The following is a 72,089-nucleotide window of genomic DNA, read 5'->3' on the forward strand; positions in this document are numbered from 1 at the left end:
GATTTACACCTACTCACAGCCGAACAACTCCTTTCCCGCATTTGATTGTGTATAGTCGGGCATTCTCACCCTTTCTCATCAGCTTTTTGCAAATTATGATCTGACATTCACACCTACTTGCAGTCGAACAGCTCTGCTCCCGCTTTTGATTATGTTTGGTTGGATATTCAAACCTTTACTTAACTGCTTTTTACAAACTTTGGTTGGACGTTCATGTCTTCTTGAAGCCGAACACCTCCGCTTCCGCTTTTGATTGTGTACAGTCGGGAATTTTCACCTTTTTTTATCCGCTTTTTACCAACTATGGTCGGACATTCCCACCTTCTTACAGCGGAACACCTCCGCTCCCTCTTTTGATGGTGTATGTTCGGGCATTCGAACCTTTTCTTACCCGCTTTTTACAAACTATGGTCGGACATTCAAACCTTCTTGTAGCCGAACACATCCACTCCTGCTTTTGATGATGTATGGTTGGGCATTCGCAACTTTTATTACCCATTTTTCAGTAATTATGGCTGGACATTCACACCTTCTTGCAGCTGAACACCTCCTCTCCCGCTTATGATCATGTTTGGTTTGATATTCGAAAATTCTCTTTCATGTTTTCTAGCAATTATTGATGGACATTCAGACCTTCTTGCAGCTGAACACCTCCGCTCCAGCTGTTGATGGTGTATAGTCGGGCTTTCGAGCCTTTTCTTACCCGCTTTTTACAAACCATGGTCGGACTTTCACACCTTTTAGTAGCCGAATAACTCCGCTCCCGCTATTGATTGTGTACAGTCGGGTATTTTAACCTTTTCTTACCCGCTTTTTACCAACTATGGTCGGACATTCACACCTTCTTACAGCGGAACACCTCCGCTCCCTCCTTTGATGGTGTATGTTCGGGCATTCGAACCGTTTCTTACCCGCTTTTTACAAACTATGGTCAGACATTCAAACCTTCTTGTAGCCGAACACATCCACTCCTGCTTTTGATGATGTATGGTTGGGCATTCGAACCTACTCGTTGCCCGCTTTTCATTAATTATGGGTGGACATTCACACCTTGTCGCGGCCAAACACCTCCGCTCCCTATTTTGATCATGTATGGTTTGACATTCGCACCTTTTCTCAACCGCTTTTTACTATGGCCCACCCGCTGCAATGAGCACTCTTCAGCCCTTTCAAATGGTATAACTTTGCACTCCCGCACGCTCCAGCAAGCACCATTCAAGCAATACCTTTGCACTCCAGCTTCAAACATCGGCACAGTCGCAACAGGTAAGGCGACTCTACTCAGAGAAGTCACTCTGCACCGTAACAAGATTTTTTTTGCACAGACAGAAAGGGCTTCACCCGCAAAGGTAAAGCCTGCCAAAAATAGAAACAACTCATTAGTGCTGCTCTCCACGGAAGTCTTTAATAAAAGGCCAAAGAGTTGTACGTTATGAAGAGAAACCAGAGTACGATTATCCGTCACTGCGGGAGCAGGGCATCAGGCTAGTTGGCATAGCCACCTTCCCCATGGTGAGCTTTGCTTGATTGAGACGCTTTCTCCCCCCCCTTGCTCCTCGGCTGACCAAGTAGGAACAATCGGGCCCTATTCGATGGCTGCCTTGTCTTTTGCACAGAGTAAAAACACCACGGGAACACCGTATTGAGGCTTTGTTCTGACCGCTCATTCGGTGTCGCGTTTCTTTCAAGCAATTCTCCCGCTTAGCCCACACTCTGCTCGCTCCCAGAGCCGTGTTAAAGTCTACTTCGCATTCACTCTCTTTTCTCAGCAGACTCTTGGGATTTTATCTATAAAATGAATTCCTTCACTCAAACTATGTTAAAACTGTCAAAAAAAAAAACAACGTTGTACTTTGCAGTAAAAGAAAGAGCAAATCTAAAGTTTCAGGAATCCAAGAATAAGCTTACTTTCATGAGTTCTTCACGATTTCGGATTTTGCTATAAAATGAATTCCTTCACTCAAACTAAATTAAAACTGCTAAACCGCTAATCTGTTACATGTAAGGCAGATGTCAAATTCACCGAAATAGGATCTAAGGGTATTCGGCCAATCGAGCTGTAGCAGCTTCGGTAAAAGAGTATAAGTTGAAGAGTTTGTGAATAAAGGTGTGCACACACATAGTGAGCTGTAGGAAAATAGGCAGGGAGCAATGCCGGCTGGGGTATATGTTCTTGTATGTTGTCTGACTGTTTGATTTGAATGTGTTGTGTAAGTGTCCTGTTGAATGTTACATGTTTGGGCTTTGATACGCTTCACTGTGGTTGTTAACTGTGTGGTTTGTCCTGAAATGTTATATGTTTGGGCTGTGTGACATGCTTAATGCTTGTCAGTAGCTACCCACTTATTCATATATAGCAACTGACAATATAAGAAGTCCGGACATACTTTGATAGTAGTTGTAGAAGTATCCTTATTGATAATAGATCACTAATTCATAGTGATAGAACAGTAGATGAACAAGTGCTTGCACATGTCTCACGAAAATAAAATGGGTGTATGATTGCTGACGGCAGAGCAATACTGCCAAACTTATGAGTTCTTGTGGCAAACTTGATTCAGGGTCTTGACGTGTATACGCTGTTTCGCTGACTTGATTGTCACAAGAAACAAAGTGTGTTTGATAAAATCCGACCATTTTATTACGGGAGGATCAGTATGTATGGATTCTGATGTGACTGATAAACCCATTCGTATCTTAAGCATAAACTAATACGTGAGACAACACCCTGGCACACAATCAAAAAAAAAAAGAGAGAGCGGTTTTGTGTCCCCACAGTCCATAATGTAGAAAAGAGAGAAAAAAGCCTTTCTGATTTGGTGTGTGTGCTCACAGTGTAGAGTGTAGAGAAAAGAGAGAAAAAAAAGCCGTTTTGGTGTCACGGGTGTTGTGACTTACACACACAAATTTCTGAATTGAGAAAGGAAATTATTTTAGAATGTCACCTCTCTGTTGGGGAAGGAGCCGGAGCTGGTGCGCGAGGCTGAGCGGTTCCGGCTAGATATAGTCGGACTCACCTCGACGCACGGCTTGGGCTCTGGAACCAGTCCTCTTGAGAGGGGTTGGACTCTCTTCCACTCTGGAGTTGCCCGTGGTGAGAGGCGCAGAGCAGGTGTGGGCATACTTATTGCCCCCCGGCTGTGTGCCAGTACATTGGGGTTTACCCCAGTGAACGAGAGGGTAGCCTCCCTCCGCCTTCGGGTGGGGGGACGAGTCCTGACTGTTGTTTGTGCCTATGCGCCAAACAGCAGTTCGGAGTACCCACCCTTTTTGGAGTCTCTGGGGGAGGCACTGGAGAATGCTCCTACCGGAGACTCCCTCGTTCTGCTGGGGGACTTCAATGCTCACGTGGGCAATGACAGTGAGACCTGGAGGGGTGTGATTGAGAGGAACGGCCCCCCCGATCTGAACCAGAGTGGTGTTATGTTGTTGGACTTCTGTGCTGGTCATGGACTGTCCATAACGAACACCATGTTCAGACATAAGGGTGTCCATATGTGCACTTGGCACCAGGACACCCTTGGCCGCAGTTCGATGATCGACTTTGTGGTTGTATCATCGGACTTGCGGCCGTATGTCCTGGACACTCGGGTGAAGAGAGGGGCGGAGCTGTCAACTGATCACCACCTGGTGGTGAGTTGGCTCCGCTGGTGGGGGAGGATGCCGATCAGACCTGGCAGGCCCAAACGTGTTGTGAGGGTCTGCTGGGAGCGTTTGTCAGAATCCCCCGTCAGAAGGAGCTTTAACTCCCACCTCCGGCAGAGCTTCAACCATATCCCGGGGGAGGTGGGGGACATTGAGTCCGAATGGGCCATGTTCCCTGACTCCATTGCCGAGGCAGCTGATCGGAGTTGTGGCCGTAAGGTGGTCGGTGCCTGTCGTGGCGGCAACCCTCGAACCTGCTGGTGGACACCAGTGGTGAGGGAAGCCGTCAAGCTGAAGAAGGAGTCCTATCGGGCCTTTTTGGCCAGTGGGACCCTGGAAACAGCTGATAGGTACCGACAGGCCAGACGGGCCGCGGCTTCGGCGGTTGCTGAGGCAAAAACTCGGGCCTGGGAGGAGTTCGGTGAGACCATGGAGAACGATTTCCGGACGGCCTCGAAGAGATTCTGGTCCACCATCCGGCGTCTCAGGGGGGGGAAGCGGCTCACAGTCAACACTGTTTACAGTGGGGACGGGGCTTTGCTGACCTCAACTAGGGATGTTGTGAGTCGGTGGGGGGAGTACTTCGAGGAACTCCTCAATCCTACCAACACGTGCTCGGAAGAGGCAGAGTCGGAGAGCTCGGAGACGGGGCCTCCCATTTCTGGGGCTGAGGTTGCCGAGGTGGTCAAAAAGCTCCTCGGTGGCAAGGCCCCGGGGGTGGATGAGGTCCGTCCTGAGTTTCTCAAGGCTCTGGATGTTGTAGGGCTGTCTTGGCTGACACGCCTCTGCAGCATCGCGTGGACATCGGGGACAGTGCCTCTGGACTGGCAGATTGGGGTGGTGGTCCCCCTCTTTAAAAAGGGGGACCGGAGGGTGTGTTCCAACTATAGGGGTATCACACACCTCAGCCTCCCTGGTAAGGTCTATTCGGGGGTATTGGAGAGGAGGATCCGTCGGATAATCGAGCCTCGGATTCAGGAGATGCAGTGTGGCTTTCGTCCTGGCCGTGGAACAGTGGACCAGCTCTATACCCTCGGCAGGATCCTGGAGGGTGCATGGGAGTTCGCCCAACCAGTCTACATGTGTTTTGTGGACTTGGAGAAAGCGTTCGACCGTGTCCCTCGTGGAGTCCTGTGGGGGGTGCTCTGGGAATATGGAGTGCCGGACCCCTTGATAGGGGCCGTTCGGTCTCTGTATGACCGGTGCCAGAGTTTGGTCCGCATTGTCGGCAGTAAGTCGGATACGTTTCCGGTGAGAGTTGGACTCCGTCAGGGCTGCCCTTTGTCACCGATTCTGTTCCTAACTTTTATGGACAGAATTTCTAGGCGCAGCCAGGGCGTTGAGGGTGTCCGATTTGGCGACCTCAGAATCGGGTCTCTGCTTTTTGCAGATGATGTGGTTCTGTTAGCGTCGTCAGGCCGTGACCTTCAGCTCTCACTGGAGCGATTGGCAGCCGAGTGTGAAGCGGCTGGGATGAGAATCAGCACCTCCAAATCCGAGACTATGGTTTTCAGCCGGAAAAGGGTGGAATGCTCTCTCTGGGTCGGGAATGAGATCCTTCCCCAAGTGGAGGAGTTCAAGTATCTCGGGGTCTTGTTCACGAGTGAGGGACGAATGGAGGGGGAGATTGACGGGCGGATCGGTGCGGCGTCTGCAGTGTTGCGGGCTCTGCACTGACCCGTCGTTGTGAAGAGGGAGCTGAGCCAGAAGGCGAAGCTCTCTACTTACTGGTCAATCTACGTTCCCATCCTCACCTATGGTCACGAGTTGTGGGTAGTGACCGAAAGAACAAGATCGCGAATACAAGCGGCCGAAATGGGTTTCCTCCGCAGGGTGTCTGGGCTCTCCCTTAGAGATAGGGTGAGAAGCTCAGTCATCCGGGAGGGGCTCGGAGTAGAACCGCTGCTCCTCCGCATTGAGAGGAGTCAGATGAGGTGGCTCGGGCATCTGGTTAGGATGCCCCCTGGGCGCCTCCCTGGGGAGGTGTTCCGGGCACGTCCCACTGGGAGGAGACCCCGGGAAAGACCCAGGACACGCTGGAGAGACTATGTCTCTCGGCTGGCCTGGGGAAGTGGCCGGGGACAGAGACGTCTGGGTTTCTCTACTCAAGCTGCTGTCCCCGCGACCCGACCCCCGGATAAGCGGCAGATGATGGATGGATGGAAATTATTTTAGAGGAAGCACTAGAGTTTAGATCCCACATTTGTTGATAGGCATTCATTTATTTCTTCACTTCTGATGAAGTTTCAACAATAAACAACAAACTTTGTATTATGAGAAAGAACCAGACTCATTCTTCAGGAATCCGAAAATAAGCTCTATTTTACGAGTTATGCACGAATTCGGATTCTCCTATGAAACGAATTCCTTAACTTAAACCAAGTTAAGACTGCTTTGTCCTTCATATTTATTCATGTCTAATCAAGTTTCAACGATAAACAACGTTTTAGTTTGTAGAATGAGAAAGAACTTCTTCAGCAATAAGCATCTCTCGACATATGACGAAGTACAGATTTTGCTAAAAAATTAATTCCTTCTATCAGCCTGACTTAAAACTGTTTGTCCTCTTTATTTATCCACTTCAAATCAAGTTTCAACAATATTGCTGAAGATTAATTCAGCAATCAGTATAAAAAGAGGGTAAGAAAAGGTGCAAATGCCAACCATACATCACTAAAAGGTGGAGCGGAAATATTCGGCTGCAAGTAGGTGTGAATGTCCGACCATAATTTGTAAAAAGCGGGTAAGAAAAGGTTCGAATGCCTGACTGTATATTAACAAAAGCGGGAGGAGAGGTCTTTGGATGAGAGTGGGTGAGAATTTCCAACCATAATCTATAAAATGCGGTGAAAAAAAAGGTGTGAATGCCCCATAGAACACTAAAAGGTGGAGCGGAAGTGTTCGGCTGCAAGAAGGTGTGAATGTCCGACAATATTTGGTGAAAAGCAGGTGAAGCAAGGTCTGAATGCCCAACCTTACATCATCAAAAGCGAGATCAGAGGTGTTTGGCTGCAAGAAGGCCATAGTTTGCCAAAAGCGGGTAAGGTGCGAATGACCGACTAAATATTAACAAAAGTGGGGGCGGAGGTCTTCGGATGCAAGTGGGTGTGAATATCCCACCATACAAGTATGGTGGAGAGGAATCTGTGAATAGCCGACCATAGTTTGCAAAAAGCCGGTGAGAAAAGGTGCGAATGTCCAACCATACATGATCAAAACAGGGAGCGGAGGTGTTTGGATGCGACAAGGTGTGAATGTCCACCCATAATTAATGAAAAGTGGGAAACAAGTAGGTTTGAATGCCCAACCACACATCATCAAAAGCAGGAGTGGATGTGTTCGGCTACAAGAAGGTTTGAATGTCCGACCATAGTTGGTAAAAAGCGGGTAAGAAAAGGTTATAATACCCGACTGTACACAATCAATAACGGGAGCAGATATGTTCGGCTAAGAAAAGGTGTATTAAGAAAAGGTTCGAATATCCAACCAAACATCAAAAGCGGGAGCAGAGCTGTTCGACTGCAAGTAGGTGTGAATGTCAGTTCATAATTTGCAAAAAGCTGATGAGAAAGGGTGAGAATGCCCGACTATACACCATCAAATGCGGGAGCGGAGTTTTTCGGCTGTGAGTAGGTGTGAATCTCCGACCATAATTGCTGAAAAATGTGTTAGAAAAGGTAAGAATGCCGGTCCATACATCATCAAAAGCGAGAGAGGTGGTGTTCGGCTGCAAGTAGGTGTACATGTCCAGCCATAATTACTCAAAAACGGGTAAGAAAAGGTAGTATTGCCAGACCATACATGGTCAAAACAGGGAGCGGAGGTGGTTCAGCTGCAAGGTGTGAATTTCTGACTAAAGTTTGTAAAAAGCGGGTAAAACAAGGTGCGAATGCCCGACAATGTATGATCAAAATAGGGAGAGGAGGTGTTCAGCTGCAAGAAGGTTTGAATGTCCACCCATAATTCCTGAAAAATGGGTAAAAAAAAGGTGCGAATGCCCAACCATACATCATCAAAAGCAGGAGTGGATGTGTTCGGCTACAAGAAGGTGTGAATGTCCGACCAAAGTTTGTAAAAAGCAGTTAAGAAAAGGTTCGAATATCCAACCAAACATAATCAAAAGCGGGAGCAGAGCTGTTTGACTGCAAGTAGGTGGGAATGTCAGATCATAATTTGCAAAAAGCTGATGAGAAAGGGTGAGAATGCCCGACTATACACCATGAAATGCGGGAGCGGAGTGTTTCGGCTGTGAGTAGGTGTGAATCTCCGTACATAATTGCTGAAAAATGTGTTAGAAAAGGTAAGAATGCCGGTCCATGCATCATCAAAAGAGGGAGCGGAGGTGTTCCGCTGTAAGAAGGTGTAAATGTCTGACCATAGTTGGTAAAAAGCGGGTAAGAAAAGGTTACAATACCCGATTGTACACAATCAATAGCGGGAGCGGAGTTGTTAGGCTACTAAAAGGTGTGAAAGTCTGACCATGGCTTTTAAATAGCGGGTACGAAAAGGTGCGATTGCCCGACAATGTATGCTAGAAAGAGGGAGCGGAGGTTTTCGGCTGCAAGAAAGTCTGAATGTCCACCCATAATTGCTAGAAAACATGAAAGAAAATTTTCGAATGTCAAACCGCACATGATCATAAGCGGGAGAGGAGGTGTTCAGCTGCAAGTAGGTGTGAATGTCAGATCATAATTTGCAAAAAGCTGATGAGAAAGGGTGAGAATGCCCGACTATACACCATGAAATGCGGGAGCGGAGTGTTTCGGCTGTGAGTAGGTGTGAATGTCCGACCATAATTGCTGAAGAATGTGTTAGAAAAGGTAAGAATGCCAGACCATACATCATCAAAAGCGGGAGAGGTGGTGTTCGGCTGCAAAAAGGTGTGAATGTTTGACTAAAGTTTGTAAAAAGCGGGTAAGACAAGGTGCGAATGCCTCACAATGTATGATCAAAAGCAGGAGCGGAGGTGTTCAGCTGCAAGAAGGTCTAAATGTCCATCAATAATTGCTAGAAAACATGAAAGAAAATTTTCGAAAATCAAACCGCAAATGATCATAAGTGGGAGAGGAGGGGTTCAGCTGCAAGAAGGTTTGAATGTCCACCCATAATTCCTGAAAAATGGGTATTAAAAAGGTGCGAATGCCCAACCATACATCATCACAAGCAGGAGTGGATGTGTTCGGCTACAAGAAGGTGTGAAAGTCCGACCAAAGTTTGTAAAAAGTAGTTAAGAAAAGGTTCGAATGTCCAACCAAACATAATAAAAAGCGGGAGCAGAGCTGTTTGACTGCAAGTAGGTGTGAATGTCAGATCATAATTTGCAAAAAGCTGATGAGAAAGGGTGAGATTGCCCGACTATACACCATCAAATGCGGGAGCGGAGTGTTTCGGCTGTGAGTAGGTGTGAATCTCCGACCATAATTGCTGAAAAATGTGTTAGAAAAGGTAAAAATGCCGGTCCATACATCATCAAAAGCGAGAGAGGTGGTGTTCGGCTGCAAGTAGGTGTGAATGTCCACCCATAATTGCTAGAAAACATGAAAGAAAATTTTTGTATGTCAAACCGCACATGATCATAAGCGGGAGAGGAGGTGTTCAGCTGCAAGAAGGTGTGAATGTCCACCCATAATTACTGAAAAATGGATAAGAAAAGGTGCGAATACCCAACCATACATCATCAAAAGCAGGAGTGGATGTGTTCGGCTACAAGAAGGTTTGAATGCCGGACCATAGTTGGTAAAAAGCGGGTAAGAAAAGGTGAAAATACCCGACTGTACACAATCAAAAGAGGGAGCGGAGTTGTTCAGCAACAAAGTGTGAAAGTCTGACCAAGGTTTGCAAAAAGCGGGTAAGAAAAGGTTTGTATGCCCGAATATACACCATCAAATGTGGAAGCGGAGGTGTTCAGCTGCAAGAAGGTGTGAACGTCCGACAAAAGTTTGTAAAAAGCAGTTAAGAAAAGTTTCGAATATCCAACCAAACATAATCAAAAGCGGGAGCAGAGCTGTTCGACTGCAAGTAGGTGTGAATGTCAGATGATAATTTTCAAAAAGCTGATGAGAAAGGGTGAGAAGTCCTGACTATACACCATCAAATGCGGTAGCGGAGTTGTTCGGCTGTGAGTAGTTGTGAATCTCCGACCATAATTGCTGAAAAATGTGTTAGAAAAGGTAAGAATGCCGGTCCATACATCATCAAAAGCGAGAGAGGTGGTGTTCGGCTGCAAGTAGGTGTAAATGTCCAGCCATAATTACTCAAAAACGGGTAAGAAAAGGTAGTATTGCCAGACCATACATGGTCAAAACAGGGAGCGGAGGTGGTTCAGCTGCAAGAAGGTGTGAATGTCCGACTAAACTTTAAATATATTAACAAAAGCGGGAGGAGAGGTCTTCGGATTAGAGTGGTTGAGAATTTCCAACCATAATCTATAAAATGCGTTGAAAAAAAAGGTGTGATAGAACACTAAAAGGTGGAGCGGAAGTGTTCGGCTGCAAGAAGGTGTGAATGTCCGACCATAATTGCTGAAAAATGTGTTAGAAAAGGTAAGAATGCCGGACCATACATCATCAAAAGCGGGAGAGGTGGTATTCGGCTGCAAGAAGGTGTGAATGTTCGACTAAAGTTTGTAAAAAGCGGGTAAGACAAGGTGCGAATGCCTGACAATGTATGAACAAAAGCAGGAGCGGAGGTGTTCAGCTGCAAGAAGGTCTAAATGTCCTTCAATAATTGCTAGAAAACATGAAAGAAAATTTTCGAAAATCAAACCGCCAATGATCATAAGTGGGAGAGGAGGTGTTCAGCTGCAAGAAGGTTTGAATGTCCACCAATAATTCCTGAAAAATGGGTAAAAAAAGGGTGCGAATGCCCAACCATACATCATCAAAAGCAGGAGTGGATGTGTCCGGCTACAAGAAGGTGTGAATGTCCGACCAAAGTTTGTAAAAAGCATTTAAGAAAAGGTTCGAATATCCAACCAAACATAATCAAAAGCGGAAGCAGAGCTGTTCGACTGCAAGTAGGTGTGAATTTCAGATCATAATTGGCAAAAAGCTGATGAGCAAGGATGAGAATGCCCGACTATACACCATCAAATGTGGGAGCGGAGTTGTTCGGCTGTGAGTAGGTGTGAATCTCCGAGCATAGTTTGTAAAAAGGGGGTAAGAATAGGTTCGAATGCCCGAATATACACCATCAAAAGAGGGAGCGGAGGTGTTCCGCTGTAAGAAGGTGTGAATGTCTGACCATAGTTGGTAAAAAGCGGGTAAGAAAAGGTTACAATACCCGACTGTACACAATCAATAGCGGGAGCGGAGTTGTTAGGCTACTAAAAGGTGTGAAAGTCTGACCATGGCTTTTAAATAGCGGGTACGAAAAGGTGCGAATGCCCGACAATGTATGCTAGGAAGAGGGAGCGGAGGTTTTCGGCTGCAAGAAAGTCTGAATGTCCACCCATAATTGCTAGAAAACATGAAAGAAAATTTTCGAATGTCAAACCGCACATGATCATAGGCGGGAGAGGAGGTGTTCAGCTGCAAGAAGGTGTGAATGTCCACCCATAATTACTGAAAAATGGATAAGAAAAGGTGCGAATACCCAACCATACATCATCAAAAGCAGGAGTGGATGTGTTCGGCTACAAGAAAGTTTGAATGCCGGACCATAGTTGGTAAAAAGCGGGTAAGAAAAGGTGAAAATACCCGACTGTACACAATCAAAAGAGGGAGCGGAGTTGTTCAGCAACAAAGTGTGAAAGTCTGACCAAGGTTTGCAAAAAGCGGTTAAGAATAGGTTTGTATGCCCAAATATACACCATCAAATGTGGAAGCGGAGGTGTTCAGCTGCAAGAAGGTGTGAACGTCCGACAAAAGTTTGTAAAAAGCAGTTAAGAAAAGTTTCGAATATCCAACCAAACATAATCAAAAGCGGGAGCAGAGCTTTTCGACTGCAAGTAGGTGTGAATGTCAGATCATAATTTGCAAAAAGCTGATGAGAAAGGGTGAGAAGTCCTGACTATACACCATCAAATGCGGTAGCGGAGTTGTTCGGCTGTGAGTAGTTGTGAATCTCCGACCATAATTGCTGAAAAATGTGTTAGAAAAGGTAAGAATGCCGGTCCATACATCATCAAAAGCGGGAGAGGTGGTGTTCGGCTGCAAGTAGGTGTGAATGTCCAGCCACAATTACTCACAAACGGGTAAGAAAAGGTAGTATTGCCAGACCATACATGATCAAAACAGGGAGCGGAGGTGGTTCAGCTGCAAGGTGTGAATTTCTGACTAAAGTTTGTAAAAAGCGGGTAAAACAAGGTGCGAATGCCCGACAGTGTATGATCAAAATAGGTAGTGGAGGTTTTCGGCTGCAAGGTCTGAATGTCCAGCCTAACTTGTAAAAACCGGGGAAGAAAAGGCTCGAAAGCCATACTATAAACCATCAAAAGCGGCAGCGGAGGTTTTCGGCTGTAAGAAGGGCTGAATGTCCATCCATAATTACTGAAAAATGGGTAAAAAAAGGTGCGAATGCCCAACCATACATCATCAAAAGCGGGAGAGAAGGTGTTCGACTGCAAGTAGGTGTGAATGTCGGATCATAATTTATAAAATGCGGGTAAGAAAAGGTAAGAATGCCCAACCATAAATTATCAAAAGCGACAGCAGAGATGTTCGGCTGGTATTTATCAATGTCTAGATAGATTTCCACAAAAAACAACGTTGTACTTTGCAGTAAAAGAAAGAACAAATCTAAAGTTTCAGGAATCCGAGTATAAGCTTGCTTTCATGAGTTCTGCACGATTTCGGATTTTGCTATAAAATAAATTCCTTCACTCAAACTAAGTTAAAACTGCTTTGTCCTTCATATGTACCCATTTCTACATATATTTCAAGCATAAACTTTCTCATATTACCCTGAATGAGAAAGAACCACACTTGTGATTAAGCCATACGCCCCTTTTGAGGAGTTCTGCATGATTTGGGATTTTATCTATAAAATGAATTCCTTCACTCAAACTATGTTAAAACGGCTATTACCTTAATATTTATCAATGTCTAGATAGATTTAAAAAAAAAAAACCGTTGTAATTTGCAGTAAAAGAAAGAGCAGATCAAAAGTTTTAGGAATCCGAGAAAAAGCTTATTTTCATGAGTTCTGCACGATTTGGGATTTTACTATAAAATGAATTCCTTCACTCAAACCAAATTAAAACTGCTTTGTCCTTCATACTTAGCAATGTCTACATCGACTTAAACAAAGAACAACGTTGTATTTTGCAGTAGAAGAAAGAGCAGCACTGAAGGATCAGGAATCCGAGAATAAGCTTGCTTTCATGAGTTCTGCACGATTTCGGATTTTGCTATAAAATAAATTCCTTCACTCAAACTAAGTTAAAACTGCTTTGTCCTTCATATGTACCCATTTCTACATATATTTCAAGCATAAACTTTCTCATATTACCCTGAATGAGAAAGAACCACACTTGTGATTAAGCCATACGCCCCTTTTGAGGAGTTCTGCATGATTTGGGATTTTATCTATAAAATGAATTCCTTCACTCAAACTATGTTAAAACGGCTATTACCTTAATATTTATCAATGTCTAGATAGATTTAAAAAAAAAAAACCGTTGTAATTTGCAGTAAAAGAAAGAGCAGATCAAAAGTTTTAGGAATCCGAGAAAAAGCTTATTTTCATGAGTTCTGCACGATTTGGGATTTTACTATAAAATGAATTCCTTCACTCAAACCAAATTAAAACTGCTTTGTCCTTCATACTTAGCAATGTCTACATCGACTTAAACAAAGAACAACGTTGTATTTTGCAGTAGAAGAAAGAGCAGCACTGAAGGATCAGGAATCCGAGAATAAGCTTGCTTTCATGAGTTCTGCACGATTTCGGATTTTGCTATAAAATAAATTCCTTCACTCAAACTAAGTTAAAACTGCTTTGTCCTTCATATGTACCCATTTCTACATATATTTGAAGCATAAACTTCCTCATATTACCCTGCATGAGAAAGAACCACACTTGTGATAAGGCCATACGCCCCTTTTGAGGAGTTCTGCATGATTTGGGATTTTATCTATAAAATGAATTTCTTCACTCAAACTATGTTAAAACGGCTATTACCTTAATATTTATCAATGTCTAGATAGATTTTAAAAAAAAAAAACGTTGTAATTTGCAGTAAAAGAAAGAGCAGATCAAAAGATTTAGGAATCCGAGAATAAGCTTATTTTCATGAGTTCTGCATGATTTGGGATTTTATGTATAAAATTAATTACTTCACTCAAACCAAGTGAAAACTGCTTTGTCCTTCATATTTATCAATGTCTAGATCGACTTCAATAAATAACAACAGTGTATTTTGCAGTAAAAGAAAGAGCAACACTGAAGGATCAGGAATCCGAGAATAAGCTTCTTTTCATACGTTCTGCATGATTTGGGATTTTATGTATAAAATTAATTCCTTCACTCAAACCAAGTGAAAACTGCTTTGTCCTACATATTTATCAATGTCTAGATCAATTTCAACAAAGAATAACGTTGTATTTTACAGTATAGGAAAGAGCAACACTGGAGGATCAGGAATCCGAGAAAAAGCTTGCTTTCATGAGTTCTGCACGATTTCGGATTTTCCTGTAAATGAATTGCTTTGCTCAAACCAAGTTAAAATTGCTTTGTCCTTCATAATTATCCATGTCTAAAAATGTATCAAGCATAAAGTTCCTCATATTACCCTGAATGAGAAAGAAGCATCCCTTTGGTTGAGCAATACGTTCCTTTTGAGGAGTGCAGGATTTCCGATTTTGCTATAAAATTCATTCCTTCACTCAAACCAAGTGGAAACTGCTTTGAACTTCATATTTATCAATGTCTAGATCAATTTCAACTTCTTCTACTGCAAAATACAATGTTGTTCTTTGTTGAAGTCGATCTAGACATTCATAAATATGAAGGTAAAATCAGTTTTCACTCGGTTTGAGTGAAGGAATGTATTTAATAGCAAAATCCCAAATCATGCAGAACTCCTCAAGAGGAACGTATGGCTTAATCACAAGTGTGGTTCTTTCTCATTCAGGGTAATATGAGGAAGTTTATGCTTCAAACATTTTTAGACATGGATAACTATGAAGGACAAATCAGTTTTTAAACCGCTTTTTAAAAACTTTAGTCAGAAATTTACACCTTGCAGCTGAACCATCTCCGCTCCCTGTTTTGATAATGTATGGTTGGGCATTCGCACCTTTTTTTACCCATTTTTCAGGAATTATGGGAGGACATTCACACCTTCTTGCAAACGAACACCTCCTCTCCCGCTTGTGATCATGTGCGGTTTGATATTCGAAAATTTTCTTTCATGTTTTAAAGCAATTATTGATGGACATGCAGACCTTCTTGCAGCTGAACCCCTCTGCTCCCGCTTTTGATGGTGTATAGTCGGGTTTTCGATTCTTTTCTTCCCGGTTTTTACAAATTATGGTTGGACATTCAGACCTTCTTGCAGCCGAACACCTCCGCTCCCTCTTTTGATCATACATTGTCGGGCATTCGCACTTTGTCTTACCCGCTTTTTACAAACTTTAGTCGGACATTCACACCTTCTTGCAGCTGCACCAACTCCGCTCCCTGTTTTGATCACGTATGGTCTGGCAATACTACCTTTTCTTACCCGTGTGTGAGTAATTATGAATGGACATTCACACCTACTTGCAGCCGAACACCACCTCTCCCGCTTTTGATGATGTATGGACCGGCATTCTTACCTTTTCTAACACATTTTTCAGCAATTATGGTCGGAGATTCACAACTACTCACAGCCGAACAACTCCGCTACCGCATTTGATGGTGTATAGTCAGGACTCCTTCCCCAAGTGGAGGAGTTCAAGTATCTCGGGGTCTTGTTCACGAGTGAGGGACGAATGGAGCGGGAGATTGACGGGCGGATCGGTGCGGCGTCTGCAGTGTTGCGGGCTCTGCACCGACCCGTCGTTGTGAAGAGGGAGCTGAGCCAGAAGGCGAAGCTCTCTACTTACTGGTCAATCTACGTTCCCATCCTCACCTATGGTCACGAGTTGTGGGTAGTGACCGAAAGAACAAGATCGCGAATACAAGCGGCCGAAATGGGTTTCCTCCGCAGGGTGTCTGGGCTCTCCCTTAGAGATAGGGTGAGAAGCTCAGTCATCCGGGAGGGGCTCGGAGTAGAACCGCTGCTCCTCCGCATTGAGAGGAGTCAGATGAGATGGCTCGGGCATCTGGTTAGGATGCCCCCTGGACGCCTCCCTGGGGAGGTGTTCAGGGCCCGTCCCACTGGGAGGAGACCCCGGGGAAGACCCAGGACACGCTGGAGAGACTATGTCTCTCGGCTGGCCTGGGAACGCCTCAGGGTCCCCCCGGAAGAGCTGGAGGAAGTGGCCGGGGACAGAGACGTCTGGGTTTCTCTGCTCAAGCTGCTGCCCCCTCGACCCGACCCCCGGATAAGCGGCAGATGATGGATGGATAGTCAGGACTTCTCACCCTTTCTCATCAGCTTTTTGCTAATTATGATCTGACATTCACACCTACTTGCAGTCGAACAGCTCTGCTCCCGCTTTTGATTATGTTTGGTTAGATATTCGAACCATTTCTTAACTGCTTTTTACAAACTTTGGTCGGACGTTCACACTTTCTTGCAGCCGAACACCTCCACCCCCTCTTTTGATGGTGTATATTCGGGCATACGAACCTTTTCTTACCCGCTTTTTACAAACCATGGTCGGACTTTCACACCTTCTCTTAGCTGAACAACTCCGCTCTGTCTTTTGATTGTGTACATTCGGGTATTTTAACCTTTTCTTACCCGCTTTTTACCAACTATGGTCGGACATTCACACCTTACAGCGGAACACCTCCGCTCCCGCTTTTGATGGTGTATAGTCGGGCTTTCAAGCCTTTTCTTCCCCGGTTTTTACAAATTATGGTTGGACATTCAGACCTTGCAGCCGAAAACCTCCGCTCCCACTTTTGATCATACATTGTCGGGCATTCGCACCTTGTCTTACCCGCTTTCTAAAAACTTTAGTCAGAAATTTACACTTTTCAGCTGAACCACCTCCGCTCCCTGTTTTGATCATGTATGGTCTGGCAATACAACCTTTTCTTACCCGTTTGTCAGTAATTATGGCTGGACATTCACACCTACTTGCAGCCGAACACAAATTCTCCCGCTTTTGATGATGTATGGTCCGGCATTCTAGTCTTTTCTAACACATTTATCAGCAATTATGGTCGGAGATTAACACCTACTCACAGCCGAACACTTCCGCTCCCGCATTTGATCGTGTATAGTCGCGCATTCTCACCCTTTCTCATCAGCTTTTTACAAATTATGATCTGACATTCACACCTACTTGCAGTCGAACAGCTCTGCTCCCGCTTTTGATTATGTTTGGTTGGATATTCAAACCTTTTCTTAACTGCTTTTTACAAACTTTGGTCGGACGTTCACACCTTCTTGCAGCCGAACACCTCCGCTCTCTCTTTTGATCATACATTGTCGGGCATTCGCACCTTTTCTTACCCGCTTTTTACAAACCACGGTCGGACTTTCACACCTTCTTGTAGCCGAACACATCCACTCCTGCTTTTGATGATGTATGGTTGGGCATTCGCACCTTTTTTTTACCCATTTTTCAGGAATTATGGGTGGACATTCACACCTTTTTGCAGCTGAACACCTCCTCTCCCACTTATGATCATTAGCTGTTTGATTTTCGAAAATTTTATTTCATGTTTTCTAGCAATTATTGATGGACATTTAGACCTTCTTGCAGCTGAACACTTCCGCTCCTGCTTTTGATCATACATTGTCAGGCATTCACACCTTGTCTTACCCGCTTTTTACAAACTTTAGTCGAACATTCACACCTTTTTGCAGCCGAACACCACCTCTCCCGCTTTTGATGATGTATGGTCCGGCATTCTTACCTTTTCTAACACATTTTTCAGCAATTATGGTCAGACATTCAAACCTGCTTTTGATAATGTATGGTTTGGCATTCGCACCTTTTTTTACCCATCTTTCAGGAATTATGGGAGGACATTCACACCTTCTTGCAGCCGAACACTTCCTCTCCCGCTTATGATCATGTGCGGTTTGATATTTGAAAATTTTCTTTCATGTTTTAAAGCAATTATTGATGGACATTCACACCTTCTTGCAGCTGAACCACCTCCGGTCCCTGTTTTGATCATGTATGGTCTGGCAATACTACCTTTTCTTACCCGTTTGTGAGTAATTATGATTGGACATTCACACCTACTTGCAGCCAAACACCACCTCTCTCGCTTTTTGAGAGGCATTCTTACCTTTTCTAACACATTTTTCAGCAATTATGGTCAGAGATTCACACCTACTCACAGCCGAACAACTCCGCTCCCGCATTTGATGGTGTACAGTCGGGCATTCTCACCCTTTCTCATCAGCTTTTTGCAAATTATGATCTGACATTCACACCTACTTGCAGTTGAACAGCTCTGCTGTGTTTGGCTGGATTTTCGAACCTTTTTTTTACCCATTTTTCAGGAATTATGGGTGGACATTCACACCTTCTTGCAGCTGAACACCTCCGCTCCTGCTTTTGATCATACACTGTCAGGCATTCGCACCTTGTCTTACCTGCTTTTTACAAACTTTAGTCGAACATTCACACCTTTTTGCAGCCGAACACCACCTCTCCCGCTTTTGATGATGTATGGTCCGGCATTTTTACCTTTTCTAACACATTTTTCAGCAATTATGGTCGGACATTCACACCTACTCACAGCCGAACACCTCCGCTCCCGCATTTGATGGTGTATAGTCGGGCATTTTCAACCTTTCTCATCAGCTTTTTGCAAATTATGATCTGACATTCACACCTGCTTTTGATAATGTATGGTTGGGCATTCGCACCTTTTTTTACCCATTTTTCAGAAATTATGTCCGGAAATTCACACCTTCATGCAGCCGAACACCTCCTCTCCCGCTTATGATCATTTGCGGTTTGATATTCGAAAATTTTCTTTCATGTTTTAAAGCAATTATTGATGGACATTCAGACCTTCTTGCAGCTGAACCCCTCTGCTCCCGCTTTTGATGGTTTATAGTCGGGCTGTTGAGCCTTTTTTTCCCGGTTTTTACAAATTATGGTTGGACATTCAGACCTTCTTGCAGCTGATCACCTCCGCTCCCTCTTTTGATCATACATTGTCGGGCATTCGCACCTTGTCTTACCCGCTTTTTACAAACTTTATTCGGACATTCACACCTTGCAGCTGAATCACCTCCGCTCCCTGTTTTGATCATGTATGGTTTGGCAATACTACCTTTTCTTACCCGTTTGTGAGTAATTATGGCTGGACATTCACACCTTCTTGCAGCCGAACACCTCCGCTTCCGCTTTTGATGGTGTATATTCGGGCATACGAACCTTTTCTTACCCTCTTTTTACAAACCATGGTCGGACTTTCACACCTTCTCTTAGCTGAACAACTCCGCTCCCTCTTTTGATTGTGTACAGTCGGGTATTTTAACCTTTTCTTACCCGCTTTTTACCAACTATGGTCGGACGATCACACCTTCTTACAGCGGAACACCTCCGCTCCCTCTTTTGATGGTGTATGTTCGGGCATTCGAACCTTTTCTTACCCGCTTTTTACAAACTATGCTCAGACATTCAAACCTTCTTGTAGCCGAACACATCCACTCCTGCTTTTGATGATGTGTGGTTGGGCATTCAAACCTACTTGTTTCCCGCTTTTCATTAATTATGGGTGGACATTCACACCTTGTCGCAGCCAAACACCTCCGTTCCCTGTTTTGATCATGTATGGTTGGACATTCGCACCTTTTCTCACCCGCTTTTTGCAAACTATGGTCAGCTATTCACAGCTTTCTCTCCACCATACTTGTATGGTGGGATATTCACACCCACTTGCATCCGAAGACCTCCGCCCCCACTTTTGCTGATATTTAGTCGGTTATTCGCAACTTATCCGCTTTTGGCAAACTATGGCCTTCTTGCAGCCAAACACCTCTGATCTCGCTTTTGATGATGTAAGGTTGGGCATTCAGACCTTGCTTCACCTGCTTTTCACCAAATATTGTCGGACATTCACACCTTCTTGCAGCCGAACACTTCCGCTCCACCTTTTAGTGTTCTATCACACCTTTTTTTTCACCGCATTTTATAGATTATGGTTGGAAATTCTCAACCACTCTCAATCGAAGACCTCTCCTCCGGCTTTTGTTAATATAGTTGAACTTTAGTCGGACATTCACACCTTCTTGCAGCTGAACCACCTCCGCTCCCTGTTTTGATCATGTATGGTCTGGCAATACTACCTTATCTTACCCGTTTGTGAGTAATTATGGATGGACTTTCACACCTACTTGCAGCCGAACACCACCTCTCTCGCTTTTGATGATGTATGGACCGGCATTCTTACCTTTTCTATCATATTTTTCAGCAATTATGGTCGGAGATTCACACCTACTCACAGCCGAACAACTCCGCTACCGCATTTGATGGTGTAAAGTCGGGACTTCTCACCCTGTCTCATTAGCTTTTTGCAAATTATGATCTGACATTCACACCTACTTGCAGTCGAACAGCTCTGCTCCCGCTTTTTATTATGTTAGGTTGGATATTCGAACCTTTTCTTAACTGCTTTTTACAAACTTTGGTTGGACATTCACACCTTCTTGTAGCCGAACACATCCACTCCTGCTTTTGATCATGTGCGGTTTGATTTTCGAAAATTTTCTTTCATGTTTTCTAGCAATTATTGATGGACATTCACACCTTCTTGCAGCTGAACACCTCCGCTCCACCTTTTAGTGTTCTATGGGGCATTCACACCTTTTTTTTCACCGCATTTTATAGATTATGGTTGGAAATTCTCACCCACTCTCATCCAAAGACCTCTCCTCCCGCTTTTGTTAATATATAGTCGGGCATTCGAACCTTTTCTTACCCGCTTTTTACAAATTATGGTCGGACATTCACACCTACTTGCAGCCGAATACCTCCGCTCCACCTTTAAGTGATGTATGGTTGGCATTTGCACCTTTTCTTACGCTCTTTTTTTACTGATTGCTGAAGATTAAGTTGTTCTTTTTCAAACTACAAAATTTTTTTCATTGTTGAAACTTGATTTGAAGTGGATAAATAAGGAGGACAAACAGTTTTAAGTCAGGCTCATAGAAGGAATAAATTTTATAGCAAAATCTGTACTTCGTCATATGTCGAGAGATGTTTATTGCTGAAGAAGTTCTTTCTCATTCTACAAAGTACAACGTTGTTTATCTTTGAAACTTGATTAGACATGAATAAATATGAAGGACAAAGCAGTCTTAACTTGGTTTGAGTTAAGGAATTCGTTTTTTTAGGAGAATCCGAATTCGTGCATACCTCCTAAAATAGAGCTTATTTTCGGATTCCTGAAGAATGAGTCTGGTTCTTTCTCATAATACAAAGTTTGTTGTTTATTGTTGAAACTTCATCAGAAGTGAAGAAATAAATGAATGCCTATCAACAAATGTGGGATCTAAACTCTAGTGCTTCCTCTAAAATAATTTCCTTTCTCAATTCAGAAATGTGTGTGTGTAAGTCACAACACCCGTGACACCAAAACGGCTTTCTTTTCTCTCTTTTCTCTACACTTTGCACTGTGAGCACACACACCAAATCTGAAAGGCTTTTTTCTCTCTTTTCTACATTATGGACTGTGGGGACACAAAACCGCTCTCTCTTTTTTTTTTTGATTGTGTGCCAGGGCGTTGTCTCTCGTATTAGATTATGCTTAAGATACGTTATGAAGAGAAACCAGAGTACGATTATCCGTCACTGCGGGAGCAGGGCATCAGGCTAGTTGGCATAGCCACCTTCCCCATGGTGAGCTTTGCTTGGTTGAGACGCTTGCTCTCCCCCCCTTTCTCCTTGGTTGACCAAGTAGGAACAATCGGGCCCTATTCGATGGCTGCCTTGTCTTTTACTCTGTGCAAAAGACAAGGCAGCCACAAACACCACGGGAACACCGTGTTGAGAATTTGTTCTGACCGCTCATTCGCTGTCGCATTTCTTTCAAGCAATTCTCCCGGTTAGCCCGCACTCGGCTCGCTCCCAGAGCCGTGTTAAAGTCTACTTTGCATTCACTCTCTTTTCTCAGTAGACTAAAAGAAACTTCCATCCTGCACCGCTGTTTGCTTTTTCACAAGAGCAGAGAAGAGCGAACTGTTCCCAGCGGCACCTCAGTACCAGGTCGATGCTTGGAGTGAACGGAGCAAGCTTCTTTTTCAACTCCTATTGCTAAAAATCCAATTAATATGTAGTCCTCGTATAGAGAACATATCAGATATTAAACTGATAAGAACAGATACTACACTTGATCTTAGCCAAAAGGCAGAGAAGCGATAACTGTCCACTGGTTCACGTCCGAGGGCCCTTCCTGGCACAATGCGCACTTGTAGCAGTGTTCTTTTTATGGCCATAGGTGGCCAGAGTGTCACTTTGCACCTCCGCCCACCCGCTGCACTGAGCACTCTTCAGCCCTTTTAAATGGTATAACTTTGCACTCCCCCACGCTCCAGCAAGCAACAACTTTGCACTCCAGCTTCGAACATCGGCACAGTTGCAACAAGTAAGGCGACTCTACTCATAGAAGTCACTCTGCACACTAACAAGATTTCTTTTGCACAAACAGAAAGGGCTTCACCCGCAAAGGTAAAGCCTGCCAAACATAGAAACAACTCATTAGTGCTGCTCTTCACGGAAGTCTTTAGTAAAAGGCGACAGACTTGTACGTTATGAAGAGAAACCAGAGTACGATTATTCATCACTGCGGGAGCAGGGCATCAGGCTAGTTGACATAGCCACCTTCCCCATGGTGAGCTTTGCTTGGTTGAGACGCTTGCTCCCCCCTTTGCTCCTCGGCTGACCAAGTAGGAACAATCGGGCCCTATTCGATGGCTGCAACACCTGAAAGAGATATTGATGCGAGACCCGATCAAAAGCTTTTTCAAAGTCTAAATTCAAGATGACAAGATGGGTGTTTCTGTCTCTAGCGTAATCAATGATGTCTTGAATCAGTACGAGGCTGTCAGGGAGTTGTCTCCCTGAGATGGCACAAGCCTGGTCTGGGTGAATTACCTCCTCTAAAACAAAGGACATCCGTGTCGCTAAAACCTTGCTAAAAAGTTTACTGTCAAAGTTTAAAAGTGTGATGGGCCTCCAATTATTTAGGTCAGTCTTATCATTTTTTTTTATAAAGTAGAGTCACTATTCCCACTCTAAAACTGTCAGGCAGTCGGTCAAGTTTTTCAAAATCTTTAAAAACATCTAAAATGTCTGATGATAAAAGGTCCCAAAAGGTCATATAGAATTCTGCAGGAAGCCCGTCTAAACCCGGAGCTCGACTTCTCTTAAAACCTGTTAGGCATTTTTTTTAACTCTAAAGCAGTAAAATCCTGTGTCAAGTGTGCATTCTCTTTTCAGGTTTTGTCAACGAATTTAAAAATTTCTGCCAATGTGCACTGGTTTCTCTTTTTACATGTTACTATAAAAGGTATGTACAGTTTCAATCATCTCTTGTGTGGATTTTGTTAAAAACCCATCTTCTCTTTTTAGATTTTGAATATACTCCTTTTTATTTATAACTTTCTTAAAAAAGTACCGTGTGCATTTTTCACCTTCCTCAATTTCCTGCTCTCTGCTTCTTACAAAAATTCCTTTACTCTTTATTTCTGCTAAAACTGACATTCTAACATTCCCTGTACTGACCACTTCCTACCGTCACACCAGAAGGGGGTGAAAGGGTGCAGGAGAGCATAAGGTGGTCTGAAAAGAAAACAGGGGTTAATCTAACATCAGTGGGTGGGCAATCTCTAGTAAAGAATCAATGCGAGAGGCTCTGGTGCCATCATGACTAAACCAGGTGAAGCCCTCCTCTCTGGGATGCATGGTTTTAAAACAGTCAGTAAGCTTAAAATCCCTGAAGTATGCCCTGAAGTAAAATCGAAGTCTTATCCACTTTAAAATCTCCCCCTGCTCTTTTTCTATCTTTCCTGCTCAAGATACAGTTAAAATCCCCTCCTACAACTAAAGGTACTTGCCCTAGCATGTAAAGCTGTATATCTTCTAAAAGGTCATACCTGTCATTTTTTCCATTGAAACCATAAATATTTAAGAGGTTAAAGTCTTGCCCCATAAAATTCAAGTGTGCTAAAAGTGCCCGTCCGTCTCTCACCACTGTGCTACCTTTCACCAGAACATGCGGATTTTTAATTAGAATGGCCACACCATCATTTTTATTTTGATTTGAGCCACTCCAATAAATAAAAGATAAAAGAGTATAAGTTGAAGAGTTTGTGAATAAAGGTGTGCGCACACATAGTGAGCTGTAGGAAAATAGGCAGGGAGCAATGCCGGCTGGGGTATATGTTCTTGTATGTTGTCTGACTGTTTGATTTGAATGTGTTGTGTAAGTGTCCTGTTGAATGTTACATGTTTGGGCTTTGACACGCTTCACTGTGGTTGTTAACTGTGTGGTGTGTCCTGAAATGTTATATGTTTGGGCTGTGTGACATGCTTAATGCTTGTCAGTAGCTACCCACTTATTCATATATAGCAACTGACAACATAAGAAGTCCGGACATACTTTGATAGTAGTTGTAGAAGTATCCTTATTGATAATAGATAAACTAATTCATAGTGATAGAACAGTATATGAACAGGTGCCTGCACATGTCTCACGAAAATAAAATGGGTATATGATTGCTGACGGCAGAGCAATACTGCCAAACTTATGAGTTCTGGTGGCAAACTTGATTCAGGGTCTTGACGTGTATACGCTGTTTCGCTGACTTGATTGTCACAAGAAACAAAGTGTGTTTGATAAGATCCGACCATTTTATTACGGGAGGATCAGTATGTATGGATTCTGATGTGACTGATAAACCCATTCGTATCTTAAGCATAATCTAATACGTGAGACAACGCCCTGGCACACAATCAAAAAAAAGGAAGCACTAGAGTTTAGATCCCACATTTGTTGATAGGCATTCATTTATTTCTTCACTTCTGATGAAGTTTCAACAATAAACAACAAACTTTGTATTATGAGAAAGAACCAGACTCATTCTTCAGGAATCCGAAAATAAGCTCTATTTTACAAGTTATGCACGAATTCGGATTCTCCTATAAAACAAATTCCTTAACTCAAACCAAGTTAAGACTGCTTTGTCCTAAAAAACGTTGTACTTTGTAGAATGAGAAAGAACTTCTTCAGCAATAAGCATCTCTCGACATATGACGAAGTACAGATTTTGCTATAAAATTAATTCCTTCTATCAGCCTGACTTAAAACTGTTTGTCCTCTTTATTTATCCACTTCAAATCAAGTTTCAACAATTAAAAAAATGTTGTAGTTTGAGAAAGAAAAACTTAATCTTCAGCAATCAGTATAAAAAGAGGGTAAGAAAAGGTGCAAATGCCAACCATACATCACTAAAAGGTGGAGCGGAAGTATTCGGCTGCAAGTAGGTGTGAATGTCCGACCATAATTTGTAAAAAGCGGGTAAGAAAAGGTTCGAATGCCCGACTATATATTAACAAAAGCGGGAGGAGAGGTCTTCGGATGAGAGTGGGTGAGAATTTCCAACCATAATCTATAAAATGCGGTGAAAAAAAAGGTGTGAATGCCCCATAGAACACTAAAAGGTGGAGCGGAAGTGTTCGGCTGCAAGAAGGTGTGAATGTCCGACAATATTTGGTGAAAAGCAGGTGAAGCAAGGTCTGAATGCCCAACCTTACATCATCAAATGCGAGATCAGAGGTGTTTGGCTGCAAGAAGGCCATAGTTTGCCAAAAGCGGGTAAGGTGCGAATGACCGACTAAATATCAACAAAAGTGGGGGTGGAGGTCTTCGGATGCAAGTGGGTGTGAATATCCCACCATACAAGTATGGTGGAGAGGAAGCAGTGAATAGCTGACCATAGTTTGGAAAAAGCCGGTGAGAAAAGTTGCGAATGTCCAACCATACGTGATCAAAACAGGGAGCGGAGATGTTTGGCTGCGACAAGGTATGAATGTCCACCCATAATTAATGAAAAGCGGGCAACAAGTAGGTTTGAATGCCCAACCATACATCATCAAAAGCAGGAGTGGATGTGTTTGGCTACAAGAAGGTTTGAATGTCCGAGCATAGTTTGTAAAAAGGGGGTAAGAAAAGGTTCGAATGCCCGAACATACACCATCAAAAGAGGGAGCGGAGGTGTTCCGCTGTAAGAAGGTGTGAATGTCCGACCATAGTTGGTAAAAAGCGGATAAAAAAAAGGTGAAAATACCCGACTGTACTCAATCAATAGTGGGAGTGGAGTTGTTCGGCTACTAACAGGTGTGAAAGTATGACCATGGTTTGTAAAAAGCGAGTAAGAAAAGGTGCGAATGCCCGACAATGTATGATCAAAAGCGGGAGCGGAAGTGTTCGGCTGTGAGTAGGTGTGAATCTCCGACCATAATTGCTGATAAATGTGTTAGAAAAGACTAGAATGCCGGACCATACATCATCAAAAGCGGGAGAATTTGTGTTTGGCTGCAAGTAGGTGTGAATGTCCAGCCATAATTACTGACAAACGGGTAAGAAAAGGTTGTATTGCCAGACCATACATGATCAAAACAGGGAGCGGAGGTGGTTCAGCTGCAAAGTGTAAATTTCTGACTAAAGTTTTTAAAAAGCGGGTAAGACAAGGTGCGAATGCCCGACAATGTATGATCAAAAGTGGGAGCGGAGGTTTTCGGCTGCAAGGTCTGAATGTCCAACCATAATTTGTAAAAACCGGGGAAGAAAAGGCTTGAAAGCCCGACTATACACCATCAAAAGCGGGAGCGGAGGTGTTCCGCTGTAAGATGTGAATGTCCGACCATAGTTGGTAAAAAGCGGGTAAGAAAAGGTTAAAATACCCGACTGTACACAATCAAAAGACGGAGCGGAGTTGTTCAGCTAAGAGAAGGTGTGAAAGTCCGACCATGGTTTGTAAAAAGCGGGTAAGAAAAGGTTCGTATGCCCGAATATACACCATCAAAAGAGGGAGTGGAGGTGTTCGGCTGCAAGAAGGTGTGAACGTCCGACCAAAGTTTGTAAAAAGCAGTTAAGAAATGGTTCGAATATCTAACCAAACATAATAAAAAGCGGGAGCAGAGCTGTTCGACTGCAAGTACGTGTGAATGTCAGATCATAATTTGCAAAAAGCTGATGAGAAATGGTGAGAAGTCCCAACTTTACAACATCAAATGCGGTAGCGGAGGTGTTCGGCTGTAAGTAGGTGTGAATCTCCGACCATAATTGCTGAAAAATGTGTTAGAAAAGGTAAGAATGCCGGTCCATACATCATCAAAAGCGGGAGAGGTGGTGTTCGGCTGCAAGTAGGTGTGAATGTCCATACATAATTACTCACACACGGGTAAGAAAAGGTAGTATTGCCAGACCATACATGATCAAAACAGGGAGCGGAGTTGGTGCAGCTGCAAGAAGGTGTGAATGTCCGACTAAAGTTTGTAAAAAGCGGGTAAGACAAAGTGCGAATGCCCGCAATGTATGATCAAAAGAGGGAGCGGAGGTTTTCGGCTGCAAGGTCTGAATGTCCAACCATAATTTGTAAAAACCGGGGAAGAAAAGGCTTGAAAGCCCGACTATACACCATCAAAAGCGGGAGCGGAGGTGTTCCGCTGTAAGATGTGAATGTCCGACCATAGTTGGTAAAAAGAGGGTAAGAAAAGGTTAAAATACCCGACTGTACACAATCAAAAGACGGAGCGGAGTTGTTCAGCTAAGAGAAGGTGTGAAAGTCCGACCATGGTTTGTAAAAAGCGGGTAAGAAAAGGTTCGTATGCCCGAATATACACCATCAAAAGAGGGGGTGGAGGTGTTCGGCTGCAAGAAAGTGTGAACGTCCGACCAAAGTTTGTAAAAAGCAGTTAAGAAATGGTTCGAATATCTAACCAAACATAATAAAAAGCGGGAGCAGAGCTGTTCGACTGCAAGTATGTGTGAATGTCAGATCATAATTTGTAAAAAGCTGATGAGAAAGGGTGAGAATCCCCAACTATACACCATCAAATGCGGGAGCGGAAGTGTTCGGCTGTGAGTAGGTGTGAATCTCCGACTATAATTGCTGAAAAATGTGTTAAAAAAGACTAGAATGCCGGACCATACATCATCAAAAGCGGGAGAATTTGTGTTCGGCTGCAAGTAGGCGTGAATGTCCAGCCATAATTACTCACAAACGGGTAAGAAAAGGTTGTATTGCCAGACCATACATGATCAAAACAGGGAGCGGAGGTGGTTCAGCTGCAAAGTGTAAATTTCTGACTAAAGTTTTTAAAAAGCGGGTAAGACAAGGTGCGAATGCCCGACAATGTATGATCAAAAGTGGGAGCGGAGGTTTTCGGCTGCAAGGTCTGAATGTCCAACCATAATTTGTAAAAACCGGGGAAGAAAAGGCTCGAAAGCCCGACTATACACCATCAAAAGCGGGAGCGGAGGTCTTCCGCTGTAAGGTGTGAACGTCCGACCATAGTTGGTAAAAAGCGGGTAAGAAAAGGTTAAAATACCCGAATGTACACAATCAAAAGACGGAGCGGAGTTGTTCAGCTAAGAGAAGGTGTGAAAGTCCGACCATGGTTTGTAAAAAGCGGGTAAGAAAAGGTTCGTATGCCCGAATATACACCATCAAAAGAGGGAGTGGAGGTGTTCGGCTGCAAGAAGGTGTGAACGTCCGACCAAAGTTTGTAAAAAGCAGTTAAGAAATGGTTCGAATATCTAACCAAACATAATAAAAAGCGGGAGCAGAGCTGTTCGACTGCAAGTACGTGTGAATGTCAGATCATAATTTGCAAAAAGCTGATGAGAAAGGGTGAGAAGTCCCAACTATACAACATCAAATGCGGTAGCGGAGGTGTTCGGCTGTAAGTAGGTGTGAATCTCCGACCATAATTGCTGAAAAATGTGTTAGAAAAGGTAAGAATGCCGGTCCATACATCATCAAAAGCGGGAGAGGTGGTGTTCGGCTGCAAGTAGGTGTGAATGTCCATACATAATTACTCACACACGGGTAAGAAAAGGTAGTATTGCCAGACCATACATGATCAAAACAGGGAGCGGAGTTGGTGCAGCTGCAAGAAGGTGTGAATGTCCGACTAAAGTTTGTAAAAAGCGGGTAAGACAAAGTGCGAATGCCCGCAATGTATGATCAAAAGAGGGAGCGGAGGTGTTCGGCTGCAAGAAGGTCTGAATGTCCAACCATAATTTGTAAAAACCGGGAAGAAAAGAATCGAAAGCCCGACTATACACCATCAAAAGCGGGAGCAGAGGGGTTCAGCTGCAAGAAGGTCTGCATGTCCATCAATAATTGCTTTAAAACATGAAAGAAAATTTTCGAATATCAAACCGCACATGATCACAAACGGGAGAGGAGGTGTTCGGCTGCAAGAAGGTGTGAATGTCCTCCCGTAATTCCTGAAAAATGGGTAAAAAAAGGTACGAATGCCCAACCATACATTATCAAAACAGGGAGCGGAGATGGTTCAGCTGCAAGGTGTAAATTTCTGACTAAAGTTTTTAAAAAGCGGTTTAAAAACTGATTTGTCCTTCATAGTTATCCATGTCTAAAAATGTTTGAAGCATAAACTTCCTCATATTACCCTGAATGAGAAAGAACCACACTTGTGATTAAGCCATACGTTCCTTTTGAGGAGTTCTGCATGATTTGGGATTTTGCTATTAAATAAATTCCTTCACTCAAACCGAGTGAAAACTGATTTTACCTTCATATTTATGAATGTCTAGATCGACTTCAACAAAGAACAACATTGTATTTTGCAGTAGAAGAAGTTGAAATTGATCTAGACATTGATAAATATGAAGTTCAAAGCAGTTTCCACTTGGTTTGAATGAAGGAATGAATTTTATAGCAAAATCGGAAATCCTGCACTCCTCAAAAGGAACGTATTGCTCAACCAAAGGGATGATTCTTTCTCATTCAGGGTAATATGAGGAACTTTATGCTTGATACATTTTTAGACATGGATAATTATGAAGGACAAAGCAATTTTAACTTGGTTTGAGCAAAGCAATTCATTTACAGGAAAATCCGAAATCGTGCAGAACTCATGAAAGCAAGCTTTTTCTCGGATTCCTGATCCTCCAGTGTTGCTCTTTCCTATACTGTAAAATACAACGTTATTCTTTGTTGAAATTGATCTAGACATTGATAAATATGTAGGACAAAGCAGTTTTCACTTGGTTTGAGTGACGGAATTAATTTTATACATAAAATCCCAAATCATGCAGAACGTATGAAAAGAAGCTTATTCTCGGATTCCTGATCCTTCAGTGTTGCTCTTTCTTCTAGTGCAAAATACACTGTTGTTATTTATTGAAGTCGATCTAGACATTGATAAATATGAAGGACAAAGCAGTTTTCACTTGGTTTGAGTGAAGGAATTAATTTTATACATAAAATCCTAAATCGTGCAGAACTCATGAAAATAAGCTTATTCTCGGATTCCTAAAACTTTTGATCTGCTCTTTCTTTTACTGCAAATTACAACGTTTTTTTTTTTAAATCTATCTAGACATTGATAAATATTAAGGCAATAGCCGTTTTAACATAGTTTGAGTGAAGGAATTCATTTTATAGATAAAATTCCAAATCATGCAGAACTCCTCAAAAGGGGCGTATGGCCTTATCACAAGTGTGGTTCTTTCTCATTCAGGGTAATATGAGGAAGTTTATGCTTGAAATATATGTAGAAATGGGTACATATGAAGGACAAAGCAGTTTTAACTTAGTTTGAGTGAAGGAATTTATTTTATAGCATAATCCGAAATCGTGCAGAACTCATGAAAGCAAGCTTATTCTCGGATTCCTGATCCTTCAGTGCTGCTCTTTCTTCTACTGCAAAATACAACGTTGTTCTTTGTTTAAGTCGATGTAGACATTGATAAATATGAAGGACAAAGCAGTTTTAATTTGGTTTGAGTGAAGGAATTCATTTTATAGTAAAATCCCAAATCGTGCAGAACTCATGAAAATAAGCTTATTCTCGGATTCCTAAAACTTTTGATCTGCTCTTTCTTTTACTGCAAATTACAACAGTTTTTTTTTTAAATCTATCTAGACATTGATAAATATTAAGGTAATAGCCGTTTTAACATAGTTTGAGTGAAGGAATTCATTTTTTAGATAAAATCCCAAATCATGCAGAACTCCTCAAAAGGGGCGTATGGCTTAATCACAAGTGTGGTTCTTTCTCATTCAGGGTAATATGAGGAAGTTTATGCTTGAAATATATGTAGAAATGGGTACATATGAAGGACAAAGCAGTTTTAACTTAGTTTGAGTGAAGGAATTTATTTTATAGCTAAATCCGAAATCGTGCAGAACTCATGAAAGCAAGCTTATACTCGGATTCCTGAAACTTTAGATTTGTTCTTTCTTTTACTGCAAAGTACAACGTTGTTTTTTGTGGAAATCTATCTAGACATTGATAAATACCAGCCGAACATCTCTGCTGTCGCTTTTGATAATTTATGGTTGGGCATTCTTACCTTTTCTTACCCGCTTTTTATAAATTATGATCCGACATTCACACCTACTTGCAGTCGAACACCTTCTCTCCCGCTTTTGATGATGTATGGTTGGGCATTCGCACCTTTTTTTTACCCATTTTTCAGTAATTATGGATGGACATTCAGACCTTCTTACAGCCGAAAACCTCCGCTGCCACTTTTGATGGTTTATAGTCTGGCTTTCGAGCCTTTTCTTCCCCGGTTTTTACAAATTATGGTTGGACATTCAGACCTTGCAGCCGAAAACCTCCGCTCCCTCTTTTGATCATACATTGTCGGGCATTCGCACCTTGTCTTTCCCGCTTTTTACAAACTTTAGTCGGACATTCACACCTTCTTGCAGCTGAACCACCTCCGCTCCCTGTTTTGATCATGTTTGGTCTGGCAATACTTCCTTTTCTTACCCGTTTGTGAGTAATTATGGCTGGACATTCACATCTTCTTGCAGCTGAACACCTCTCCCGCTTTTGATGATGAATGGTCCGGCATTCTTACCTTTTCTAACACATTTTTCAGCAATTATGGTCGGACATTCACACCTACTCACAGCCGACCAACTCCGCTCCCGCATTTGATGGTGTATAGTCGGGTATTCTCACCCTTTCTCATCAGCTTTTTGCAAATTATGATCTGACATTCACACCTACTTGCAGCCGAACACCACCTCTCCCGCTTTTGATGATGTATGGACCGGCATTCTTACCTTTTCTAACACATTTTTCAGCAATTATGGTCGGAGATTCACAACTACTCACAGCCGAACAACTCCGCTACCGCATTTGATGGTGTATAGTCAGGACTTCTCACCCTTTCTCATCAGCTTTTTGCAAATTATGATCTGACATTCACACCTACTTGCAGTCGAACAGCTCTGCTCCCGCTTTTGATTATGTTTGGTTAGATATTCGAACATTTTCTTAACTGCTTTTTACAAACTTTGGTCGGACGTTCACACCTTCTTGCAGATGAACAACTCCTTCCCGCTATTGATTGTGTACAGTCGGTATTGTAACCTTTTCTTACCCGCTTTTTACCAACTATGGTCGGACGTTCTTACCTTCTTGCAGCTGAACACCTCCGCTCCCTCTTTTGATGGTGTATATTCGGGCATTCGAACCTTTTCTTACCCGCCTTTTATCTATGGTCGGACATTCAGACCTTCTTGCAGCCGAACACCTCTGCTCCCACTTTTGATGGTGTATAGTCGGGCTTTCGAGCCTTTTCTTCCCCGGTTTTTACAAATTATGGCTGGACATTCAGACCTTGCAACCGAAAACCTCCACTCCCTCTTTTGATCATACATTGTCGGGCATTCGCACCTTGTTTTACCCGCTTTTTACAAACTTTAGTCAGAAATTCACACCTTGCAGCTGAACCACCTCCGCTCCCAGTTTAGATCATGTATGGTCTGGCAATACTACCTTTTCTTACCCGTTTGTGAGTAATTATGGCTGGACATTCACACCTACTTGCAGCCGAACACCACCTCTCCCGCTTTTGTGGATGTATGGACCGGCATTCTTACCTTTTCTAACACATTTTTCAGTAATAATGGTCGGAGATTCACAACTACTCACAGCCGAACAACTCCGCTACCGCATTTGATGGTGTATAGTCAGGACTTCTCACCCTTTCTCATCAGCTTTTTGCAAATTATGATCTGACATTCACACCTACTTGCAGTCGAACAGCTCTGCTCCCGCTTTTGATTATGTTTGGTTGGATATTCGAAACTTTTCTTACCCGCTTTTTACAAACTTTTTTCGGACGTTCACACCTTCTTGCAGCTGAACACCTCCGCTTCCACTTTTGATGGTGTATATTCGGGCATACAAACCTTTTCTTACCCGCTTTTTGCAAACCTTGGCCAGACTTTCACACTTTGTTGCTGAACAACTCCGCTCCCTCTTTTGATTGTGTACAGTCGGGTATTTTCACCTTTTCTTACCCGCTTTTTACCAACTATGGTCCGGCATTCAAACCTTCTTGTAGCCGAACACATCCACTCCTGCTTTTGATGATGTATGGTTGGGTATTTGCACCTTTTCTTATCCATTTTTCAGTAATTATGGGTGGATATTCACACCTTCTTGCAGCTGAACACCTCCTCTCCCGCTTATGATCATGTGCGGTTTGACATTCGAAAATTTTCTTTCATGTTTTCTAGCAATTATGGGTGGACATTCAGACTTTCTTGCAGCCGAAAACCTCCGCTCCCTCTTTCTAGCATACATTGTCGGGCATTCGCACATTTTCGTACCCGCTATTTAAAAGCCATGGTCAGACTTTCACACCTTTTAGTAGCCTAACAACTCCGCTCCCGCTATTGATTGTGTACAGTCGGGTATTGTAACCTTTTCTTACCCGCTTTTTACCAACTATGGTCAGACATTCACACCTTCTTACAGCGGAACACCTCCGCTCCCTCTTTTGATGGTGTATATTCGGGCATTCGAACCTATTCTTACCCCCTTTTTACAAACTATGCTCGGAGATTCACACCTACTCACAGCCGAACAACTCCGCTCCCGCATTTGATGGTGTATAGTCGGGCATTCTCATCCTTGCTCATCAGCTTTTTGCAAATTATGATCTGACATTCACACCTACTTGCAGTCGAACAGCTCTGCTTCCGCTTTTGATTATGTTTGGTTGGATATTCGAACCTTTTCTTAAATGCTTTTTACAAACTTTGGTCGGACATTCACACCTTCTTGTAGCCGGACACATCCACTCCTGCTTTTGATGATGTATGTTTGGGCATTCGCACCCTTTTTTTACACATTTTTCAGGAATTATGGGTGGACATTCAAACCTTCTTGCAGCTGAACCCCTCCTCTCCCACTTATGATCATTGGCGGTTTGATTTTCGAAAATTTACTTTCATGTTTTCTAGCAATTATTGATGGACATTTAGACCTTCTTGCAGCTGAACACCTCCGCTCCTGCTTTTGATCATACATTGTCAGGCATTCGCACCTTGTCTTACCCGCTTTTTACAAACTTTAGTCGAACATTCACACCTTTTTGCAGCCGAACACCACCTCTCCCGCTTTTGATGATGTATGGTCCGGCATTGTTACCTTTTCTAACACATTTTTCAGCAATTATGGTTGGACATTCACACCTTTTTGCAGCCGAACACTTCCGCTCCACCTTTTAGTGTCCTATCACACCTTTTTTTTCACCGCATTTTATAGATTATGGTTGGAAATTCTCAACCACTCTCATCCGAAGACCTCTCCTCCCGCTTTTGTTAATATATTTGAACTTTAGTCGGACAATCACACCTTATTGCAGCTGAACCACCTCCGCTCCCTGTTTTGATCATGTATGGTCTGGCAGTACTACCTTTTCTTACCCGTTTTTTGAGTAATTATGGCTGGACATTCACACCTACTTGCAGCCGAACACCACCTCTCTCGCTTTTGATGATGTATGGACTGGCATTCTTACCTTTTCTAACACATTTTTCAGAAATTATGGTCGGAGATTCAAACCTACTCACAGCCGAAACACTCCGCTCCCGCATTTCATGGTGTATAGTCGGGCATTCTCACCCTTTCTCATCAGCTTTTTGCAAATTATGATCTGACATTCACACCTAATTGCAGTCGAACAGCTCTGCTCCCGCTTTTGATGTTTGGTTGGATATTCAAACCTTTTCTTAATACACCTTTTCATAGCCGAACACATCCGCTCCCGTTATTGATTGTGTACAGTCGGGTATTTTAACCTTTTCTTACCCGCTTTTTACAAACTATGGTCGGACATTCAAACCTTCTTGTAGCCGAACACATCCACTCCTGCTTTTGATGATGTGTGGTTGGGTATTCAAACCTACTTGTTTCCTACTTTTCATTAATTATGGGTGGACATTCACACCTTGTCGCATCCAAACACCTCCGCTCCCTGTTTTGATCATGTATGGTTGGACATTCGCACCTTTTCTCACCGGCTTTTTGCAAACTATGGTCGGCTATTCACAGATTCCTCTCCACCATACTTGTATGGTGGGATATTCACACCCACTTGCATCCGAAGACCTCCGCCCCCACTTTTGTTAATATTTAGTCGGTCATTCGCACCTTACCCGCTTTTGGCAAACTATGGCCTTCTTGCAGCCAAACACCTCTGATCTCGCTTTTGATGATGTAAGGTTGGGCATTCAGACCTTGCTTCACCTGCTTTTCACCAAATATAGTCGGACATTCACACCTTCTTACAGCCGAACACTTCCGCTCCACCTTTTAGTGTTCTATGGGGCATTCACACCTTTTTTTTCACCGCATTTTATAGATTATGGTTGGAAATTCTCACCCATTCTCATCCAAAGACCTCTCCTCCCGCTTTTGTTAATATACAGTCAGGCATTCGAACCTTTTCTTACCCGCTTTTTACAAATTATGGTCGGACATTCACACCTACTTGCAGTCGAATATTTCCGCTCCACCTTTTAGTGATGTATGGTTGGCATTTGCACCTTTTCTTACCCTCTTTTTATACTGATTGCTGAAGATTAAGTTGTTCTTTCTCAAACTACAAAATTTTTTTTATTGTTGAAACTTGATTTGAAGTGGATAAATAAAGAGGACAAACAGTTTTAAGTCAGGCTGATAGAAGGAATTTTTTAGCAAAATCTGTACTTCGTCATATGTCGAGAGATGCTTATTGCTGAAGAAGTTCTTTCTCATTCTACAAAGTACAACGTTGTTTATCGTTGAAACTTGATTAGACATGAATAAATATGAAGGACAAAGCAGTCTTAACTTGGTTTAAGTTAAGGAATTCGTTTTAAAGGAGAATCCGAATTCATGCATAACTCGTAAAATAGAGCTTATTTTCGGATTCCTGAAGAATGAGTCTGGTTCTTTCTCATAATACAAAGTTTGTTGTTTATTGTTGAAACTTCATCAGAAGTGAAGAAATAAATGAATGCCTATCAACAAATGTGGGATCTAAACTCTAGTGCTTCCTCTAAAATAATTTCCATCCATCCATCATCTGCCGCTTATCCGGGGGTCGGGTCGCGGGGGCAGCAGCTTGAGTAGAGAAACCCAGACGTCTCTGTCCCCGGCCACTTCCTCCAGCTCTTCCGGGGGGACCCCGAGGCGTTCCCAGGCCAGCCGAGAGACATAGTCCCTCCAGCGTGTCCTGGGTCTTTCCCGGGGTCTCCTCCCAGTGGGACGTGCCCGGAACACCTCCCCAGGGAGGCGCCCAGGGGGCATCCTAACCAGATGCCCGAGCCACCTCATCTGACTCCTCTCAATGCGGAGGAGCAGCGGTTCTACTCCGAGCCCCTCCCGAATGACTGAGCTTCTCACCCTATCTCTAAGGGAGAGCCCAGACACCCTGCGGAGGAAACCCATTTCGGCCTCTTGTATTCGCGATCTTGTTCTTTCGGTCACTACCCACAACTCGTGACCATAGGTGAGGATGGGAACGTAGATTGACCAGTAAGTAGAGAGCTTCGCCTTCTGGCTCAGCTCCCTCTTCACAACGACGGGTCGGTGCAGAGCCCGCAACACTGCAGACGCCGCACCGATCCGCCCGTCAATCTCCCGCTCCATTCGTCCCTCACTCGTGAACAAGACCCCGAGATACTTGAACTCCTCCACTTGGGGAAGGATCTCATTCCCGACCCGGAGAGAGCATTCCACCCTTTTCCGGCTGAGAACCATAGTCTCGGATTTGGAGGTGCTGATTCTCATCCCAGCCGCTTCACACTCGGCTGCGAATCGCTCCAGTGAGAGCTGAAGGTCACGGCCTGACGACGCTAACAGAACCACATCATCTGCAAAAAGCAGAGACACGATTCTGAGGTCGCCAAATCGGACACCCTCAACGCCCTGGCTGCGCCTAGAAATTCTGTCCATAAAAGTTAGGAACAGAATCGGTGACAAAGGGCAGCCCTGACGGAGTCCAACTCTCACCGGAAACGTATCCGACTTACTGCCGGCAATGCGGACCAAACTCTGGCACCGGTCATACAGAGACCGAAGGGCCCCTATCAAGGGGTCCGGCACTCCATATTCCTGGAGCACCCCCCACAGGACTCCACGAGGGACACGGTCGAACACTTTCTCCAAGTCCACAAAACACATGTAGACTGGTTGGGCGAACTCCCATGCACCCTCCAGGATCCTGCCGAGGGTATAGAGCTGGTCCACTGTTCCACGGCCAGGACGAAAGCCACACTGCATCTCCTGAATCCGAGGCTCGATTATCCGACGGATCCTCCTCTCCAATACCCCCGAATAGACCTTACCAGGGAGGCTGAGGTGTGTGATACCCCTATAGTTGGAACACACCCTCCGGTCCCCCTTTTTAAAGAGGGGGACCACCACCCCAATCTGCCAGTCCAGAGGCACTGTCCCCGATGTCCACGCGATGCTGCAGAGGCGTGTCAGCCAAGACAGCCCTACAACATCCAGAGCCTTGAGAAACTCAGGACGGACCTCATCCACCCCCGGGGCCTTGCCACCGAGGAGCTTTTTGACCACCTCGGCAACCTCAGCCCCAGAAATGGGAGGCCCCGTCTCCGAGCTCTCCGACTCTGCCTCTTCCGAGCACGTGTTGGTAGGATTGAGGAGTTCCTCGAAGTACTCCCCCCATCGACTCACAACATCCCTAGTTGAGGTCAGCAAAGCTCCGTCCCCACTGTAAACAGTGTTGACTGTGAGCCGCTTCCCCCCCCTGAGACGCCGGATGGTGGACCAGAATCTCTTCGAGGCCGTCCGGAAATCGTTCTCCATGGTCTCACCGAACTCCTCCCAGGCCCGAGTTTTTGCCTCAGCAACTGCTGAAGCCGCGGCCCATCTGGCCTGTCGGTACCTATCAGCTGCTTCATGGGTCCCACTGGCCAAAAAGGCCCGATAGGACTCCTTCTTCAGCTTGACGGCTTCCCTCACCACTGGTGTCCACCAGCAGGTTCGAGGGTTGCCGCCACGACAGGCACCGACCACCTTACGGCCACAACTCCGATCAGCTGCCTCGGCAATGGAGTCACGGAAAATGGCCCATTCAGACTCAATGTCCCCCACCTCCCCCGGGATATGGTTGAAGCTCTGCCGGAGGTGGGAGTTAAAGCTCCTTCTGACGGGGGATTCTGACAAACGCTCCCAGCAGAGCCTCACAATACGTTTGGGCTTGCCAGGTCTGATCGGCATCCTCCCCCACCAGCGGAGCCAACTCACCACCAGGTGGTGATCAGTTGACAGCTCCGCCCCTCTCTTCACCCGAGTGTCCAGGACATACGGCCGCAAGTCCGATGATACAACCACAAAGTCGATCATCGAACTGCGGCCAAGGGTGTCCTGGTGCCAAGTGCACATATGGACACCCTTATGTCTGAACATGGTGTTCGTTATGGACAGTCCATGACCAGCACAGAAGTCCAACAACATAACACCACTCTGGTTCAGATCGGGGGGGCCGTTCCTCTCAATCACACCCCTCCAGGTCTCACTGTCATTGCCCACGTGAGCATTGAAGTCCCCCAGCAGAACGAGGGAGTCTCCGGTAGGAGCATTCTCCTGTGCCTCCCCCAGAGACTCCAAAAAGGGTGGGTACTCTGAACTGCTGTTTGGCGCATAGCCACAAACAACAGTCAGGACTCGTCCCCCCACCCGAAGGCGGAGGGAGGCTATCCTCTCGTTCACTGGGGTAAACCCCAATGTACTGGCACACAGCCGGGGGGTAATAAGTATGCCCACACCTGCTCTGCGCCTCTCACCACGGGCAACTCCAGAGTGGAAGAGAGTCCAACCCCTCTCAAGAGGACTGGTTCCAGAGCCCAAGCCGTGCGTTGAGGTGAGTCCGACTATATCTAGCCGGAACCGCTCAGCCTCGCGCACCAGCTCCGGCTCCTTCCCCAACAGAGAGGTGACATTCTAAAATAATTTCCTTTCTCAATTCAGAAATGTGTGTGTGTAAGTCACAACACCCGTGACACCAAAACGGCTTTCTTTTCTCTCTTTTCTCTACACTCTACACTGTGAGCACACACACCAAATCAGAAAGGCTTTTTTCTCTCTTTTCTACATTATGGACTGTGGGGACACAAAACCGCTCTCTCTTTTTTTTTTTTGATTGTGTGCCAGGGCGTTGTCTCACGTATTAGATTATGCTTAAGATACGAATGGGTTTATCAGTCACATCAGAATCCATACATACTGATCCTCCCGTAATAAAATGGTCGGATCTTATCAAACACACTTTGTTTCTTGTGACAATCAAGTCAGCGAAACAGCGTATACACGTCAAGACCCTGAATCAAGTTTGCCACAAGAACTCATAAGTTTGGCAGTATTGCTCTGCCGTCAGCAATCATATACCCATTTTATTTTCGTGAGACATGTGCAGGCACCTGTTCATCTACTGTTCTATCACTATGAATTAGTTTATCTATTATCAATAAGGATACTTCTACAACTACTATCAAAGTATGTCCGGACTTCTTATGTTGTCAGTTGCTATATATGAATAAGTGGGTAGCTACTGACAAGCATTAAGCATGTCACACAGCCCAAACATATAACATTTCAGGACACACCACACAGTTAACAACCACAGTGAAGCGTGTCAAAGCCCAAACATGTAACATTCAACAGGACACTTACACAACACATTCAAATAAAACAGTCAGACAACATACAAGAACATATACCCCAGCCGGCATTGCTCCTTGCCTATTTTCCTACAGCTCACTATGTGTGTGCACACCTTTATTCACAAACTCTTCAACTTATACTCTTTTACCGAAGCTGCTACAGCTCGATTGGCCGAATACCCTTAGATCCTATTTCGGTGAATTTGACATCTGCCTTACATGTAACAGATTAGCGGTTTAGCAGTTTTAATTTAGTTTGAGTGAAGGAATTCATTTTATAGCAAAATCCGAAATCGTGAAGAACTCATGAAAGTAAGCTTATTCTCGGATTCCTGAAACTTTAGATTTGCTCTTTCTTTTACTGCAAAGTACAACGTTGTTGTTTTTTTTGACAGTTTTAACATAGTTTGAGTGAAGGAATTCATTTTATAGATAAAATCCCAAGAGTCTGCTGAGAAAAGAGAGTGAATGCGAAGTAGACTTTAACACGGCTCTGGGAGCGAGCAGAGTGTGGGCTAAGCGGGAGAATTGCTTGAAAGAAACGCGACACCGAATGAGCGGTCAGAACAAAGCCTCAATACGGTGTTCCCGTAGTGTTTTTGTTGCTGCCTTGTCTTTTGCACAGAGTAAAAGACAAGGCAGCCATCGAATAGGGCCCGATTGTTCCTACTTGGTCAGCCGAGGAGCAAGGGGGGGGAGAAAGCGTCTCAATCAAGCAAAGCTCACCATGGGGAAGGTGGCTATGCCAACTAGCCTGATGCCCTGCTCCCGCAGTGACGGATAATCGTACTCTGGTTTCTCTTCATAACGTACAACTCTTTCGCCTTTTATTAAAGACTTCCGTGGAGAGCAGCACTAATGAGTTGTTTCTATTTTTGGCAGGCTTTACCTTTGCGGGTGAAGCCCTTTCTGTCTGTGCAAAAAAAATCTTGTTACTGTGCAGAGTGACTTCTCTGAGTAGAGTCGCCTTACCTGTTGCGACTGTGCCGATGTTTGAAGCTGGAGTGCAAAGGTGTTGCTTGAATGGTGCTTGCTGGAGCGTGCGGGAGTGCAAAGTTATATCATTTAAAAAGGCTGAAGAGTGCTCATTGCAGCGGGTGGGCCATAGTAAAAAGCGGTTGAGAATAGGTGCGAATGTCAAACCATACATGATCAAAATAGGGAGCGGAGGTGTTTGGCCGCGACAAGGTGTGAATGTCCACTCATAATTAATGAAAAGCAGGCAACGAGTAGGTTCGAATGCCCAACCATACATCATCAAAAGCAGGAGTGGATGTGTTTGGCTACAAGAAGGTTTGAATGTCTGACCATAGTTTGTAAAAAGCGGGTAAGAAAAGGTTTGAATGCCCGAACATACACTATCAAAGGAGGGAGCGGAGGTGTTCCGCTGTAAGAAGGTGTGAATGTCCGACCATAGTTGGTAAAAAGCGGGTAAGAAAAGGTTAAAATACCCGACTGTACACAATCAATAGCGGGAGCGGAGTTATTCGGCTACTAAAAGGTGTGAAAGTCACACCATGGTTTGTAAAAAGCGGGTAAGAAAAGGTTCGAATGCTCGACAGTGTATGATCAAAAGAGGGAGCAGAGGTTTTCGGCTGAAAGAAGGTCTGAATGTCCAACCATAATTTGTAAAAACTGGGGAAGAAAAGGCTCGAAAGCCCGACTATACACCATCAACAGCTGGAGCGGAGGTGTTCAGCTGCAAGAAGGTCTGAATGTCCATCAATAATTGCTAGAAAACATGAAAGAGAATTTTCGAATATCAAACCAAACATGATCATAAGCGGGAGAGGAGGTGTTCAGCTGCAAGAAGGTGTGAATGTCCACCCATAATTACTGAAAAATGGGCAAGAAAAGTTGCGAATGCCCAAATATACATCATCAAAAGCAGGAGTGGATGTGTTCGGCTACAAGAAGGTTTGAATGCCCGATGATAGTTTGTAAAAAGCAGGTAAGAAAAGGTTCGAATGCCCGAACATACATCATCAAAAGAGGGAGCGGAGGTGTTCAGGTGTAAGACAGTGTGAATGTCCGACCATAGTTAGCAAAATGCGGGTAAGAAAAGGTTAAAATACCCGACTGTACACAATCAATAGCGGTAGCAGAGTTGTTCGCCTACAAGTAGGTGTGAATGTCAGATCATAATTTTCAAAAAGCTGATGAGAAAGGGTGAGAATGCCAGCCATTCACCATCAAAAGCGGGAGAGGTGGTTTTTGGCTGCAAGAAGGTGTGAATGTCCAGCCATAATTACTCACAAAGGGGTAAGAAAAGGTAGTATTGCCAGATCATACATGATCAAAACAGGAAGCGGAGGTGGTTCAGCTGGAAGGTGTGAATTTCTGACTAAAGTTTGTAAAAAGCGGGTAAGACAAGGTGCGAATGCCCAACAATGTATGATCAAAAGAGGGAGCAGAGGTGTTTGGCTGCAAGAAAGTGTGAATGTCCGACTAAAGTTTGTAAAAAGTGGGTAAGACAAGGTGCGAATGCCCGAACATACACCATCAAAAGAGGAAGCGGAGGAGCTCTGCTTTAAGACGGTCTGAATGTCCATCAATAATTGCTAGAAAACATAAAAGAAAATTTTCGGGAGTTTGCGGGAGAGAAGGTGTTTGACTGCAAGTAGGTGTGAATGTCAGATCATAATTTTTAAAAAGCGGGTAAGAAAAGGTAAGAATGCCCAACCATAAATTATCAAAAGCGGCAGCAGAGATGTTCGGCTGGTATTTATCAATGTCTACATAGATTACAACAAAAAACAACGTTGTACTTTGCAGTAGAAGAAAGAACAAATCTAAAGTTTCAGGAATCCGAGTATAAGTTTGCTTTCATGAGTTCTGCACGATTTCGGATTTTGCTATAAAATGAATTCCTTCACTAAAACTAAGTTAAAACTGCTTTTTCCTTCCATATTTATCAATGTCGAGATAGATTTAAACAAAAAAAACCACGTTGTACTTTGCAATATAAGAAAGAGCAACACTGAAGGATCAAGAATCCGAGAATAAGCTTTTCATGAATTCTGCATGTGTTGGGATTTTGTTTTAAAATGAATTCCTTCACTCAAACTAAGTTAAAACTGCTTTGTCCTTCATATGTACCCATTTCTACATATATTTCAAGCATAAACTTCCTCATATTACCCTGAATGAGAAAGAACCACACTTGTGATTAAGCCATACGCCCCTTTTGAGGAGTTCTGCATGATTTGGGATTTTATCTATAAAATGAATTCCTTCACTCAAACTATGTTAAAACGGCTTTTACCTTCATATTTATCAATGTCTAGATAGATTTTTTTTTTTTTTTAAAGTTGTAATTTGCAGTAAAAGAAAGAGCAAATCAAAAGTTTTAGGAATCCGAGAATAAACTTATTTTCATGAGTTCTGCACGATTTCGGATTTTACTATAAAATTAATTCCTTCACTCAAACTATGTTAAAACTGCTTTTAACTTCATATTTATCAATGTCTAGATCGACTTCAACAAAGAACAATATTGGATTTTGGAGTAGAAGAAAGAGCAACACTGAAGGATCAGGAATCCGAGAATAAGCTTCTTTTCATACGTTCTGCATGATTTGGGATTTTATGTATAAAATGAATTCCTTCACTCAAACCAAGTGAAAACTGCTTTGTCCTTCATATTTATCAATGTCTAGATCGATTTCAACAAAGAACAAGGTTGTATTTTACAGTATAGGAAAGAGCAACACTGGAGGATCAGGAATCCGAGAAAAAGCTTGCTTTCATGAGTTCTGCACGATTTCGGATTTTCCAGTAAATTAATTGCTTTGCTCAAACCAAGTTAAAATTGCTTTTTCCTTCATAGTTATCCATGTCTAAAAATGTATCAGGCATAAAGTTCCTCATGTTACCCCGAATGAGAAAGAAGCATCCCTTTGGTTGAGCAATACGTTCCTTTTGAGGAGTTATGCATGATTTCGGATTTTGCTATAAAATTCATTCCTTCACTCAAACCAAGTGTAAACTGATTTGTCCTTCATATTTATCAATGTCTAGATCGATTTCAACTTCTTCTACTGCAAAATCCAATGTTGTTCTTTGTTGAAGTCGATCGATAAAGATTGATAAATATGAAGGTAAAAGCAGTTTTCACTCGGTTTGAGTGAAGGAATTTATTTAATAGCAAAATCCCAAATCATGCATAACTCCTCAAAAGGAAAGTATGGCTTAATCACAAGTGTGGTTCTTTCTCATTCAGGGTAATATGAGGAAGTTTATGCTTCAAACATTTTTAGACATGGATAACTATGAAGGACAAATCAGTTTTAAAATAGTTTGAGTGAGGGAATTCATTTTAAAACAAAATCCCAAAACATGCAGAGAACACATGAGAACACATGAAAAGCTTTTCACTGCTTTTTACAAACTTTGGTCAGACGTTCACACCTCCTTGCAGCCGAACACTTCCGCTTCCGCTTTTGATGGTGTATATTCAGGCATTCGAACCTTTTCATACCCGCTTTTTACAAACCATGGTCGGACTTTCACACCTTCTTGCAGCCGAACACCACCTCTCCCGCTTTTGATGATGTATGGTCCAGCATTCTTACCTTTTCTAACACATTTTTCAGCAATTATGGTCGGACATTCACAACTACTCACAGCCGAAAACTTCCGCTCCCCCATTTGATGGTGTATAGTCGAGCATTCTCACCCTTTCTCATCAGCTTTTTGCGTATTATGATCTGACATTCACACCTACTTACAGTCGAACAGCTCTGCTCCCGCTTTTGATTATGTTTGGTTGGATATTCGAACCTTTTCTTAACTGCTTTTTACAAACTTTGGTTGGACGTTCACACCTTCTTGCAGCCGAACACCTCCGCTTCCGCTTTTGATGGTATACATTCGGGCATTCGAACCTTTTGTTACCCGCTTTTTACAAACCATGGGTGGACTTTCACACCTTCTTGTAGCCGAACAACTCCACTCTGGCTATTGATTGTGTACAGTCGGGTATTTTAACCTTTTCTTATCCGCTTTTCACCAACTATGGTCGGACATTCACACCGTCTTACAGCGGAACACCTCCGCTCCCGTTTTTGATGGTGTATAGTCGGGCATTCGAACCTTTTCTTACCCGCTTTTTACAAACTATGGGTGGACATTCAAACCTTCTTGTAGCCGAAAACCTCCACTCCCTCTTTTGATCATACATTGTCGGTCATTCGCACCTTTTCTTACCCGCTTTTTATAAACCATGGTCGGACTTTCACACCTTCTTGTAAACGAACAACTCCGCTCCCGCTATTGATTGTGTACAGTCGGGTATTTTAACCTTGTCTTACCCGCCTTTTACCAACTATGGTCGGACATTCACACCGTCTTACAGCGGAACACCTCCGCTCCCTCTTTTGATGGTGTATGTTCGGGCATTAGAACCTTTTCTTACCCCCTTTTTACAAACTATGGTCGGACATTCAAACCTTCTTGTAGCCGAACACATCCACTCCTAATTTTGATGATGTATGGTTGGGCATTCAAACCTACTTGTTGCCCGCTTTTCATTAATTATGAGTGTTCATTCACACTCCCAAACACCTCCGCTCCCTGTTTTGATCATGTATGGTTGGACATTCGCACCTTTTCTCACCCGCTTTTTGCAAACTATGGTCGGCTATTCACAGCTCCCTCTCCATCATACTTGTATGGTGGGATATTCACACCCATTTGCATCTGAAGACCTCCGCCCCCACTTTTGTTGATATTTATATTCGCACCTTACCCGCTTTTACAAATTATGGTCGGACATTCACACCTATTTGCAGCCGAATACTTCCGCTCCACCTTTAAGTGATGTATGGTTGGCATTTGCACCTTTTCTTATCCTCTTTTTATACTGATTGCTGAAGATTAAGTTGTTCTTTCTCAAACTACAAAATTTTTTTCATTGTTGAAACTTGATTTGATGTGGATAAATAAGGAGGACAAACAGTTTTAATTCAGGCTCATAGAAGGAATTAATTTTATAGCAAAATCTGTACTTCGTCATATGTCGAGAGATGTTTATTGCTGAAGAAGTTCTTTCTCATTCTACAAAGTACAACGTTGTTTATCGTTGAAACTTGATTAGACATGAATACATATCCTTCATATGTATATCTATTATCAAAGCAGTCTTAACTTGGTTTAAGTTAAGGAATTCGTTTCATAGGAGAATCCGAATTCGTGCATAACTCGTAAAATAGAGCTTATTTTCGGATTCCTGAAGAATGAGTCTGGTTCTTTCTCATAATACAGAGTTTGTTGTTTATTGTTGAAACTATATCAGAAGTGAAGAAATAAATGAATGCCTATCAACAACTGTGGGATCTAAACTCTAGTGTTTCCTCTAAAATAATTTCCTTTCTCAATTCAGAAATGTGTGTGTGTAAGTCACAACACCCGTGACACCAAAACGGCTTTCTTTTCTCTCTTTTCTCTACACTCTGCACTGTGAGCACACACACCAAATCTGAAAGGCTTTTTTCTCTAATTTCTACATTATGGACTGTGGGGACACAAAACCGCTCTCTCTTTTTTTTTTTGATGGTGTGCCAGGGCGTTGTCTCTCGTATTAGATTATGCTTAAGATACGAATGGGTTTATCAGTCACATCAGAATACATACATACTGATCCTCCCGTAATAAAATGGTCGGATCTTAACAAACACACTTTGTTTCTTATGACAATCAAGTCAGCGAAACAGCGTATACACGTCAAGACACTGAATCAAGTTTGCCACAAGAACTCATAAGTTTGGCAGTATTGCTCTGCCGTCAGCAATCATACACCCATTTTATTTTCGTGAGACATGCGCAGGCACCTGTTCATCTACTGTTCTATCACTACAAGGATACTTCTACAACTACTATCAAAGTATGTCCGGACTTCTTATGTTGTCAGTTGCTATATATGAATAAGTGGGTAGCTACTGACAAGCATTAAGCATGTCACAAAGCCCAAACATATAACATTTCAGGACACACCACACAGTTAACAACCAGAGTGAAGCGTGTCAAAGCCCAAACATGTAACATTCAACAGGACACTTACACAACACATTCAAATCAAACAGTCAGACAACATACAAGAACATATACCCCAGCCGGCATTGCTCCCTGCCTATTTTCCTACAGCTCACTATGTGTGCGCACACTTTTATTCACAAACTCTTCAACTTATACTCTTTTACCGAAGCTGCTACAGCTCGATTGGCCGAATACCCTTAGATCCTATTTCGGTGAATTTGACATCTGCCTTACATGTAACAGATTAGCGGTTTAGCAGTTTTAATTTAGTTTGAGTGAAGGAATTCATTTTCTAGCAAAATCCGAAATCTTGAAGAACTCATGAAAGTAAGCTTATTCTCGGATTCCTGAAACTTTAGATCTGCTCTTTCTTTTACTGCAAAGTACAACTTTGTTTTTTTTGTTTAAATCTTTCTAGACATGGTAAATATGAAGGACAAAGCAGTTTTAACATAGTTTGAGTGAAGGAATTAATTTTATAGATAAAATCCCAAGGGGCTAACCGGGAGAATTGCTTGAAAGAAACGCGACACCGAATGAGCGGTCAGAACAAAGCCTCAATACGGTGTTCCCGTGGTGTTTTTGTTGCTGCCTTGTCTTTTGCACAGAGTAAAAGACAAGGCAGCCATCGAATAGGGTCCGATTGTTCCTACTTGGTCAGCCGAGGAGCAAGGGGGGGGAGCAAGCGTCTCAACCAAGCAAAGCTCACCATGGGGAAGGTGGCTATGCCAACTAGCCTGATGCCCTGCTCCCGAAGTGATGGATAATCGTACTCTGGTTTCTCTTCATAACGTACAACTCTTTCGCCTTTTATTAAAGACTTCCGTGGAGAGCAGCACTAATGAGTTGTGTCTATTTTTGGCAGGCTTTACCTCTGCGGGTGAAGCCCTTTCTGTCTGTGCAAAAGTAATCTTGTTAGTGTGCAGAATGACTTCTCTGAGTAGAGTCGCCTTACTTGTTGCGACTGTGCCGATGTTCGAAGCTGGAGTGCAAAGTTGTTGCTTGAATGGTGCTTGCTGGAGCGTGGGGGAGTGCAAAGTTATACCATTTAAAAGGGCTGAAGAGTGCTCAGTGCAGCGGGTGGGCGGATGTGCAAAGTGACACTCTGGCCACCTCGAAAACCGAGGTTACATCCACTACCAGGTGCAGCCCATGCTCTGCCGCAAGTGCGGTGAGCATGGGCACCTGGTTGAGGCTTGTACCAAGGTGATATGTGGGAAGTGCAGAGAAATTGGGCACACTTTTCGAGAGTGTCCAAATGGCAGGAAATGTAATCTCTGTGGAGAATTAAATCACCTCTTCAGAGATTGCCCTAAATCTTTTGCCAACAAATTAAAGACGGTAAAGCCACAGTCAAGCCAACAAAGAGAAGGACCAGAGGTGGAAGTTGGTGAACAAAGTGAAGAGGTTGACCCAATAAATTCAAACTTCCCGCCAAAAGCTTGGATTGGAAGTGAGGAGCAAAAAGGGGAGGGGCCTGTAGAGGCCTCACCCCTCAGTGCTGAAGTCTGTGAGAATTCACAGGCAGAGGGTGGAGCTACGCTAAATGAGGAGGAAGAGCAGACAGGTGAGTCTAGTGAAGATACTCACCTCCCCGAAGGTCAACAGCCGAAGAGGACGGCATCTGAGTTGTCCTCTGATTCCCCAGTGGTATCAGAGAAGAGGGGAAGGGTTAGGTCCCCTTCAGACAGTTCTTCAGTGGAAGAACCTAGAGTCTTCCCCTCCGACTCACCAAATGAGGTCTCCTTTTTAACTTTAGCTCTGCAATCAACCCCCAGGGACTCAAAGTTAAATGCAACATTGTTTCAGAGGCCAACACCGAGAGTCCGAAAAGGAAATATAGATCACCCTACTCACTTTTCACCTAAAGAAATGAAGGAAGAGCTAGTTTCCCAAGAAATAACCTGAGTGTGTAATTTGTTTTGATAACTTAGAAAAACGAAAATGACATACCTACTTTCCTTTATCCTTTTAATGGTTCTCACCTTCTCAACACTAAATGTGAGAAGTGTGAAATCAAAGACAAGAGCCCAGAGTATTTTATCCTTCTTAGACTCCATAAAATCAGATGTGTTTTTAATACAAGAATGTGGACTACCTTTTTAAAAAAAACCCATAGACAATGGGAGGAAATGTGGCCCCATTTATCGATATGGAGTGGCTCAAATAAAAATAAAAATGATGGTGTGGCCATTCTAATTAAAAATCCGCATGTTCTGGTGAAAGGTAGCACAGTGGTGAGAGACGGACGGGCACTTTTAGCACACTTGAATTTTATGGGGCAAGACTTTAACCTCTTAAATATTTATGGTTTCAATGGAAAAAAGGACAGGTATGACCTTTTAGAAGATATACAGCTTTACATGCTAGGGCAAGTACTTTTAGTTGTAGGAGGGGATTTTAAGCTTACTGACTGTTTTAAAACCATGCATCCCAGAGAGGAGGGCTTCACCTGGTTTAGTCATGATGGCACCAGAGCCTCTCGCATTGATTCTTTACTAGAGATTGTCCACCCACTGATGTTAGATTAACCCCTGTTTTCTTTTCAGACCACCTTATGCTCTCCTGCACCCTTTCACCCCCAACTGGTGTGACGGTAGGAAGTGGTCTGTGGAAACTCAACTGTTCCCTGTTGGAGGATGAAATCATAGTCAGTCAGTACAGGGAATGTTATAAAGAGTGGCAGACCCTTCAAGACCTCTACGAAACACATGCACAATGGTGGGAAATGGTAAAGGAAACGACGCAGACTTTTTTTAAACAGCAAGGTAAACGTAAAAAAAGGAAAGAGAATAGATGTAAGATGGGACTACAGAAACGCTTACAGCGCTACTTTAAACTAAATCAGTGTGGCATAGACTTTAATGAAGAAATCAAAGATGTCAAAAAGGAAATGTCAGTTTTAGCAGAAATAAAGAGTAAAGGAATTTTTGCAAGAAGCAGGGAGCAGGAAATTGAGGAAGGTGAAAAATGCACACGGTACTTTTTTAAGAAAGTTATAAATAAAAAGGAGTGTATTCAAAATCTAAAAAGAGAAGATGGGTTTTTAACAAAATCCACACAAGAGATGATTGAAACTGTACATACCTTTTATAGTAACATGTAAAAAGAGAAACCAGTGCACTTGGAAACATTGGCAGAAATTTTTAAATTCGTTGACAAAACCGTAAAAGAGAATGCACACTTGACACAGGATTTTACTGCTTTAGAGTTAAAAAAAATGCCTAACAGGTTTTAAGAGAAGTCGAGCTCCGGGTTTAGACGGGCTTCCTGCAGAATTCTATCTGACCTTTTGGGACCTTTTATCATCAGACATTTTAGATGTTTTTAAAGATTTTGAAAAACTTGACCGACTGCCTGACAGTTTTAGAGTGAGAATAGTTACTCTACTTTATTAAAAAAATGATAAGACTGACCTAAATAATTGGAGGCCCATCACACTTTTAAACTTTGACAGTAAACTTTTTAGCAAAGTTTTAGCGACACGGATGTCCTTTGTTTTAGAGGAGGTAATTCACCCAGACCAGGCTTGTGCCATCTCAGGGAGACAACTCCCTGACAGCCTCGTAATGATTCAAGACATCATTGATTACGCTAGAGACAGAAACACCCATCTTGTCGTCTTGAATTTAGACTTTGAAAAAGCTTTTGATCGGGTCTCGCATCAATATCTCTTTCAGGTGTTGCAGCCATCGAATAGGGCCCGATTGTTCCGACTTGGTCAGCCGAGGAGCAAGGGGGGGGAGCAAGCGTCTCAACCAAGCAAAGCTCACCATGGGGAAGTTGGCTATGTCAACTAGCCTGATGCCCTGCTCCCGCAGTGATGGATAATCGTACTCTGGTTTCTCTTCATAACGTACAAGTCTGTCGCCTTTTACTAAAGACTTCCATGAAGAGCAGCACTAAGGAGTTGTTTCTATGTTTGGCAGGCTTTACCTTTGCGGGTGAAGCCCTTTCTATCTGTGCAAAAGAAATCTTGTTACTGTGCAGAGTGACTTCTCTGAGTAGAGTCGCCTTACTTGTTGCGACTGTGCCGATGTTGCTTGAATGGTGCTTGCTGGAGCGTTGGGGAGTGCAAAGTTATACCATTTAAAAGGGCTGAAGAGTGCTCAGTGCAGCGGGTGGGCGGAGGTGCAAAGTGACACTCTGGCCAGCTATGGCCATAAAAAGAACACCGCTACAAGTGCGCATTGTGCCAGGAAGGGCCCTCGGACGTGAACCAGTGGACAGTTATCGCTTCTCTGCCTTTTGGCTAAGATCAAGTGTAGTATCTGTTCTTATCAGTTTAATATCTGATATGTTCTCTATACGAGGACTACATATTAAATGGATTTTTAGCAATAGGAGTTGAAAAAGAAGCTTGCTCCGTTCACTCCAAGCATCAACCTGGTACTGCAGTGCCGCTGGGAACGGTGCGCTCTTCTCTGCTCTTGTGAAAAAGCAAACAGCGGTGCAGGATGGAAGTTTCTTTTAGTCTGCTGAGAAAAGAGAGTGAATGCAAAGTAGACTTTAACACGGCTCTGGGAGCGAGCCGAGTGCGGGCTAACCGGGAGAATTGCTTGAAAGAAACGCGACACCGAATGAGCGGTCAGAACAAAGCCTCAACACGGTGTTCCCGTGGTGTTTGTGGCTGCCTTGTCTTTTGCACAGAGTAAAAGACAAGGCAGCCATCGAATAGGGCCTGATTGTTCCTACTTGGTCAACCGAGGAGAAAGGGGGGAGAGCAAGCGTCTCAACCAAGCAAAGCTCACCATGGGGAAGGTGACTATGCCAACTAGCCTGATGCCCTGCTCCCGCAGTGACGGATAATCGTACTCTGGTTTCTCTTCATAACATATCTTAAGCGCTGGCACACAATCAAAAAAAAAAAGAGAGAGCGGTTTTGTGTCCCCACAGTCCATAATGTAGAAAAGAGAGAAAAAAGCCTTTCTGATTTGGTGTGTGTGCTCACAGTGCAGAGTGTAGAGAAAAGAGAGAAAAGAAAGCCGTTTTGGTGTCACGGGTGTTGTGACTTACACACACACATTTCTGAATTGAGAAAGGAAATTATTTTAGAGGAAGCACTAGAGTTTAGATCCCACATTTGTTGATAGGCATTCATTTATTTCTTCACTTCTGATGAAGTTTCAACAATGAACAACAAACTTTGTATTATGAGAAAGAACCAGACTCATTCTTCAGGAATCCGAAAATAAGCTCTATTTTACGAGGTATGCACGAATTCGGATTCTCCTATAAAACGAATTCCTTAACTCAAACCAAGTTAAGACTGCTTTGTCCTTCATATTTATTCATGTCTGATCAAGTTTCAACGATAAACAACGTTGTACTTTGTAGAATGAGAAAGAACTTCTTCAGCAATAAACATCTCTCGACATATGACGAAGTACAGATTTTGCTATATAATTAATTCCTTCTATGAGCCTGACTTAAAACTGTTTGTCCTCCTTATTTATCCACTTCAAATCAAGTTTCAACAATGAAAAAAATTTTGTAGTTTGAGAAAGAACAACTTAATCTTCAGCAATCAGTAAAAAAAGAGGGTAAGAAAAGGTGCAAATGCCAACCATACATCACTTAAAGGTGGAGCGGAGGTATAAAGCTGCAAGTAGGTGTGAATGTCCGACCATAATTTGTAAAAAGCGGGTAAGAAAAGGTTCGAATGCCCGACTATATATTAACAAAAGCGGGAGGAGAGGTCTTTGGATGAGAGTGGGTGAGAATTTCCAACCATAATCTATAAAATGCGGTGAAAAAAAAGGTGTGAATGCCCCATAGAACACTAAAAGGTGGAGCGGAAGTGTTCGGCTGCAAGAAGGTGTGAATGTCCGACAATATTTGGTTAAAAGCAGGTGAAGCAAGTTCTGAATGCCCAACCTTACATCATCAAAAGCGAGATCAGAGGTGTTTGGCTACAAGAAGGCCATAGTTTGCCAAAAGCGGGTAAGGTGGGAATGACCGACTAAATATCAACAAAAGTGGGGGCGGAGGTCTTCGGATGCAAGTGGGTGTGAATATCCCACCATACAACTATGGTGGAGAGGAAGCTGTGAATAGCCGACCATAGTAAAAAGCGGGCAACAAGTAGGTTCGAATGCCCAACCATACATCATCAAAAGCAGGAGTAGATGTGTTCCTCTACAAGAAGGTTTGAATATCCGACCATAGTTTGTAAAAAGCGGGTAAGAAAAGGTTTGAATGCCCGAACATACACCATCAAAAGAGGGAGCGGAGGTGTTCCGCTGTAAGAAGGTGTGAATGTCCGACCATAGTTGGTAAAAAGCGGGTAAGAAAAGGTTGTAATACCCAACTGTACACAATCAATAGCCGGAGCGGAGTTGTTCGGCTACTAAAAGGTGTGAAAGTCCGACCATGGTTTGTAAAAAGCAGGTAAGCAAAGGTGCAAATGCCCTACAATGTATGATCAAAAGAGGGAGCGGAGGTTTTCGGCTGCAAGAAGGTCTGAATGTCCAACCATAATTTGTAAAAACCGGGGAAGAAAAGGCTCGAAAGCCCGACTATACACCATCAAAAGCGGGAGCGGAGGTGTTAAGCTGCAAGAAGGTCTGAATGTCCATCAATAATTGCTAGAAAACATGAAAGAAAATTTTCGAATATCAAACCGCACATGATCATAAGCGGGAGAGGAGGTGTTCAGCTGCAAGAAGGTTTGAATGTCCACCCATAATTACTGAAAAATGGGTAAGAAAAGGTGTGAATGAACAACCATACATCATCAAAAGAGGGAGCGGAGGTGTGTGAATGTCCAACCATAGTTGGTAAAAAGTGGGTAAGAAACGGTTAAAATACCCGACTGTACACAATCAATTGCGGGAGCGGAGTTGTTCGGCTAAAAGAAGGTGTGAAAGTCCGACCATGGTTTGTAAAAAGCGGGTAAGAAAAGGTTCGAATGCTCGAATATATACCATCAAAAGCGGAAGCGGAGGTGTTCGGCTGCAAGAAGGTGTGAACGTCCGACCAAAGTTTGTAAAAAGCAGTTAAGAAAAGGTTTGAATATCCAACCAAACATAATCCAAAGCGGGAGCAGAGCTGTTTGACTGCAAGTACGTGTGAATGTCAGATCATAATTTGCAAAAAGCTGATGAGAAAGGGTGAGAATGCCCGACTATAAACCATTAAATGCGGGAGCGGAAGTTTTCGGCTGTGAGTAGGTGTGAATGTCCGACCATAATTGCTGAAAAATGTGTTAGAAAAGGTAAGAATGCCGGACCACACATCATCAAAAGCGGGAGAAGTGTTGTTCGGTTGCAAGAAGGTCTGAATGTCCAACCATAATTTTTAAAAACCGGGAAGAAAAGGCTCGAAAGCCCGACTATACACCATCAAAAGCGGGAGCAGAGGGGTTCAGCTGCAAGAAGGTCTGAATGTCATTCAATAATTGCTTTAAAAGATGAAAGAAAATTTTCGGATATCAAACCACACATGATCATAAGCGGGAGAGGAGGTGTTCGGCTGCTAGAAGGTGTGAATGTCCTCCCATAATTCCTAAAAAATGGGTAAAAAAAAAGGTGCGAATGCCCAACCATACATTATCAAAAGCAGGTGTGAATGTCAGATCATAATTTGCAAAAATCTGATGAGAAAGGTTGAGAATGCCCGACTATACACCATAAAATGCGGGAGCAGAGGTGTTCGGCTATGAGTAGGTGTGAATGTCCGACCATAATTGCTGAAAAATGTGTTAGAAAAGGTAAGAATGCCGGACCATACATCATCAAAAGCAGGAGTGGATGTGTTCGGCTACAAGAAGGTTTGAATGTCCGACCATAGTTTTTAAAAAGCGGGTAAGAAAAGGTTCGAATGCCCGAACATACACCATCAAAAGAGGGAGCGGAGGTGTTCCGCTGTAAGAAGGTGTGAATGTCCGACCATAGTTGGTAAAAAGCGGGTAAGAAAAGGTGCGAATGCCCGACAATGTATGATCAAAAGAGGGAGCAGAGGTGTTCGGCTGCAAGGTCTGAATGTCCAACCATAATTTGTAAAAACCGGGGAAGAAAAGGCTCGAAATCCCAACTATACACCATCAAAAGCGGGAGCGGAGGTGTTCAGCTGCAAGAAGGTCTGAATGTCCACCAATAATTACTGAAAAATGGTTAAGAAAAGGTTCGAATGCCCAACCATACATCATCAAAAGCAGGAGTGGATGTGTTCGGCTACAAGAAGGTTTGAATGCCCAACCATAGTTTGTAAAAAGCTGGTAAGAAAAGGTTCGAATGCCCGAACATACACCATCAAAAGAGGGAGCGGAGGTGTTCCGTTGTAAGACGGTGTGAATGTCCGACCAAAGTTGGCAAAAAGCGAGTAAGAAAAAGTTAAAATACCCGACTATAGACAATCAATAGCGGGAGCGGAGGTGTTCAGTTACAAGAAGGTATGAAAGTCTGACCATGGTTGGTAAAAAGCGGGTAAGAAAAGGTTCGAATGCCACCATCAAAACAGGGAGCGGAGGAGCTCTGCTGTAAGACTGTCTGAATGTCCATCAATAATTGCTAGAAAACATGAAAGAAAATTTTCGAATATCAAACTGCACATGATCATAAGCGGGAGAGAAGGTGTTCGAATGCAAGTAGGTGTGAATGTCAGATCATAATTTGTAAAAAGCGGGTAAGAAAAGGCAAGAATGCCCAACCAATTATCAAAAGCGGCAGCAGAGATGTTCGGCTGGTATTTATCAATGTCTAGATAGATTTCAACAAAAAACAACATTGTACTTTGCGGTAAAAGAAAGAACAAATCTAAAGTTTCAGGAATCCGTGTATAAGCTTGCTTTCATGAGTTCTGCACGATTTTGGATTTTGCTATAAAATGAATTCCTTCACTCAAACTATGTTAAAACTGCTTTTTCCTTCATATGTACCCATTTTTTACATATATTTCAAGCATAAACTTCCTCATATTACCCTGAATGAGAAAGAACCACACTTGTGATTAAGCCATACGCACCTTTTGAGGAGTTCTGCATGATTTGGGATTTTATCTATAAAATGAATTCCTTCACTCAAACTGTTAAAAGGGCTTTTACCTTCATATTTATCAATGTCTAGATCGACTTCAACAAAGAACAACATTGGATTTTGCAGTAGAAGAAAGAGCAACACTGAAGGATCAGGAATCCGAGAATAAGCTTCTTTTCATAAGTTCTGCGTGATTTGGGATTTTATGTATAAAATGAATTCCTTCACTCAAACCAAGTGAAAACTGCTTTGTCCTTCATATTTATCAATGTCTAGATCGATTTCAACAAAGAACAAGGTTGTATTTTACAGTATAGGAAAGAGCAACACTGGAGGATCAGGAATCCGAGAAAAAGCTTGCTTTCATGAGTTCTGCACAATTTCGGATTTTCCTGTAAATGCATTGCTTTGCTCAAACCAAGTTAAAATTGCTTTGTCCTTCATAGTTATCCATGTCTAAAAATATATCAAGCATAAAGTTCCTCATATTACCCTGAATGAGAAAGAAGCATCCCTTTGGTTGAGCAATACGTTCCTTTTGAGGAGTTATGCATGATTTCGGATTTTGCTATAAAATTCATTCCTTTACTCAAACCAAGTGTAAACTGCTTTGTCCTTCATATTTATCAATGTCTAGATCATTTTCAACTTCTTCTACTGCAAAGTCCAATGTTGTTCTTTGTTGAAGTCGATCTAGACATCGATAAATATGAAGGAAAAAGCAGTTTTAACATAGTTTGAGTGAAGGAATTTATTTAATAGCAAAATCCGAAATCCGCTTTTGATGGTGTATATTCGGGCATACGAACCTTTTCTTATCCGCTTTTTACAAACCATGGTTGGACTTTCACACCTTCTCTAAGCTGAACAACTCCGCTCCGTCTTTTGATTGTGTACAGTCGGGTATTTTAACCTTTTCTTACCCGCTTTTTACCAACTATGGTCGGACGTTCACACCGTCTTACAGCGGAACACCTCCGCTCCCTCTTTTGATGGTGTATGTTCGGGCATTCGAATCTTTTCTTACCCGCCTTTTACAAACTATGCTCGGACATTCAAACCTTCTTGTAGCCAAACACATCCACTCCTGCTTTTGATGATGTATGGTTGTGCATTCGCACCTTTTCTCAACCATTTTTCAGTAATTATTGGTGGACATTCAGACCTTCTTGCAGCTAAACACCTCCGCTCCCGCTTTTGATGGTGTATAGTCGGGCTTTCGAGCCTTTTCTTCTCCGGTTTTTACAAATTATGGTTGGACATTCAGACCTTTTCAGCCGAAAACCTCCGCTCCCACTTTTGATCATACATTGTCGGGCATTCGCACCTTGTCTTACCCGCTTTTTACAAACTTTAGTCAGAAATTCACACCTTGCAGCTGAACCACCTCCGCTCCCTGTTTTGATCATGTATGGTCTGGCAATACTACTTTTTCTTACCAGTTTGTGAGTAATTATGGCTGGACATTCACACCTACTTGCAGCCGAACACAAATTCTCCCGCTTTTGATGATGTATGGATCGGCATTCTTACCTATATTCTCATGAATCCCTTTTTGTTAAATATTCCAGCCACGCAAAATGGACATCAGCACCAAAGTTAAAACAAGAACTTTTAAGTGAGTACTTTGGTTGCATTGTCTAGTCTTTTGTAACACATTTTTCAGCAATTATGGTCGGACATTCACACCTACTCAAAGCCGAACACTTCTGCTCCCGCATTTGATGGTTTACAGTCATAGGCATTCACACCCTTTCTCATCAGCTTTTTACAAATTATGATCTGACATTCACACCTACTTGCAGTCGAACAGCTCTGCTTCCGCTTTTGATTATGTTTGGTTGGATATTTGAACCTTTTCTTAACTGCTTTTTACAAACTTTGGTCGGACGTTCACACCTTCTTGCAGCCGAACAGCTCCGCTCACTCTTTTGATCATACATTGTCGGGCATTCGCACCTTTTCTTACCCGCTTTTTACCAACTATGGTCGGACATTCAAACCTTCTTGTAGCCGAACACATCCACTCCTGCTTTTGATGATGTGTGGTTGGGCATTCAAACTTACTTGTTTCCCACTTTTCATTAATTGTGGGTGGACATTCACACCTTGTCGCAGCCAAACACCTCCGCTCCCTGTTTCGATCATGTATGGTTGGACATTCGCACCTTTTCTCACCCGCTTTTTGCAAACTATGGTCAGCTATTCACAGATTCCTCTCCACCATTCTTGTATGGTGGGATATTCACACCCACTTGCATCCGAAGACCTCCGCCCCCACTTTTGTTGATATTTAGTCGGTCATTCGCACCTTACCTGCTTTTGGCAAACTATGGCCTTCTTGCAGCCAAACACCTCTGATCTCGCTTTTGATGATGTAAGGTTGGGCATTCAGACCTTGCTTCACCTGCTTTTCACCAAATATAGTCGGACATTCACACCTTCTTGCAGCCGAACACTTTCGCTCCAACTTTTAGTGTTCTATCACACCTTTTTTTTCACCGCATTTTATAGATTATGGTTGGAAATTCTAAACCACTCTCATCCGAAGACCTCTCCTCCCGCTTTTGTTAATATATTTGAACTTTAGTCGGACATTCACACCACCTTGCAGCTGAACCACCTCCGCTCCCTGTTTTGATCATGTATGGTCTGGCAATACTACCTTTTCTTACCCGTTTGTGAGTAATTATGGCTGGATATTCACACCTACTTGCAGCCGAACACCACCTCTCTCGCTTTTGATGATGTATGGACCAGCATTCTTACCTTTTCTAACACATTTTTCAGCAATTATGGTCGGAGATTCACACCTACTCACTGCCGAACAACTCCGCTCCCGCATTTGATGGTGTATAGTCGGGCATTCTCACCCTTTCTCATCAGCTTTTTGCAAATTATGATCTGACATTCACACCTACTTGCAGTCGAACAGCTCTGCTCCCGCTTTTGATTATGTTTGGTTGGATATTCGAACCTTTTCTTAACTTCTTTTTACAAACTTTGGTTGGACATTCACACCTTCTTGTAGCCGAACACATCCACTCCTGCTTTTGATGATGTATGGTTGGGCATTCGCACCTTTTTTTACCCATTTTTCAGGAATTATGGGTGGACATTCAAACCTTCTTGCAGCTGAACACCTCCTCTCCCACTTATGATCATTTGCGGTTTGATTTTCGAAAATTTTCTTTCATGTTTTCTAGCAATTATTGATGGACATTTAGACCTTCTTGCAGCTGAACACCTCCGCTCCTGCTTTTGATCATACATTGTCAGGCATTCGCACCTTGTCTTACCCGCTTTTTACAAACTTTAGTCGAACATTCACACCTTTTTGCAGCCGAACACCACCTCTCCCGCTTTTGATGATGTATGGTCCGGCATTCTTACCTTTTCTAACACATTTTTCAGCAATTATGGTCGGACATTCACACCTTCTTGCAGCCGAACACTTCCGCTCCACCTTTTAGTGTTCTATCACACCTTTTTTTTCACCGCATTTTATAGATTATGGTTGGAAATTCTCAACCACTCTCATCCGAAGACCTCTCCTCCCGCTTTTGTTAATATATTTAAACTTTAGTCGGACATTCACACCTTCTTGCAGCTGAACCACCTCCGCTCCCTGTTTTGATCATGTATGGTCTGGCAATGCTACCTTTTCTTACCCGTTTGTGAGTAATTATGGCTGGACATTCACACCTTTTTGCAGCCGAACACCACCTCTCCCGCTTTTGATGATGTATGGTCCGGCATTCTTACCTTTTCTAACACATTTTTCAGCAATTATGGTCGGACATTCACACCTTCTTGCAGCCGAACACTTCCGCTCCACCTTTTAGTGTTCTATCACACCTTTTTTTTCACCGCATTTTATAGATTATGGTTGGAAATTCTCAACCACTCTCATCCGAAGACCTCTCCTCCCGCTTTTGTTAATATATTTAAACTTTAGTCGGACATTCACACCTTCTTGCAGCTGAACCACCTCCGCTCCCAGTTTTGATCATGTATGGTCTGGCAATGCTACCTTTTCTTACCCGTTTGTGAGTAATTATGGCTGGACATTCACACCTTTTTGCAGCCGAACACCACCTCTCCTGCTTTTGATGATGTATGGTCCGGCATTCTTACCTTTTCTAACACATTTTTCAGCAATTATGGTCGGACATTCACACCTTCTTGCAGCCGAACACTTCCGCTCCACCTTTTAGTGTTCTATCACACCTTCTTTTTCACCGCATTTTATAGATTATGGTTGGAAATTCTCAACCACTCTCATCCGAAGACCTCTCCTCCCGCTTTTGTTAATATATTTAAACTTTAGTCGGACATTCACACCTTCTTGCAGCTGAACCACCTCCGCTCCCTGTTTTGATCATGTATGGTCTGGCAATGCTACCTTTTCTTACCCGTTTGTGAGTAATTATGGCTGGACATTCACACCTTTTTGCAGCCGAACACCACCTCTCCCGCTTTTGATGATGTATGGTCCGGCATTCTTACCTTTTCTAACACATTTTTCAGCAATTATGGTCGGACATTCACACCTTCTTGCAGCCGAACACTTCCGCTCCACCTTTTTAGTGTTCTATCACACCTTTTTTTTCACCGCATTTTATAGATTATGGTTGGAAATTCTCACCCACTCTCATCCAAAGACCTCTCCTCCCGCTTTTGTTAATATATAGTCGGGCATTCGAACCTTTTCTTACCCGCTTTTTACAAATTATGGTCGGACATTCACACCTATTTGCAGCCGAATACTTCCGCTCCACCTTTAAGTGATGTATGGTTGGCATTTGCACCTTTTCTTACCTTCTTTTTATACTGATTGCTGAAGATTAAGTTGTTCTTTCTCAAACTACAAAATTTTTTTCATTGTTGAAACTTGATTTGAAGTGGATAAATAAGGAGGACAAACAGTTTTATGTCAGGCTCATAGAAGGAATTAATTTTATAGCAAAATCTGTACTTCGTCATATGTCGAGAGATGTTTATTGCTGAAGAAGTTCTTTCACATTCTAAAGTACAACGTTGTTTATCGTTGAAACTTGATTAGACATGAATACATATGAAGGACAGAGCAGTCTTAACTTGGTTTGAGTTAAGAAATTCGTTTTATAGGAGAATCCGAATTCGTGCATAACTCGTAAAATTGAGCTTATTTTCGGATTCCTGAAGAATGAGTCTGGTTCTTTCTCATAATACAGAGTTTGTTGTTTATTGTTGAAACTTCATCAGAAGTGAAGAAATATATGAATGCCTATCAACTAATGTGGGATCTAAACTCTAGTGTTTCCTCTAAAATAATTTCCTTTCTCAATTCAGAAATGTGTGTGTGTAAGTCACAACACCCGTGACACCAAAACGGCTTTCTTTTCTCTCTTTTCTCTACACTCTGCACTGTGAGCACACACACCAAATCTGAAAGGCTTTTTTCTCTCTTTTCTACATTATGGACTGTGGGGACACAAAACCGCTCTGTCTTTTTTTTTTTTGATGGTGTGCCAGGGCGTTGTCTCTCGTCATAGATTATGCTTAAGATACATACATACTGATCCTCCCGTAATAAAATGGTCGGATCTTATCAAACACACTTTGTTTCTTATGACAATCAAGTCAGCGAAACAGCGTATACACGTCAAGACACTGAATCAAGTTTGCCACAAGAACTCATAAGTTTGGCAGTATTGCTCTGCCGTCAGCAATCATACACCCATTTTATTTTCGTGAGACATGTGCAGGCACCTGTTCATCTACTGTTCTATCACTATGAATTAGTTTATCTATTATCAATAAGGATACTTCTACAACTACTATCAAACTATGTCCGGACTTCTTATGTTGTCAGTTGCTATATATGAATAAGTGGGTAGCTACTGACAAGCATTAAGCATGTCACAAAGCCCAAACATATAACATTTCAGGACACACCACACAGTTAACAACCACAGTGAAGCGTGTCAAAGCCCAAACATGTAACATTCAACAGGACACTTACACAACACATTCAAATCAAACAGTCAGACAACATACAAGAACATATACCCCAGCCGGTATTGCTCCCTGCCTATTTTCCTACAGCTCACTATGTGTGCGCACACCTTTATTCACAAACTCTTCAACTTATACTCTTTTACCGAAGCTGCTACAGCTCGATTGGCCGAATACCCTTAGATCCTATTTCGGTGAATTTGACATCTGCCTTACATGTAACAGATTAGCGGTTTAGCAGTTTTAATTTAGTTTGAGTGAAGGAATTCATTTTATAGCAAAATCCGAAATCGTGAAGAACTCATGAAAGTAAGCTTATTCTCGGATTCCTGAAACTTTAGATTTGCTCTTTCTTTTACTGCAAAGTACAACTTTGTTTTTTTTGTTTAAATCTTTCTAGACATGGTAAATATGAAGGACAAAGCAGTTTTAACATAGTTTGAGTGAAGGAATTAATTTTATAGATAAAATCCCAAGGGGCTAACCGGGAGAATTGCTTGAAAGAAACGCGACACCGAATGAGCGGTCAGAACAAAGCCTCAATACGGTGTTCCCGTGGTGTTTTTGTTGCTGCCTTGTCTTTTGCACAGAGTAAAAGACAAGGCAGCCATCGAATAGGGTCCGATTGTTCCTACTTAGTCAGCTGAGGAGCAAGGGGGGGGGAGCAAGCGTCTCAACCAAGCAAAGCTCACCATGGGGAAGGTGGCTATGTCAACTAGCCTGATGCCCTGCTCCCGCAGTGATGGATAATCGTACTCTGGTTTCTCTTCATAACGTCTGTCGCCTTTTACTAAAGACTTCCATGAAGAGCAGCACTAATGAGTTGTTTCTATGTTTGGCAGGCTTTACCTTTGCGGGTGAAGCCCTTTGTGTCTGTGCAAAAGAAATCTTGTTAGTGTGCAGAGTGACTTCCCTTAGTAGAGTCGCCTTACTTGTTGCAACTGTGCCGATGTTCGAAGCTGGAGTGCAAAGTTTTTGCTTGAATGGTGCTTGCTGGAGCGTGGGGGAGTGCAAAGTTATACCATTTAAAAGGGCTGAAGAGTGCTCAGTGCAGCGGGTGGGCGGAGGTGCAAAGTGACACTCTGGCCACCTCGAAAACCGAGGTTACATCCACTACCAGGGGCAGCCCAAGCTCTGCCGCAAGTGCGGTGAGCATGGGCACCTGGTTGAGGCTTGTACCAAGGTGATATGTGGGAAGTGCAGAGAAATTGGGCACACTTTTGGAGAGTGTCCAAATGGCAGGAAATGTAATCTCTGTGGAGAATTAAATCACCTCTTCAGAGATTGCCCTAAATCTTTTGCCAACAAATTAAAGACTGTAAAGCCACAGTCAAGCCAACAAAGAGAATGACCAGAGGTGGCAGTTGGTGAACAAAGTGAAGAGGTTGACCCAATAAATTCAAACTTCCCGCCAAAAGCTTGGATTGGAAGAGAGGAGCAAAAAGGGGAGGGGCCTGTAGAGGCCTCACCACTCAGTGCTGAAGTCTGTGAGAATTCACAGGCAGAGGGTGGAGCTACGCTAAATGAGGAGGAAGAGCAGACAGGTGAGTCTAGTGAAGATACTCACCTCCCCGAAGGTCAACAGCCGAAGAGGACGGCATCTGAGTTGTCCTCTGATTCCCCAGTGGTATCAGAGAAGAGGGGAAGGGTTAGGTCCCTTTCAGACAGTTCTTCAGTGGAAGAACCTAGAGTCTTCCCCTCCGACTCACCAAATGAGGTCTCCTTTTTAACTTTAGCTCTGCAATCAACCCCCAGGGACTCAAAGTTAAATGCAACATTGTTTCAGAGGCCAACACCGAGAGTCCGAAAAGGAAATATAGATCACCCTACTCACTTTTCACCTAAAGAAATGAAGGAAGAGCTAGTTTCCCAAGAAATAACCTGAGTGTGTAATTTGTTTTGATAACTTAGAAAAACGAAAATGACATACCTACTTTCCTTTATCCTTTTAATGGTTCTCACCTTCTCAACACTAAATGTGAGAAGTGTGAAATCAAAGACAAGAGCCCAGAGTATTTTATCCTTCTTAGACTTCATAAAGTCAGATGTGTTTTTAATACAAGAATGTTGACTACCTTTTTTAAAAAACCATAGACAATGGGAGGAAATGTGGCCCCATTTATCGATATGGAGTGGCTCAAATCAAAATAAAAAGGATGGTATGGCCATTCTAATTAAAAATCCGCATGTTCTGGTGAAAGGTAGCACAGTGGTGAGAGACGGACGGGCACTTTTAGCACACTTGAATTTTATGGGGCAAGACTTTAACCTCTTAAATATTTATGGTTTCAATGGAAAAAATGACAGGTATGACCTTTTAGAAGATATACAGCTTTACATGCTAGGGCAAGTACCTTTAGTTGTAGGAGGGGATTTTAACTGTATCTTGAGCAGGAAAGATAGAAAAAGAGCAGGGGGAGATTTTAAAGTGGATAAGACTTTGATTTTACTTCAGGGCATACTTCAGGGATTTTAAGCTTACTGACTGTTTTAAAACCATGCATCCCAGAGAGGAGGGCTTCACCTGGTTTAGTCATGATGGCACCAGAGCCTCTCGCATTGATTCTTTACTAGAGATTGCCCACCCACTGATGTTAGATTAACCCCTGTTTTCTTTTCAGACCACCTTATGCTCTCCTGCACCCTTTCACCCCTTTCTGGTGTGACGGTAGGAAGTGGTCTGTGGAAACTCAACTGTTCCCTGTTGGAGGATGAAATCATAGTAAGTCAGTACAGGGAATGTTATAAAGAGGGGCAGACCCTTCAAGACCTCTACGAAACACATGCACAATGGTGGGAAATGGTGAAGGAAACGACCCAGACTTTTTTTAAACAGCAAGGTAAACGTAAAAAAAGGAAAGAGAATAGATGTAAGATGGGACTACAGAAATGCTTACAGCGCTACTTTAAACTAAATCAGTGTGGCATAGACTTTAATGAAGAAATCAAAGATGTCAAAAAGGAAATGTCAGTTTTAGCAGAAATAAAGAGTAAAGGAATTTTTGTAAGAAGCAGGGAGCAGGAAATTGAGGAAGGTGAAAAATGCACACGGTACTTTTTTAAGAAAGTTATAAATAAAAAGGAGTGTATTCAAAATCTAAAAAGAGAAGATGGGTTTTTAACAAAATCCACACAAGAGATGATTGAAACTGTACATACCTTTTATAGTAACATGTAGAAAGAGAAACCAGTGCACTTGGAAACATCAGCAGAAATTTTTAAATTCGTTGACAAAACCGTAAAAGAGAATGCACACTTGACACAGGATTTTACTGCTTTAGAGTTAAAAAAAATGCCTAACAGGTTTTAAGAGAAGTCGAGCTCCGGGTTTAGACGGGCTTCCTGCAGAATTCTATCTGACCTTTTGGGACGTTTTATCATCAGACATTTTAGATTTTTTTAAAGATTTTGAAAAACTTGACCGCCTGCCTGACAGTTTTAGAGTGGAAATAGTGACTCTACTTTATAAAAAAAATAATAAGACTGACCTAAATAATTGGAGGCCCATCACACTTTTAAACGTTGACAGTAAACTTTTTAGCAAGGTTTTAGCAACACGGATGTCCTTTGTTTTAGAGGAGGTAATTCACCCAGACCAGGCTTGTGCCATCTCAGGGAGACAACTCCCTGACAGCCTCGTACTGATTCAAGACATCATTGATTACGCTAGAGACAGAAACACCCATCTTGTCATCTTGAATTTAGACTTTGAAAAAGCTTTTGATCGGGTCTCGCATCAATTTTTTTTCAATTCAATTTTATTTATATAGCGCCAGATTACAACAATTGTCATCTCAAGGCACTTAAGTAATATAGTCCAATTCAAGCCAATTGGAATTCAATTCATTGTAATCATGATCCAATTAATTCTTATAGAGCCAATTCAAAAAATTTATATCCTAGCTAAGGAAACCAACAGATTGCACCGAAACGTGTCTTCAGTCCAATCTCCCGTCCTGAGCGTGCCTGTGGCAACTGTGGAAAGGAACGACTCCCTTTTAACAGGAAGAAACCTCTGGCAGAACCAGACTCAGGAAGGGTGGCCATCCGCCTCGACCAGCTGGGGTTTGAGAAGACAGAAAAGAGGGAAAAGAGGGGGGAAAAACACCATAACGCCATTCAAAGGATATCTGTTGGAACAGGGAAACATAGGTTAATAATCACAATAATGTCACATGTACATAAAATCAATTGTGAAATTAATCAGGGGGAAAAAGAGAGCAAAGTGAGGAAAGGTGTGACAGATGAGGTCCCCCAGCAGTCTAAGCCTATAGCAGCTTAACTATGGGATGTTTCAGGATTACCTGAGCCATCCCTAACTATAAGCTTTATCGAAAAGAAAAGTTTTAAGCCTAATCTTAAAAGTGGAAAGGGTGTCTGCTTCCCGGACATTTACTGGCAGCTTATTCCACAAGAGAGGGGCCTGATAACTGAAGGCTCTACCTCCCATTCTACTTTTAGAAACTCTGGGAACAACAAGTAAACCTGCAGTTTGGGAGCGAAGTGCTCTGTTAGGAAAATATCTTACAATTAAATCTTTAAGATATGATGGAGCTCGGTCATTAAGAGCTTTATATGTGAGGAGAAGAATCTTAAATTCTATTCTGAATTTAACAGGGAGCCAATGAAGAGAAGCTAAAAGTGGAGAAACATGATCTCTCCTGTTAGTTCTCATCAGAACTCTGGCTGCAGCATTTTGGATCAGCTGGAGGCTTTTCAGAGAATATGTGGAACAGCCCAATAATAAGGAATTACAGTAGTCCAATCTTGAAGTAACAAATGCATGGACTAGTTTCTCTGCATCACCCTGAGACAGGATGTTCCTGATTTTAGCAATATTACGAAGGTGAAAGAAGGCAGTCCTAGAAACCTGTTTTATATGTGCGTCAAATGATAAATTCTGGTCAAAAATAACTCCAAGGTTCCTCACTGTAGAACTAGAAGCCAAGGAAATACCATCTAGAGTAACTATATAACTAGACAATTTCTCCCTGAAGCGCTCAGGTCCAAAGAGAACAACTTCAGTTTTGTCTGAATTTAAAAGCAGACAGTTCTGAGTCATCCAGGTCTTTATGTCTTTAAGACAGGCTTGTAGTCTGACCAACCTGTAGGTTTCATCTGGTTTCATAGATAAGTACAGCTGAGTATCATCAGCATAACAATGGAAATTTATGCCATGCTGTCTGATAATGTTACCTAATGGAAGCATGTACAAAGTAAAAAGAATCGGTCCAAGCACAGAACCCTGAGGAACTCCATGACTTACTCCAACGTGTGAGGAAGATTCTTCATTTACAAGAACAAACTGGAATCTATCAGATAAATATGACTTAAACCAGCCTAATGCAGTTCCTTTAATCCCAATAACATGTTCAAGTCTCTGTAACAGAATGCTGTGATCGATCGTATCAAATGCAGCACTGAGATCCAACAGGACAAGCACAGAAACAAGTCCGCTATCAGAAGCTAACAGGAGATCATTGGTAACTTTCACCAGTGCCGTTTCTGTGCTATGATGCACTCTGAATCCTGACTGAAACTCTTCAAACAGATTATTTCTATGTAAATGATCACAAAGTTGAGCTGCAACTATTTTTTCAAGAACTTTGGACAAAAAAGGGAGATTGGATATAGGTCGATAATTAGCCAACACTTCTGAATCAAGAGTAGGTTTTTTAAGTAAAGGTTTAATTACAGCAACCTTAAAAGTCTGAGGTACATATCCTATCAACAAAGACCGATTGATCAAATCCAAAATGGAAGTGTCAATTAAGGGGAAAACCTCCTTGAACAGTCTGGTTGGGATTGGGTCTAACATACAAGTTGATGGTTTAGAAGAGACTATTGCTGTTGTTAGCTCAGAAAGATCAACTGGACAGAAGCTGTCTAAATACAATTCAGGTTCCAAAGATACTTCTAAAGCTGCTCTACTTGATGATACATCAGTGATAATAATGGGAAGGATTCCATTAATCTTCTCTCTGATAGAAACAATTTTATTGATGAAGAATCTCATGAAATCCTCACTGCTGAGAGTTAAAGGAATACATGGCTCAACAGAGCTCGGACTCTTTGTCAGCCTGGCAACAGTGCTGAAAAGAAACCTGGGATTATTCTTATTCTCTTCTATCAATAATGAGTAATAAGCAGTTCTAGCTTTACGAAGTGCTTTCTTATACGTTATTAAACTATCTTTCCAGACTAATTGAGACTCTTCTAAATTAGAGGAACGCCACTGTCTCTCTAGCTTTCTTGTCGTCTGCTTTAACGCACGCAGCTGTGAATTATACCAAGGAGCCAACCTCTTCTGACTGATTACCTTCCTTTTCAGAGGGGCAACATTGTCTAGTGTTGTACGCATTGAAGCTGTAGTGCTGTCAACAAGAGAGTCAAGTTCTACTGGAGTAAAATTTAGGTAGCCGTCCTCTGTCATATCTGCACATGGCAGTGAAGAAAAGGATGATGAAATCAACTCTTTAAATCTGGTTACAGCATTCTCTGACAGACACCTTCTATATGTAGAATTCTTCTCAGAAGCTGTATAATCAATTAATGTAAATTCAAAAGTTATTAAAAAATGGTCAGACAAGACAGGATTATGAGGGAACACTGTTAACTGTTCACTCTCAATGCCATAAGTCAGCACAAGGTCAAGGGTATGATTAAGGCAGTGAGTAGGTCTGTGAACACTTTGAGAAAATCCAATAGAGTCTAATATAGAATTAAAGTTAATATTTAGGCTGTCATTTTCAACATCTACATGAATATTAAAGTCACCCACTACAATGACTTTATCTGTACTCAGCACTAACTGGGATAAAAACTCTGAGAATTCAGATAGAAACTCAGAATAAGGGCCAGGTGGACGATACACAACAACAAACACAAGAGGTTTTTGTGATTTCCACTTTGGGTGGGAAAAACTGAGAATCAGAGATTCAAAAGAGCTAAAACTAATCTTGGGTCTAGGACTGATTAGTAACCCTGATCTGAAGATAGCTGCCACTCCTCCTCCTCTGCCTGTGGTTCTAGGAACATGAACATTTAAATAGTCAGAGGGAGTTGATTCATTAATGCTAACATGATCCTCCTGCTGCAGCCAGGTTTCTGTAAGACAAAATATATCAATATGATGATCACTAATCAAATCATTCACTAACAGAGACTTCAAAGGGAGAGATCTAATATTCAGCAAACCACATTTAATAGTTTGATGTTTTTGTTCAGTTAAGGTTTTTGTTTTAAATTTTTTTTGCACAAGAGGATTTGCTCCTTTTGTGTTTTTTGATTGAGGGGGGGGCAGCATCAGGTGGGAAGCCGCAGAGAAGTGTGTAAGACTACAACTCTGCATCCTGGTCTCAACCCTGGGATGTCATGTTTTTGGATGACTAATAAATTCGTCCATATTTCTAGAAATGAGAAGAGCTCCTTCCAAAGTGGGATGGATGCCGTCTCTCCTCATCAGACCAGGTTTTCTCCAGAAAGATTGCCAATTATCTATGTAGCCCACGTTGTTTGCTGGACACCATCTAGACAACCAGCGATTGAATGAGGACATGCGGCTAAACATGTCATCACTGGTCAGATTTGGAAGGGGTCCAGAGAAAACTACGGAGTCCGACATTGTTTTGGCAAAATTACACACCGATGCAACGTTAATTTTAGTGACCTCCGATTGGCGTAACCGGGTGTCATTACCGCCGACGTGAATAACTATTTTACCGTATTTTCGCTTATCTTTAGCCAGCAGTTTTAAATAGGATTCTATGTCGCCCGCTCTGGCCCCTGGAATGCATTTGACTATGGTCGCTGGTGTCGCTAATGCCACGTTTCTGACTATAGAGCTGCCAATTACCACGGTTTTGTCCTCAGCGGGTGTGTCGCTGAGTGGGGAAAATCTATTAGAAACGTGGACAGGTTGATGGTGAACCACGGGCTTAACTTTAGGACTATGACTCCTCTTCCTGACAGTCACCCAGCCACTCTTAAGTCCCGGCTGCTCGGGATCTGCTCGGGGACGACTAACAGAGCTAGCTACGCTAGGTGGCTCCGCACTGACTAAAGGGGCCTGGCTCGCTATCGGGTGGTTTTCAACAGTGCAGAGCCGAGCTTCCAATTCAGATAACCTTGCCTCCAAAACTACAAAAAGACTTCATTTGTTACATGTACCATTACCACTAAAGGAGGCAGAGGAGTAACTAAACATCTGACACACGGAGCAGGTGAAAGCAGGAGATAGAGGAAGAGAACTGGTAGCCATGCTAAGCTAGAGAACCAGACACACCGCTAAAAAGTGAAAAATAAAAACTAAAGATCTGTAAGAGTGAGCGTTAGAATATAACAAGTATGGGATAGAGTTAACTATGCAAGATGTGTAAATTATAGGGAGAAATAAGGTGATTATTAGTAGTTCAAGAAGAGCGAGAACTGTCACAGTGCACACACAAAGCAACAGGAAGTGATGCAATATGTCTTACCGCAAAGCAAAGCCGTCAATATCTCTTTCAGGTGTTGCAGCCATCGAATAGGGCCCGATTGTTCCGACTTGGTCAGCCGAGGAGCAAGGGGGGAGAGCAAGCGTCTCAACCAAGCAAAGCTCACCAATGGGAAGGTGGCTATGTCAACTAATGGAAAGTTTTTCCATTTTTTGGGGGATTTTGGGGCGGGATGTGTGGGAGGTGGTTGAATCTGTTTTGGAAGGGAGGGGCTTAGGGAAAACAATGAGGGAGGGGGTCATATCTCTCTTGTATAAGAAAGGGGACAGGGAGCGAATGGAAAGCTATAGGCCGATCACGTTGCTCTGTGTGGACTACAAAATTGTGGCTCGAGTCCTAGTTGGTCGTCTTCGGAAGGCTCTACCTCATGTAATCCATGAGGATCAGACGTGTGGGGTGGAGGGAAGGCTAATACAGTGGAATCTGGGATTGGTGAGGGACTGTATTCATTGGGTGGAGGAGCGGGGGATCAATATGAGTTTGGTGGGGTTAGATATGGAGAAAGCGTTTGACAGGGTGAACCACAGGTTTCTTTTTGCAGTTTTGGAGAGGATGGGATTCGGGCCCCATTTCATAGAGTGGTTGGAGATCATGTACAAGGGGGTGGGGAGCAGGGTTATGGTGAATGGGCATGGGGGGGGGGGTATGAATATGTGAGAAGGGAGTGGATGTACCAGGAAGTTCGGATGGGAGGGAGGGGTGTGCCGGACATCCCACTTAAGTTGGATGTGGTTTTCTTTTCCTTTTTGTGCAGGTCTGTGCAACAGACAAGTGGCCATCATTTTCAGGCACTTTTGCTGTTTTGGATGTCATTCCCCTTCAGGAGATTGGTGTCATGGGACAATAGAAAGCCAAAGGGCGATGTCTTACCCCCGTATTATAGGCAGGTGGTATGCTCGGGGAAAAAGCACCCAGAGTGTCAGGAGGGGGACCTGTGCTTCAGTCACCGTCGCCTGTACAGGGCTCTGGTGAAAAAAAGGGGGCCGGTGGGGGTGTATGGGGTGGGGCAACAAGGGTGGGTTTTCACACAGCAGAAAGGTCTCACAAACAGGGCGAGGGATATAAATTGGCTTGCCTTACACAGGAGGTTGCCAGTCAGGGAAGTTTTAAATAGACACGGGTTGACACGGTGGAGTTTGTGCCCAAGGGAGGGGTGTGGGGCTGATGAGACAATTGAGCATGTGTTTTGGGACTGTGGGTTTGCAACAAAAGTGTGGGTTGAGTTGGTTCTTTTTTTTCCAAGATTGGGGTCTTTAAAGTATGACATGATAATGCTGGGCTTGGGTTTAAGGGGGAAAGGTAGGGAGGGTTTTCTGTTATGGTTGGTTCTGTCTATGGGAAAGGTGGCGCTGTGGGATGCAAGGACAGCGTTGATTAAAAAAAATGTGGACTGGCAGGTGGGACGGGTGGTGGCAAGGGTGAGGGCAGAGATTGGGTGCATGAGAAGAATGGAGGAGGAAAAGTACGGGTATCACGCTGCAAGAGAGCGATGGAAGACTTTATTTTCATGAGCGGGTAGTGTTTCTTTGTGGTTGTTTTCTTATGTTTGTATGGTTTTTGTGTCGGACATGTAATGCATTACTTTGACTGTTTCGTAATGTTGTTCTAAATGTTTCTTGGAAGTTTTGTAATAATAAAAAAAAATTTAAAAAAATCTGTTCTTATCAGTTTAATATCTGATATGTT

The 72,089-nt window shown here is 42.9% G+C and overlaps 8 non-coding genes and 1 pseudogene across 8 annotated transcripts in view; 6 read left to right on the forward strand and 3 right to left on the reverse strand.

Moving 5' to 3' along the window:
* Positions 1 to 1,338: 1,338 nt before the first annotated feature.
* On the reverse strand, positions 1,339 to 1,452 carry LOC140282436 (U5 spliceosomal RNA). The gene has a single exon (XR_011909871.1). It is a non-coding gene; the product is annotated as a U5 spliceosomal RNA (small nuclear RNA).
* A 20,431-nt stretch (positions 1,453 to 21,883) lies between these two features.
* Positions 21,884 to 22,074, reverse strand: LOC140282458 (U2 spliceosomal RNA). Its single transcript, XR_011909890.1, has one exon. It is a non-coding gene; the product is annotated as a U2 spliceosomal RNA (small nuclear RNA).
* A 297-nt stretch (positions 22,075 to 22,371) lies between these two features.
* On the reverse strand, positions 22,372 to 22,485 carry LOC140282483 (U5 spliceosomal RNA). The gene has a single exon (XR_011909912.1). It is a non-coding gene; the product is annotated as a U5 spliceosomal RNA (small nuclear RNA).
* Positions 22,486 to 40,684: 18,199 nt separating this feature from the next.
* LOC140282496 (U5 spliceosomal RNA) lies at positions 40,685 to 40,798 on the forward strand. The gene has a single exon (XR_011909924.1). It is a non-coding gene; the product is annotated as a U5 spliceosomal RNA (small nuclear RNA).
* Positions 40,799 to 47,702: 6,904 nt separating this feature from the next.
* LOC140282432 (U5 spliceosomal RNA) lies at positions 47,703 to 47,816 on the forward strand. The gene has a single exon (XR_011909868.1). It is a non-coding gene; the product is annotated as a U5 spliceosomal RNA (small nuclear RNA).
* A 2,950-nt stretch (positions 47,817 to 50,766) lies between these two features.
* Positions 50,767 to 50,880, forward strand: LOC140282438 (U5 spliceosomal RNA). Its single transcript, XR_011909873.1, has one exon. It is a non-coding gene; the product is annotated as a U5 spliceosomal RNA (small nuclear RNA).
* A 285-nt stretch (positions 50,881 to 51,165) lies between these two features.
* On the forward strand, positions 51,166 to 51,356 carry LOC140282500 (U2 spliceosomal RNA). Its single transcript, XR_011909928.1, has one exon. It is a non-coding gene; the product is annotated as a U2 spliceosomal RNA (small nuclear RNA).
* Positions 51,357 to 62,660: 11,304 nt separating this feature from the next.
* On the forward strand, positions 62,661 to 62,768 carry LOC140282443 (U5 spliceosomal RNA; annotated as a pseudogene).
* Positions 62,769 to 72,012: 9,244 nt separating this feature from the next.
* The window catches only part of LOC140282459 (U2 spliceosomal RNA), a 198-nt gene continuing 121 nt past the window's right edge, over positions 72,013 to 72,089 (forward strand). The window contains exon 1 of the small nuclear RNA XR_011909891.1: positions 72,013 to 72,089. This exon is cut by the window's right edge and continues 121 nt beyond it. This is a non-coding gene — a small nuclear RNA (U2 spliceosomal RNA).

The sequence above is a fragment of the Leuresthes tenuis genome, unplaced genomic scaffold (genome assembly GCF_036924035.1).
Source record: "Leuresthes tenuis unplaced genomic scaffold, fLeuTen1.0.hap1 SCAF_22, whole genome shotgun sequence".
In the NCBI taxonomy this organism is placed as follows: domain Eukaryota; kingdom Metazoa; phylum Chordata; class Actinopteri; order Atheriniformes; family Atherinopsidae; genus Leuresthes; species Leuresthes tenuis.